Below are 55,455 nucleotides of genomic sequence, written 5' to 3'. Positions count from 1 at the left end.
CATTGCTGTTTCTCCTGAACCTAACGCCATACTGGCATGGTGTAAGTGCTCAGTGAACATGTGTTAGATGAATGGATGGATGGAGGGTGGGAGGGTGGGAGGGATGGATGGATGGATGGAGGGATGGAGAGATGGAGGGATAGATGGAGGGAGGGAGGGATGGAGGGAGGGAGAGATGGATGGAGGGAGGGAGGGAGGGATGGATGGATGGATGGATGAGGGGATGGATAGAAGCTTCATTGGGTCAGTGCTGAACCCACCTTCTTGCTCCTACTGTTAAGTCTTAATAAAAAGTATGCAGCAGATGGTAGTAACACCATTAGATTCGGGCAAGTGGGGCCCTTTGCGCCAGAACCTGTGCCTTAAGAGGGTCCTGCACTTTGGACTGTATTCCTCAAAAGTTTTCAAGTGCCCTTCTGGGACTAGCAATGCCATTTAGGAAGGCTGTCTCCGTCAAGATCAGGTCCCACTTAAGTCTTGTTGACCACAATTTTCCACCTTGAAATTTTCTAAGTCTCTCTCCAGTGGTTGGGACTGGCTAGGGTGAGTGGTGCCATCTAAGCAGGGCAACCGAACTCCAGACCAAGTCCATTCCCTGTGGGTCCCATTTGCCATTTCTCCTCTTCAGGGTGCCCTCCAACCCTCTCCCTTACCGCTACCCATCTCTCACACATATGCAGGGTGGACCATATGCCTTGAGGAGCTCCAGGACTCATGTTTGTGGAGTCATCATGGCCAGGTCTGGTTCTAAGAGCAGCCTTACAAGCAGCGCACGCCTGCTGGCTGGCGTAGAATTTCTTTCACCAGATTATATGAGATTAGGCTGTGAAAAATGGTGTTGACATGCTGATTTGGGTTAACTCTCACTCACATTGGACACAGCACGAGTTCAAGGCTCTGGGCTCTGCAAATGCTTGCCCTTGAGCTGCCTGAGTGGGTACATGCCTTGGCTTGTACCTCTGTCTTCAGACCAGAGTGCTACCTCTGGCTTACCACAGTCAAGGTGATCTTGGGGAGAGGGATACGTGTGGCAGGCATCCTTTACCTGTGCACTCCTTCCCCAGCTGGCTCCAGGGCAGTCACCTCACCACTTTGGCAGACTCCGGATCCCCTGTCAGTCTGTCCTCCTGGATTGGCTGTGCCTATCTCCTCTGTCTTAGTCTGCTCAGGCTGCTATAACAAAATTCCACAGCCTGGGTGGTCTAAACAAGAGACATTTATTTCTCACAGTTCTGGAGACTGGGAGGTCCACGATCAAGGTGCTGACCTTTTTGGTTCCTAGTGGGGGTCCTCTTCCCCTCTTGCCTTCTTGCTATGTCCCTCATGTTGGAGAGGGGAAGCTTTGGTGTCTCTTTTGCTTCTTATAAAGGCATTAAACCCAGCCAGGCGCAGTGGTTTACGCCTGTAATCCCAGCACTTTGGGAGGCCAAGGCGAGAGGATCACTTGAGGTCAGGAGTTTGAGACCAGCCTGGCCAACAGGTAAAACCCTGTCTCTAATAAAAAATACAAAAATTAGCCAGGCATGGGGGTGCACACTTGTAATCCCAGCTACTCAGGAGGCTGAGACAGGAAAATCACTTGAACCCAGGAGGCAGAGATTGCAGGGAGCCCACATTGTGCCATTGCACTCCAATCTGGGTGATAAAGCAAGACTCCATCTCAAAAAATAAATAAATAGGCCAGCATGGTGGCTCACACCTGTAATCTCAGCACTTTGGGAGGCCGAGGCAGGTGGATCACAAAGTCAGGAGTTCAAGACCGGCCCGGCCAATATGGTGAAACCCTGTCTCTACTAAAAATACAAAAATTAGCCGGGCATGATGGCAGGTGCCTGTAATCCCAGCTACTGAGGAGGCTGAGGCAGAGAATTGCTTGAACCCAGGAGGCAGAGGCTGCAGTGAGCCAAGATTGTGCCATTGCACTCCAGCCTGGGCGACAGAGTGAGACTCTGTCTCAAAAAATAATAATAAATAAATAAATAAACCCATCATGGGGGTTCCACCCTCATGACCTTATCTAAACCTAATTACCTCCAAAGCCCCACCTCCTAATACCATTATAATTGGGGGTTAGGGCTTCAACATATGAATTTGGGGCTGGTAGGTGGGAGGGAACACATATTCAGTCCATAACATCCACCAAAGATTTTTGAGATGTTGCTCCCCAACACCAACATACACTTCCTATTGATGTACTTCCATGCCTCCAATTGATGTGATGACATTATTCTCTTATTGGTCTTAAGCCATGGAGAACAAGAGATGGAAGTATCTTGCTTAAATGAGCTTGCTCTTCTCACTCTGCTCACAGGCCCCTTGCCGTGCTCCCTACTAATGGTGGCATGTGGAAGGCAGGGGTGCAGTCATCATTGAAAGCAACCACATTATAGGAACGCAGTGATTTGGGCCCAAAAAAGTCAAGAAGTGGTTGGAAGAGGCATTGTCCTACATTAAAGAAGCAAAATTCCAGCTGGGTGCGATGGCTCATGCCTGTAATCCCAGCACTTCGGGAGGCTGAGGAGGGCAGATCACCTGAGGTCAGGAGATGGAGATCATCCTGGCTAACACAGTGAAACCCCATCTCTACTAAAAACATAAAAAATTAGCCAGGTGTAGTGGCATGTGCCTGTCTCAGCTACTCAGGATGCTGAGGCAGGAGAATCGCTTGAACCTGGGAGGCAGAGGTTGCAGCGAGCTGAGAAGATCGTACCACTGCACTCCAGCCTGGGAGTCAGAGTGAGACTCTGTCTCAAAAAAAGAAAAAGAAAAAGAAAAAGAAAAGAAAAGAAAAAAATTCCCAATGGTAAATTTAACATGACCAGAAAATAAATTATTCACATTTTCCTGCATACTCTGGGCAACATCTGTATTTTTAGTTCTCATCAGTAAGGCACAGTAACTATCTCTGAGAACAAGTCAGCCACCCATGGATGATACAGCATCATACATAATGATATATCCAGCATTAAATAAATGTATTAGGGAACTACAAAACCAAGATCTTCAATAGTAACAGGTTCCAAATAATGTACCTTTTTTTGTGATGAGAATATAAGAGTAAGCAGGAATGGCACATTTTACATTAAAAAAACAAAAAGGTGAATAGATGGTTCCTGGACTGGAAGGGGCCGTGCCAAAAATCTGTGTCCCAGACCTTGCACACTCTAGGACTGCCTTGGCTGCTGTCCTGTGCTTCCCCCTAGAGCCTCCTCAAGCGCCTTTGAGCCCACTTCCTCCACTCTTGAAAACACCATTTTCCAGGTAGTCCTAATTGTCAGCCCGAGCCCTCACTGGGCCTTCACTCATACCCCAGAACACCCCCTCCGGTAAAAAAAAGCCCAATTCACACACACATACTTCTCCTTCTTGAAGGGAGTGTGCCTGCTGTTTTATTTTTAATGCCAGGAAATACATTTAGGGACCAAAAAATAAGAGCAAGCCACTGATAATGGATTGTTGTCTGAATACTGTGTGCAGAGTCTGTCATAACATGTTTATTTAGAGAGCTCAGCATGCCACCCTGTTTGCTGGAATCCCTCATTAGGTAGGCCAGTGTCACAGATGGGAAAGTCGACCTGGATAAGCAAAATACCCGCAGTGCCTCATCCAACGGCCAAACCCTCAGTGGAATTCCATAATAACTGGCCATTTGGGGCAAGTTAAGGAAAAGACTCAGGCTTTTAGCCAGAATGCGTTGGTGACAGAAACCTAACTTATGCTAAAAAGAAATAAAGAGTAATATTGATTGGAAACCTTACATAATCAAATGAGGGGGAGGGCAGAGATCAAGTCAGACTTGCAAGACAACACCAGGGACTGGAATTTCATTGGGACTCCCTGTCCTGTGTCTCTGCCTCTCTCCATCTGCGGACTTCTGATTTCACACTCACTCAGCTTTCTTGCATATGTGAGGAATGCGTGCCAGGTTTACCTCAGAACAAATCTCCATCCATCTTCACTGCATTTTTGTATTTTTAGTAGACATGGGTTTCACCATGTTATCCAGGATGGTCTCAATCTCCTGACCTCGTAATCCACCCCGCTCGGCCTCCCAAAGTGCTGGGATTACAGGCATGAGCCACCAAGCCCCGGTGATGTTTGGTTCTTTAAGATGGAGTCTTGCTCTGTCACCCAGGCTGGAGTGCAGTGGCTCAATCTCACTCAGCTCACTGCAACCTCTGCTTCCCGGGTTCAAGCAATTCTCCTGCCTCAGCCTCCCGAGTAGCGGGGATTACAGGCATGTGCCACCACTGACTAATTTTTGTATTTTTAGTACAGATGGGGTTTCACTGTGTTTCACCAGGGTGGTCTCAAACTCCTGACCTCAAGTGATCTGCCCACCTTGGCGTCCCAAATTGCTGAGATTACAGGCGTGAGCCATCACACCCTGCAATGAGCAGCTTCATTTTTTAAAATGAACCTTTTATTTTGGAATAATTTTAGATTTACAGAAAAATTTAAAACCTGGTACATACAGTTTCCATATCCCCTTCACCCAGCTTCCCCTAATATTAGCATCTTATGTGACCATGATACATTTGTCAAAACTAAGGAATTAACACTGGTACATTAGCATTAACTGAACCACAGACCCTATCTGGATTTTGCTGGTTTCCCATTGATGTCCATTTTCTCTGCCACACAGAATGGTACGTTACATTTAGTTATGTCTTCTTAATCTCCTCCGTCTGGAATGCTTTCTCAGTCTTCTTTTGTTTTCCATGACCTTGACAGTTTTAAAGTGTTGGTAAGATATTTTGTAGACTGTCTCTCAATTTGGATTTTTCTTTTTCTTTTTCTTTTTTTGAGACAGAGTCTTTCTTTTTTTGAGACAGGCTGGTGTACAGTGGCATGATCTTGGCTCACCGCAGCCTCCACTTCCTGGGTTCAAATGATTCTTACACCTTAGCCTCCTGAGTAGCTGAGAGTACCCGCTAATTTCTCATGATTTTTAACGATTTATTCGTTGTAGGTGACTTGTTTATCTTGATGAGATTATGAGCCAACAAATGTCTGTGTTCACTGGCGTGCGTTCACAGTGCTTAGCACAGAGGCCAGCACTTAGTAAACAGGTAGTGATGGACTGAATGAACAAACGCTGGACACAGTAAGTTAACTCCAGTAGGATCTGTGCTAGAGAAGCACACCCAGGATTTGGTGTCCTGCCTCAAGAAAGTTCTGGACCATGAGACAGGTTCCATCAGGCACACCTGATATATACCTGACTCTGCTCTGCCAAGATGGGGGAGAGGGGATACCAGAGAATGGGGGATCCAAGCTGGAGTTGCTTCATTAAGCCCCCACAAGATGCAGCAGCCTTCCAGTAAAGGAGGCATCACTGAACCCTTTATTGTCTAAATCTATGATGTCCAGGAAGATAGCTACTTGCTGTATGTGACTACTGAGTACTTTAAATGTGGCTAAACTGAGATGTGCTGTATGTATAAAATACATACCAGATTTCAAAGGTTTCATTTGGGGAAAAATCTTAGTAATAATTTTTAATATTTGTGGGGCAAGGTAGCTCACACCTGTAATCTCAGCACTTTGGGAGGCCAAGGCGGGCGGATCATTTGAGGCCAGGAGTTTGAGACCAGCCTGGCCAACATGGCAAAGCCTGATTTCTACAAAAATTAGGGTATGGTGGCACATGCCTGTAGTCCCAGCTACTTGGGAAACTGAGGTGGGAGGATCACTTAAACCCAGGAGGCAGAGATTGCAGTGAGCCAAGATCACACCACTGCACTCCAGCCTGGGTGACGGAGCAAGACTCTGTCTCAAAATAATAATAATGATAATTTTTAATATTAATTACATGTTGAAATGATAGTATTATTTGATGCAATGGGCTAAATGAAATATATTAATATTACCAAAATTTATTTCACTTGCTTCTTCTTAGTTAATGAGGTTGCTAGGAAAAGTATACGTGGCTCACATTATGTTTCTAACTGGACAGCACTGTCATACGCTAACTATAAGCTCCTTCGTTTGCCTTGTTCAGACCAGAATGCCCATCTGAGAGCAAGGCCCAGCACATAGTGATTGTCCCATAAGTATCTGGAGTGTGAATTCATATAACTTATTATCTATATACTTTTTTTTTTTAATGATCTCAGCTCACTGCAACCTCCACCTCACGGGTTCAAGTGATTCTCCTGCCTCAGCCTCCCGAGTAGCTAGGGCTACAGGCACGCGCCACCATGGCCAGCTAATTTTTGTATTTTTAGTAGAGATGGGGTTTCATCATGTTGGCCAGGCTGGTCTCGAGCTCCTGACCTCATAATCTGCCCGCCTCTGCCTCCCAAAGTTCTGGGATTATAGGTGTGAGCCACTGCGCCCAGCCTATCTGTAGACTTTTATGCGATCCTCTTGAGGGCAACAACTTTCTTGCTCATCATGGTGTATCTATTCCCAGTATAGTGCCTAATCAATATTTTTTGGATGGACGAATGAGCCTTCATTCTGTCCAGCTCTCCATTCTCCTAGCTCAGTTCTGCCGTGGAATCTCCCACCCACTGTGTCACATGAGCTCTGGTGCCAGGCAACAATTTCCTGGTAGGGTCATGGCTCTTCTTGATGCTAATCCTGGTTCTTGGGCCATGTTGGTGATGCCCATCTCAAGTTTCCTCAAGTTCTGGGGGCCTGGGATGACTCTGCTTCAGACACAACAGTAATGGGAAGGATACTTGATATTTTGGTGTTGCTAAAACGTGGCTATTGTCCCTGTATGTGTCAGGTTCATGGAATTCAATCCACAAAACTACTGATTTAGATGGGGACTATTTCAGAAAGCCTGAATAATAGGCAATAATTTGAAGCAGATGGAACAAATAGTAAAATATCCTAATTTCCAGTTTTCCAGTACAAACAAGCATCTGACAAGCTTGATATGCTTACGCTATTTATGAAATCAGCCTGAAACATTTTTCACTATTTAATACACTAGGAAATGGAAAACTAGCTAAGCCCCTCATTAGGTGTGAGACAGGTCTCTCCGTTTTTTTTTTTGAGCCTTGGTTTCCTTATTTGTAAAAATGGAAGATAATTAAATCTACCTCACTGGGTTGTTGAGAAGATTAAGTGAGGTAATTATATATACAGGCTTAATACAGTGTATGGCATTTAATAGAAGTTCAATCAATGTAGCAGTGATTAACATCAACCCCGCTGGGATGTCTGCAAATTAGTAAACAAGAAAGAAGAAAGTATTTGTGGTGCTTTAACAGATGAACCTGTCATAATGACATTTTATATTTGTTCTTCATTTTAACTATCAACAAGCTATACGTGCTCATCAAATAAAAACAGCAGACATTTGTCGAGCACTCAGTGAAAGGCAGTTACTGTGTTACGCATTTAACATGCATCATCTTATTTAATCATGGCTATTTGGGGTAAAATCTCTTTTGATGGTCAAATTAGAGAACCAGAAACTGAGTTCAGGGAGGCAAAATAATGAGCTCCAGGCCCAATAGCAATTAGGTGACCACATCAGGTTTTTGTGTTTTTTTGTTTGTTTGTTTTGTTTTGTTTTTTTGAGACAGAGTCTCACCGTCACCCGGGCTGGTAGCTGGGACTATAGGCACATGCCATCACGCCCAGCTAATTTTTGTATTTTTTATAGAGATGGGTTTCACCACGTTGCCTAGGCTGGTCTCAAATTCCTGGGCTCAAGCAACACCCCCCCATCTCAGCCTCCCAGTGTTGGGATTACAGGTGTGGGTCACCATGTGAGTCTTTTTTCTTTTTTCTTTAAGAGACAGGGTCTTGCTCTGTTGCCCAGACTGGAGTACAGTGGCACGATCATAGCTCACTGGAGCCTCAAACTGGGCTCAAGGAATCCTCCCTCCTCAGCCTCCCAAGTAGCTGGGACTACATGCGTATGCCAACGTGCCCAGCTAATTTTTAAACATTTTTTGTGACCAGGTGCAGTGGCTCACACCTGTAATCCCAGCACTTTGGGAGGCCAAGGCAGGCGGATCACCTGAAGTCAGGAGTTCAAGACCAGTCTGACCAACATGGTGAAACCCTGTCTCTCTAAAAAAAAAAAAAGAATTAAAAAAAAAATTTTTTTTTTAAAGACAGGATCTCACTATACTGTCCAGGTTGGTCTCAAACTCCTGGACTCAAGTGATCCTTCCACCTCAGCCTACTGAGTAGCTGGGATTCCAAGTGTGAGCCACCTTGCCAGCCACATCAGATTCTTAATGACTTCACCAGGCCCACCTGTCATCAGTTGTGCCCACAGAGGCAGAGGGGCCTGCATGAGTCATTCTGATGTACACTATTGAGGCATCTGCTGGCCTCATTCCTCATCCCTAAATGTTGACTGAGCACATTCCACCCGTCAGGCATTATGTTGGTATGCTTTTTCACTATAATGAGAAAAGGTTCATTTTGCTCCCTTTAGTAATGGGCACAGTAGCAGTGAATGTAAGGTGTCTCTCAAAAAAAAAAAAAAAAAGAGGCCATGTGTGGTAGTTCATACCTGTAATCCCACCACTTTGGGAGGTCAATTTGGGAGGATCACTTGAGACCAGGATTTTGAGACCAGCCTGGGAAACATTGCAAGACCCCATCTCTACAAAAAAATACAAAAACTAGCTGGTCTGATGGTGCCAGCTACTCAGGCGGCTGAGGCAGGAGGATTGCTTGAGCCCAAGAAGTTGAGGCTGTAGTGAGCCCAGATTGCACCATTGCACTCCAGACTGTGGATAGAGTGAAACCTGTCTTAAAATACATAAATCAATAATTAAAAATAGTCTGCCCACGGTGGCTTACGCCTGTAATCCCAGCACTTTGGGAGGCCAAGGTGGGAGGATCACTCTAAGTCAGGAGTTTGAGGCCAGCCTGGCCAACATGGTGAAACTCCATCTTTACTAAAATTACAAAAATTAGCTGGGTGTGGTGGTGCACGCCTATAATCCCAGCTCCTTGGGAGGCCGAGGCAGAGGAATCACTTGAACTCAGGAGGCAGAGGTTGCAGTGAGCCAAGATCATGCCACCGTACTTCAGCCTGGGTGGCAGAGCAAGACGCTGTCTCAAAAAATAAATTAAAAAAAATTTTTTTTAAAAGGAAGAGGAAGGCTGGGTGTGGTGGGTCATGCCTGTAATCCCAGCACATTGGGAGGCCAAGGCATGTGGATCATCTGAGGTCAAGAGTTTGAGGCCAGCCTGGCCAACATGGTGAAACCCCATCTCTACTAAAAATACAAAATTAGCCATGCAGGGTGGTGCATGCCTATAATGCCAGCTATTTGGGAGGCTGAGGCAGGAGAATCGCTTGAGCCTGGGAGGCAGAGGTTGCGGTGAGCTGAGGTCACGTCATTGCACTACAGCCTGGGCAACAAGAGCAAAACTCCACCTCAAAAAAAAACAAAAAAAAAAAAAGAGGAATCTTGGTCACATGGCCACACCTTATAAAAATTCAGAAAAAACTGAACACCCAAGCCTCATGGCGAGTCAGAATACTGCTCACAGTCGTGCCTGGAGGAGCAGGAATGTGGTTTGGAAACTGGAATATCATTCTCCACCTATGAGTTCTAGAAACAGATCTCTCACTTGCAACAGCAGCTCCATGTTCTGTGCTCCTAGGTGCTGCTGTTAAGACTTAATTGCTCTGTCTCTTCCTGTTTCTGCAACCAATTACTCAGTCACTTGACATGCAGAACTCTCCCAGAAGGAAAACTGCAGGGCTCGGTGATCACTGCTTTGGGTCCTGAACTAAGGTGATGGGTTAGGCCTATCAAGGCTGTCCTTGGGTGACTGAGCTTCCCTAGACCACTGAGCTGTGGTTGGAGGTGTGGGGGATAGGGAGCTGACAGGTGCTGACCCTGGCCCCTAGACACACCCAGCCAGGTGCTGACCAGTTAATCCTGGCTTGATTCAGCTGCCACCCTCACAACAGGGTGAGACATGTGAGATGTTCATAATTAAAAGCAGCATTGTAGTGGCCTCAGATGCCTGTTGTCTCTCCACTTCACTGGGCCTGGTATCCAAGGGAAAAGCTTCCTACTGTCCATGGTCCCTGTGGTGATGGCAGCTTGTACAGGCTGCAGCGAACCCCCAGCAGTGAGAGCTCCTCACTTTAGTCAAATCACACCTCCCTGGGGAGGCCTTCCTGTTTACTCAGTTTAAAATTCTACTCCCACCGGGAGCAGTGGCTCATGCCTGTAATCCCAGCACTTTGGGAGGCCGAGGTGGGCGGATCACGAGGTCAGGAGTTCGAGACCAGCCTGACCAACATGGTGAAACCCCATCTCTACTAAAAAAGAATACAAAAATTAGCTGGGCATGGTGGTGCGTGCCTGTAATCCCAGCTACTCAGAAGGCTGAGGCAGGAGAATCGCTTGAACCTGGGAGGCGGAGGTTGCAGTAAGACAAGATCGCACCACTGCACTCCAGCCTGGGCGACAGAGTGAGACTCTGTTTCAAAAAAATAAAATAAAATAATAAAATAAAATGCCACTCCCTCTGCTGATCCCCAAACATCCTGTTTCCCCACTTTATGACTTTGATCCTTAACGTTTCTCAAGCATTCTGCCTATTTTAGTACTGTGCTTTGTTTATGATTTGTCCTTGTCCTCTCAAATGTAAGTACAAAGCAGGGATTTGCTCTTTTTACCTGTTTTGTTTACCAGTTCCTGAATTGTGCCTGCATAGAACTGATACTTGATATGAATGGAAGGAGGGGCGGGGAATCCAGTCTGGGTGGAGGTTCCGCAGGCAAAGGCTTCCTGAAAGAAGTGACCCAGGCTGAGTCAGCTGAGCCTGAAGCAGAGGATGCATTCCAGGCACACAGGCCAGGAAAAGAACATGTTCAGGAGCCTTAAGCAGAAGGGTGGCTGAGGCTTGGGGTGCTTGTGTGAGAAAAGGGTGGACAGAAAGGCCACAGGCAGAATGAGGAGGGCCTCTCGTGACTATCTGGAGAATGGGAAGTCTAGGCTAGAGGCTGAAGGCAGGGTCGGGTGAGGGTGGCAGAGGGCAGAAGGACCTAAGAGTCTGCGCCAGCGATGAGGACCACTTACCATTGGAAAGGAAGTTCCAAACAGCAAGAAGAGCTGTCCTTATCAGCACTTCCTGTGTGCCAAGTGCTATGCTAAGAGCTTCTAACACATTAGTTCACTGACCTTCACATACAGCCTGCAACCACTAGATGCATGAGAATAGGGTAATAAATGAGGGAACCCTCCACAAATCAACTAGTCTGGTTTAGTAAGGAAATTTTTATCCCAAGGGGCCAAGCCACAGGAAGTGGATATCTCTATAGCTGACACTCTCTTCCCCCAGTATGGCAATCTCGCCTCTTTCCTTGTTTCTCAGTACTCTATCACCGTCACCTCTTATAGAACAAACTAAACAGGCATAAGAGACCCCTGGGTTGCAGGATTGATGTAGTTGGTCAAGAAGACCATGAGAGAGAGAGAACGAGAAGGTGAGAAATTAAAAAAGGGAGTGGGGTGTAGACACTGGTCCTATTAGCTGACAGGAACCTGCTTAGCAATGAGAGGGGTCAGTCAGTTTGCTAAGACAGGTCTACCAATTCAAGGCACCAACCAGTGTAAAACGTCACTAAAAATAGTGGACTCAGAAAAGGGGAGAACTTTGGCCTTCTTTCCTTGGTGGGGGAATGTGGTCATTTCTCACTAAAGGACAACGGCCACAGTTGAATAAAACTGGCCAGAGAGGGGCTGCGACAGGTCGGGGGGATCTTCAAGAGAGTAAATGGGAGGTGTCAGGTGGTCCTTGGGTAGGAATTAAGGAGAAGGGCAATGCAGAAATAAGGCCCTCACCAGAAACGGCTGGCAGAGTGGACTCTTCAGCTCCCAAGATGTCTCCTGCTGGCAGAGGTCATCAGAGGTGCCTGACAACCTGGTTTCCCTGAATAGTGATTTTTCATTTCTTTTCTTTTTTTTTTTTTGAGACAGAGTCTCACTTTGTTGCCCAGACTGGAGTGCAGTGGTGCAATCTCTGCTTACTGCAACCTCAGCTTCCTGGGTTCAAGCAATTCTCCTGCTTCAGCCTCCTGAGTAGCTGAGATTATAGGCACCTGCCACCATTCCCCACTAATTCTTTTGTGTGTGTGTGTGTGTGTGTGTCATCATTTTTCTTCAAGATAACATCTCATCATTGGCCTCCCCACTAATTCTTGTATTTAGTAGAGATGGGGTTTCACCATGTTGGCCAGGCTGGTCTCGAACTCCTGACCTCAAGTGATTCGCCTGCCTCAGCCTCCCAAAGTGCTGGGATTATAGGCGTGAGCCACCATGCCTGGCTTGGTCACAGTGATTTCTTTTTTTTTTTTTTAAAGATGGGGTTTCACCATGATGGCCAGGCTGGTCTTGAACTCCTGACCCCAGGTGATCCACCCACCTCAGCCTCCCAAATGCTAGGATTACAGGCGTGAGCCACTGCGCCCGGCCTGTGTGATTTCTATTTCAATTGAAGCAATGGGACCAACTGACTCCAACTTTTTACCATGGCCTTTGGGAGCATTCCTGTGTGTGAAATACTCCTGAAAAATGAGGAAAGAATAACATGTGCAGGTGGTGATATACATGCACACTGAGCACATCACTGCGATCTTTGTGACCAAGATAATCCCCAAAGACCAAACCTATCTCATGTTAACAGAAGCCCCAACAGTTGGCATTGCCTGCCACCCGCCCCCGATCCCCAGCTCTCCAAAGGCAGCTGTTCCTCATACACTCCACTGCCTCCTCTGCTCAAAACCAACTCCTAAATCCATTCACCTGCAATCCACCACCTGAGCTCAGGGAACTTGCATTTCTCAAGGACTCCAGCCCCTGCCTCCATCTCTAAGTCACTCCATCACAGCTTCTCTCCCAAAGCCCTGGCTCAAATGTTCCCCTTCGCTCCTAAACCTGAATCCACCCCACCCCCAGATGCACTTGGGATTATGGTTCAACCCCAGTTGAACATTCCCTAGGTGTGTATTAAGGGGAAAGTCTCAATGAGTGAGAACCAGAAGACCTGCCCTTGTGATCCACTTTCTCTACACCCAGCCTTGCTGGGACATGGAGATACTGATAAAACACACACACACACACACACACACACACACACACACACGAAAGAACAAGTAGCAGGGCATGTTTCAAGATTTATTAAGTGGGTGATAGGAAAACGGTCCAAAGCACAGAACAAGTCAACAGGACCAAATTCTTGGTTTTCAGAAGTCACACCAGGTGGAGGTGGGAGGACACGGAGGATGGCCACTGGATGGCCTGGCCTAGATGGAAGAAAACCAGTCGTCCTAGGCCATGGGTCTCTATAGCACTGGCAGAGCAGAGCCAGCTGAAGAGTCTTCAACTCTGGACCCCAAGTCCCCAGAGCCACAGGGCTTTTCCTCTGCCCACTCCCGCTGAGGGAAAAGTTGATCCGTGTTGTGCTGGAGGCAACAGGGGCCAGAAGGTCTGGCTGTGCGTCACAGGGTGACATCACTCATCACTCTTGGCTATGCCAGTGTCTGCGATCAACCCCAAACAATCTAAAGGAGAAGTCAAATGAAGTCAGCAGCTTGGAATTTCCACTTTGGAAACACAGGCTGACTTAACCTCTTGGCATTCACTTACCATGAGGAGGTCCCTCCAGGGCAGCTGGGTCCGCAGGTCACTGTCCTGAGAGGCTCAGTGCCTGCACCTCTTGGGGTTTCCTCCAACAGTCTCCAGCCCAAGGTGACATCCCTGGAGTGAAGAGAGGCCACATAGCAGGAGGCTACAAGTCCTTTGTCTCCAGTGTTCTGTCATCTTTCCTCAAGCTGATGTCAATGGGAATGCCCCCAGTTAATCAACCAGGTATGAGTTGCCAGTTTTTTCATACCGAACTCATCTCAAAAAGGAATCTCAATGCTCTCAAAGAATAGCCAATATAAAAACTGTCTTAAGAGTCTTGATGGGCAACCGAGCAGATGTGCAAGTGGCAGAGAGACAGCTAAAGAGACCGCTCAGGGCCCCTCCCATGGATGTCCCACCTCGCCTGCTGGGAGCCAAGGACCACCCCAGCAGCCATCCCTCCATGCTCTCATTACTTGCCTGAACATCTGTCTCCCTGGTGGGACTGGACATGCTTGTTCCCCCCAGCCTCAAAGGCCTTCTCACATTGCTACCCCTCCCTGCAATACCTTTCTATTGCCCATCACATCCCACTCCTTGAAAGACCCGCCCAGGCCCATCACCTCCAAAAGGCCGCTTGTCTTTGAAAATCTTAAGGCAGTGACTATATGCCACCCAACATCACACTTTGTTAAAAATAATTCACAGGCCGGGCGCGGTGGCTTACGCCTATAATCCCAGCACTTTGGGAGGCTGAGGTGGGTGGATCACAAGGTCAAGAGATCGAGACCATCCTAGTCAACATGGTGAAACCCTGTCTCTACTAAAAATACAAAAATTAGCTGGGCATGGTGGCACGCGCCTGTAGTCCCAGCTACTCGGGAGGCTGAGGCAGAAGAATTGCTTGAACCTAGGAGGCGGAAGTTGCAGTGAGCCGAGATCACGCCATTGCACTCAAGCCTGGGTAACAAGAGTGAAACTCCATCTCAAAAAAAAAAAAAAGGCTGGGTGCGGTGGCTCACCCCTGTAATCCTAGCACTTTGGGAGGCCAAGGTGGGTGGATCACCTGAGGTCAGGAGTTCAAGACCAGCCTGGCCATCATGGTGAAACCCCATCTTTGTATAAAAAAAAAAATTTTATAAAAAATAATAAATAAAAAAAATAATAATTCACGGCTGGGCACGGTGGCTCATGCCTGTAATCCGAGCACTTTGGGAGGCCGAGGTGGGTGGATCACAAGGTCAGGAGATGGAGACCATCCTGGCCAACACAGTGAAACCCTGTCTCTACTAAAATACAAAAAATTAGCCAGGCATGGCAGCTTGCACCTGTATTCCCAGCTACTTGGGAGGCTGAGGCAGGAGAATTGCTTGAACCAAGGAGGCAGAGGTTGCAGTGAGCTGAGATCTCACCACTGCACTCCAGCCTGGGCCACAGAGCGCGACTCCGTCTCAAAAAAAAAAAAAAAATCAAAACAAAACAAAAATAATTAACTCTGGGTCTTTCCACCATCTAGTACCTAAACCTTGACACTGACAGAGACTGCTCTCTGATAACAGGAGGCTAAGCTGACAAAAGCCACACTAAAGCATCGCCCATCGCTCACTCACACAGCAGCCTGCAATGCTCCTGAGACCAGAAGGTGTTAGCCTGAGAGAAAGAGTGTGTGAAAGCGCCAGCATTTGAAAGGGACAGGTGTGAACCCTCCAAACACGGGAAACGGCTTTCAGCAATTCCTCTCCCTGCATTATCGATGACCAGAGCACAGGCAGCCCGTGATCATTTTTGAATGCAGGTATACACAAGGCCAGAGAGAGATCCAAGAGGAGAAACGGACGCCAGCAGCCTGTGGACTAGGTCCAGTCCAGGAAAACAATCCAGCCACGCACAGGACCCCAAAAGTGGCCCTGCTTGCCTGCAAAAGCCCCATAGAACCTCCCTGCCAGGAGGAATCAAAGAGAAGTTATATGGGGAAAAAAACATGGGAAAATACTGGTTGGTAATGATAGGAATCATGTGATCTCAAGTACCACAAAAGTCACCTCTATTAGAACGTTACTTTCCGGCCAGATGCAGTGGCTCATCCCTGTAATCCCAGCACTTTGGGAGGCTGAGGCAGGTGGATCACAAGGTCAGGAGATGGAGACCATCCTGGCTAACACGGTGAAACCCTGTCTCTACTAACAATAAAAAAAATCAGCCAGGCGTGGTGGCATGCGCCTGTAGTCCCAGCTACTCGGGAGGCTGAGGCAGGAGAATTGCTTTAACCTGGGAGGCAGAGGTTGCAGTGAGCTGAGATCGTGCCACTGCACTCCAGCCTACAAGACAGAGCAAGACCCTGTCTCAAATAATAATAATTAAAAAAAAAGACATTATTTTCCAAATGAAGAAAATAAGGTTCTGAATCAGTCCTTGATTGGGTAGTGGAAGAAGGGGATTCAAAGCCAGAGGACCAGAGGCTCTGATGCCTAGGTCCATTCATTTTCCATTACAACGTCCTGCCGCCCAGAGAGGAAGAGCAGAGACCTCTTATTACCAAAGTGAGACTCTGGAGGTTTCTCCAGAGTAGCAAGCCCTAAAGCACATGAAAGGCCAGAGGTGATCTGGGTTGGCTGGGTGGATGGCGGATCTGGAGACCCATAGTGCCATTCTCATCTCACCTCTTAGCTACCCTACATCAACCCCAAAGCCCCTGGGAACATGTACAGGACTGTACTCAACAGAAGGAACCAACATTCCAGAGAATGAACCAGAGATCTTACCTCAAGGACACTGAGGTCTAGCATGTTTCCAACATGGCAACTCCCATGATGCCTCTGCACACAGTGGATTATCTGCAACAGGTAAGATGCCATGAATGAGCACCCAGCTTGACCTGCTCAGGGATGGCAGGCGACAGGGAAGGGCTTGGCACAGTAGTTACCAGACAGTAAACATTCCTGAGCAAACACACTATTTCCTCATAAAAGAGAAAACAGTTAACTCTACAGAGGAAGACACTGGATGGTCTATGGCAGGGTGGCCAACACTGAACAACATGTAGTTAATCAGCAAAAGATGGAAAAGGAGATCCAGCCGGGCGCGGTGGCTCACACCTGTAATCCCAGCACTTTGGGAGGCCGGGGCGGGCAGATCACGAGGTCGAGAGGTCGAGAGATCGAGACCATTCTGGCCAAAATGGTGAAAGCCTGCCTCTACTAAAAATACAAAAATTAGCTGGGCCTGGTGGCGCACACCTGTAGTCCCAGCTACTCAGGAGGCTGAGGCAGGAGAATCACTTGAACCCAGGAGGCGGAGACTGCAGTGAGTCGAGATTGCGCCACTGAACTCCGGCCTGGTGACAGAGACACTCTGTCTCAAAAAAAAGAAAAGGAGATCAAAACCAGGTTTACAGGAGTGTGGCATGGCTGAGTAGCAGTGACTCTACTGATCATCAAGGGGAATTTAAGCAACACACATAGTCTGGTTCCCAAAAACAGGGAGCAGGAAGTGAAAGCCTTAATGATATAACACACACAGCAGCCCCCAATCCCCTGGAGGCCCAGGTGTGTGCAGTGTTGAGAAAGAGGAGTGTGGAGAAGCAGGAGTGTAGGAAAGCTCCTGGGACACGAAGGTGACAATGTGGACCCTCCAAACACTGGACAACATTTCCCACATTTCCTCTGCCTGCAGTATCAATGACCAGGACATGGGGAGCTGTGATCACTTACACATGCAGGCGCAGAAAACGGCAGAGGGTGATCCAGGAACAGAGGCCAAAGCGAGCTGCCTGGAGGTTGCCGAAGTGCCAAGCCCAAAGGACCTGAGTACTATCCACTTAAAGCAGTACAAAGCTCTCATCTGCCCCCATCAATAAAGTCACAGAAGACTAATTTCTGGTAAAAATGCCTGAATTGTTAGCTCCTCCCACAAATACTGAGTATCTACAGGTAGCAAGACATCATGGGTTCAAAAGCAAAAAAAACATGCAAGGCCTCTCCCCTCACAGAGCTTTTGCAGTTTCCCTACATTACAGAAAGCCAAGCTCAGGAGAATGAAAGAACTTAGCCAGGCTCGCCTCTGCAACCGGCTTTGCTAGACACTTCTCAGAATTCATGACCATGCCCTCTGCTGGGGTTCCCCAAAAGGGAAATCTGAAGTGTCCCCCTATAAGGTGCTCATGAGCAGCAGCACCTACCCAGGGACATCCTCACCCCGCAGACAGTGGGAGCCCCTTAGGGAGTGCAGATCATGGTGCTGCAGGGAAGATGGGGGTGCTGGCTGGTGCAGCTGGTGGGGAACCAGCAAAGCCATCCAAGGGAGAGCTGTCATCTGTCTCCGGGAGAGCCGCACAGCCCACGAGGCCTAGGCAGAGAAAAGCGTGGGGAAGGGGCTTTAGTACAAGGCCCTGGCAAAGGAGCTTGGAATTAGCCCTTCTGGGGCCCTGAGAGCGTCCTCCATTTAAACGCAGCCAACTGGCCTGTAAAATGGAGGTTTAACACCTACTTTTTAAAGGTTATTGAGGGGAAAATGAGTTAACGGCTCCAAGGGCGTGGCACCATGACTGACTCTGTAAGCAACCGACAAACGGCTTTGGGGGCTTCCAACGTCAGGGGTCGGAGATCGGGGTCGGGGGAGTGAAAGTCGCGGAGTCACTCGCGCCCCTCAGCCCGGGCACAGCGTTGCCGAGCCGTTTCTCTAGGGGCACAAGGCCTCCCCGCAGGGACGCTGCGCGGACCAGGGGGTCTGATGTCCGCATGGGGTTGGCTCAGCCCAGCGGCGGCCGAGGGCGCGGCTCACCCGCCAATCTCTTTCCCGAGGACACGCGAATCCCGAGGGGCCCACCCCGGCGGAGGGGATGGAACACTGCACCAGGGGCTGGGCCTGACGTCCGGCCGGCTCTCCCCACGTCCCTCGGGGCCTCAGTTTCCCCTTTTGTCAGGGAGGAGGTACACAGCACAGGCCTTAGGAGGCCGATGGGGGTTCCTGGAAAGATCACGCCTTGGGCGCGGCCCCTTCAGTGACTCATCTGGGGCTCCAGGACGGATGGCGGCGGGTACAGGGGTAACCGCGCGGCTGCGGGGGGGCCGAAGGGCAAGACGCAGGCCGCAGTTGCAAGACACTCTCCAGCGCTCAGCGCCCGCGGAAATACAGCGGGGGCGCGGCTGCAGCCTAGAGCGGCGCTTCCGCCGGCCCAAGCCTGCGCAGACGTGCCTGCAGCGCCCCCTGGCCGGACGGAGCTGCAATTATGTCCCTTTACTAAAGTCCCTTCCAATCATTCATATAAAGGAGCATCCCTTCCATGAGTTCACTCACCCGTCGTGAAACATCAGCTTCCATTTCAGGACACAGCGAGGTCTATAGCCATCAGTCTATAACCCAGGAAGTGGGTTCTAACCACTTCCTGGTTTACCAAATCTACTGGTGCTTTTGATCTTGGACTTTTAGCCTGCAGAACTGTGAGAAATAAATTTCTGTTGATTATAAGCCACCCAGTTGATGATGGCACTTTGTTATAGCAGCAGCCCAGTCAGGGGTCCTTTGGCAAATAGGTCATCCTGGACCATGGCCAGTCTGGTGTCAACACACCTTCCTCTCCAAGCAAAAAAAAAAAAAAAAAAAACAGAAAAAAATCCTCTTCAAACATACATCCCTTCTAGCATTGGCAAGAGTGTGTCTGCAGTCTTGTTTTGTTTTTGACGTCAGCAGACAAAGGGTTAGCCATTTAGAATATAAAGGATCAGCCATTGAGAATAGACTGTTCTTTGAATGCTGTAACAAAGGCTGTCATAACACATGTATTTCAAGAGCTCATCTTGCTGCTCTGTTTGCTGGAATCCCTCACTGCGTAGACCAGTGTCACAGATGGGAAAGTCAACCTGAATAAGCAAAATGCCCACAAGGCTGTATGCAACCACCAAACCCTCAGTGGAATTTCTTAATAACTGGTCATTGAGGACAAGCTAAGGAAAAGGCTTGGGCTTTTAGATACAATATGTTGGTGACAGAAACCTAATTTATGCTTCAAAAATAAAATACAGGATTGGAAAATAAGTTTTCCAGCCTAGAGCGGTGCTTCCGCCAGCCCCCACCTGCACAGACGTGCCGGCAGTGACCCCTGGCCAGACGGAGCTGCAATTCTGTCCCTCCACTTATGCCCTTAACCCAAGCGTAATCTAGTGAGGGGAAGGGCAGAGGTCAAACTGGACCTCCAAGACAACAAACACCAGAACTGGAATTCCATCCCTGTCCTGCAACTCTGCCTCTCTTTCCAGGTGGACTTCTGACTTCACATTTGCTCTGGTTTGGACTTACAATGAGGGACATATGCCACATTGACCCAGGGGAACATCTCCATTCTACTTGCACTGAGGATAGGCAGGACTGCCACATATGGTTGTGCAGGTCGTGTACTGCACAACTCACGGGTGCACCATTCACATCATAGCCTATGGTTGAGAAGCAGAGATGCCAGGGTGCTTGGGCAAGCTGATGACACAGAAAACACTTGACTTAAAGGAAAGAAGGCATTTTCTCTAGCACGTTCTTCTCTGGTGCAGCAGAGTCACCCTATGTTATACCACCTAATCCTTAAACGATGGTCCTTCTAATAAAGGCCCTTGAAAGTATCTCTGAAGGGCAACACTTTTGAGGGATTTTTTTCTCTAAGGTACTTGAGATCAAGCGGAAGACTTTAATCAAAGCGGTGAGAGTGAAACCTGCGCAGGGTCATTAGACAAAAAGAAAGGTTTGCAAGCAGTAGGGAGGCTTTCTGAGAACTGCTGTTCTGAACTCTACTAACTGTTGCCCAGGCTGGAGTGCAGTGGCGTGATCTCAGCTCACTGCAACCTCTGCCTCCCAGGTTCAAGAGATTCTCCTGCCTCAGCCTTCTGAGTAGCTGGGATTACAGGCACACATCACCACACCTGACTAATTTTTGTATTTTTAGTAGATTAGCCAGGTTGGTCTCAAACTCTCAAGTTCAGGTGATCCACTTGTTTCGGCCTCCCAAGTGCTGGGATTACAGGTATGAGCCACCACGCCTGGCTTGATTTCTACAACCTTTGACACTCGAGCTCTCAATTCTCAAAATTACTTTCTGGGCCAAGGATAGAAGCTTTCACCCTTTCTGAAGCTCTGGGAGGAGTCACTCATCTCTGAGGTCCCTCATCTAATTTGTCTTGAGTGTGGGTTAGGATGTGTTGAGGCTATACACTCCTCAGGGTGTCTGTGCTTTGCTTGTTCATGGGATGCTTGGTCGAGTCCGCACTCCTTCCTGAGTAGGCTCACCGGCAGGCCCTATCCAGCAAGGCTGTGTGTGTGGTGGGGGTGGAAGGGTGGGTTGCAACAGAGGTAAAGGATGGGGGAGCAGGGGTCAGGGAGCCTGCAGGTGGTCACATCCCGCTGTCACCATTGATAAAGATGCAACTGATTTCCATCTGCCCAACTCTTGTGTCCATCTCCCCGCAGTGGTGGGGTCAGAAGGCATTCACAGAGCAGAAGCACCATTCCTGCCCTTCAAGGGCACTGGGGCCAGGACTTTCCACCTGAAGTCTGTCAATTTTTTTGTTTTTTTGAAACAGGGTCTTGTTCTGTCATCCACTTGCATTGCAGTGGTGCGATTATGGTTCACTGCAGCCTCGACCTCCCAGGCTCAAGTGATCCTCCTGTCTTAGCCTCCTGGGTAGCTGGGACTACAGGTGCATGCCACCAGACCCTGCTAACTTAAAAAAATTTTTTTTTGTAGAGATGGGATCGTACTATGTTGCCCAGGCTGGTCTCCAACTCCTGGTCTCAAATGACCCTCCTGCCTTGGTCTCATATTCAGTCCATAACATCCCGCAAAGGATTTTGAGATGCTGCTCCACAGCACCAGCATACACTTCCTATTGACGCACTTTCAGCTGAGATCACAGGTGCAAGCCCCAGGCCTGGCCCTGTGCTCATGTTCTGCTTTTGGTAGTTCATTAATTTTATTTGTTTTGTTTTATTCTGTTTTTTGAGTCAGAGTCTCACTCTGTCACCCAGGCTGGATTGCAGTGGTGCTATCTCAGCTCACTGCAACCTCCATCTCCTGGGTTTAAGTGATTCTCCTGCCTCAGCCTCCCACGTAGCTTGGATTACAGGTGCCCACCACCATGCCCAACTAATTTTTGTATTTTTAGTAGAGACGGAATTTCACCATGCTGGTCAGACTGGTCTCGAACTCCCGACCTCAAATGATCCACCCACCTCTGCCTCCCAAAGTGCTGAGATTACAGGCATGAGACACTGTGCCTGGTCTGTAATCTCAATTGTCCTGTTTTTTTTTTGTTGTTGTTGTTTTTCATTTTCTTAAAGCCCTCAAGAGCCAAGAGCAGACTGGGACACAAGGAATTTTTTTTACATTTCAGAATTAAGTGAGTGCTCTCCTGTTGCCACAATGAGCATTTCTCTTTCTTCTTTTGTATCGCATTTAAAGATCATCTATTACAGGTCATGCAATGAGATGGGAAATACTGCCCCATCCGGTTCCTAACTTGTCCACATACCAGCACAGGGGTCCACTCCCCATCCCTGCCGCCTCTTCCTCTTCTTCCTCTTTCTCCCCTAAACCCTGAACAACCTTTCTATTGCAACTGTGAAGGACTCCTATTTGAGCGCTTCAAAAACCCGCCAAGAGCCAGATGCAGTGGCATGCACCTGTAGTCCTAGCTACTGGGGAGGCTGAGGCAGAAGGATCCCTTGAGGCCAGAGAAGCATAGCAAGACCTCGTCTCCAAAAAAAAGAAAAAGCCACCAAGGTCCAAGCATGATGACTCACACTGGTAATCTCAGCACTTTGGGAGGTTGAGGTGGGAGGATTGCTTGAGCCCAGGAGTTGGAGACCAGCCTGGACAACATAGTGAGACCTCCTCTCTACAAATTTTTTTAATTAGCCAGGTGTGGTGGTACGTGCTTGTAGATCCAGCTACTTGGGAGGCTAAGGCAGGAGGATCACTTGAGCCCAGAAGGTTGAGGCTGCAGTGAGCTCTGATTGTGCCACTGCATTCCAGCCTGAATGACAGAGCAAGACCATGTCTCAAAAAACAAAAACAAACAAACAGAAAACCACCAAAGCACACCACCTCCAAAAAGCCATTTGTCTTTGGAAATCCTATCACAATCACCATATATACCCGATATTGTATGTATTCATATGCTCAGTTGTTAATTTCTGTGCAATTCACCTGGCTAGTGAAATGTTACCTCTTCTTTGCAGGGCTCACGCTCTGTGAGCCTCAGCCATTCCTTGAGTAATTAACCTTGTCCTGGGAACAAATAGTCCTAGATACACACAGCCTAATTTTTGCTAAGTCAAGCCAAGAAAGGCCAAACAAAATGACAGTTCGTGATGCCCCAGACGCTTGAAAGTGTTCACAGAAGTCAAATGTGAAAAAAGCACCAGGGTTTCCAAGGATGGAGATGGACCCTCCAAACACAGAAGTGCTCTGTGCAGTTCCCCTCCCTGTGCTATTGATGACCAAGACTCAGGCAGCTGATGATCACTTTCTAATGCAGACACAGAGAGAGAGAGCAGCGTGTGAGACAGGGTGGGAGGCAGATGCCCACGGCCAGCGTGGGAAAGAGCAGCTCAGTGAGCACGGAGCCCAGCAGCAGCCACCCCGTCCTCCAAACCCGGTCAAATTTCCCTGGCGGGAGGAACGAAAGGGAACACACTTCTGGTAAAAGATGGGGGAGAATCTTGGCTCTGGAAAAGATCAGGATTGTAGTTATAAGAACAATGGCAACAGTGGTAGGAACTCCTTTCCCTCACAACTTCGTTTTTGGGATGATTAAACTGAGGTTAAGAATAGGACACAGAGCTAGATCGCGGCAGAGGGGATTGGGACCTAAGTGTCTCTGATGCTCCATCATTGTTATTTTATTTTAAAATTTTTATTTTATTTTATTTATTTATTGATTGATTGAGATAGTCTTGCTCTGTCGCCAGGCTGGAGCACAGTGGTGCAGTCTCTGCTCACTGCAACCTCCGCCTCCCCGGTTCAAGCGATTCTTCCACCTCAGCCTCCCAAGTAGCTGGGACTACAGGCTCGTGCCAAACGCCCGGCTAATTTTTGTATTTTTAGTAGAGACGGGGTTTCACCGTGTTGGCCAGAATGGTCTCGATCTCTTGGCCGCGTGATCCACCCACCTTGGCTTCCCAAAGTGCTGGGATTACAGGCATGAGCCACTGCGCCCGGCCTAAAATTTTATCATTTTATTTATTTTGAAATTTAATTTACTTTTATTGCTTTATTTCATTTATTTTGTTTTTTGAGATGAAGTCTCTCTCTGCTGCCCAGGCTGGAGTGAAGTGGTGCGATCTCGGCTCACTGTAACCTCTGCCTCGTGGGTTCAAGCGTTCTCCTGCCTCAGTCTCCCAAGTAGCTGGGATTACAGGTGCCCGTCACTACACTGGACTAATTTTTGTATTTTCAATAGAGATGGAGTTTCACCATGTTGGTCAGGCTGGTCACGAACTCCTGACCTCAAGTGATCCACTTGCCTCAGTTTCCTGCAGTGCTGGGATTACAGTGCTCAGCCACCTTGCCTGGCCCTTCTACCTGTTTTCTTTTCTTCTCTTTTTTTTTTGAGACGGAGTCTTGCTCTGTCACCCAGGTTCGAGTGTAGTGGCACGATCTTGGCTTACTGCAACCTCCACCTCCCAGAAAGTGATTTTCCTGCCTCAGCCTCCTGAGCAACTGGGACTACAGGCAGGCACCACCACACCCAGCTAATTTTTGTATTTTTAGTAGAGACAGGGGTTTTACACTATTGGCCAGGCTGGTCTTGAACTCCTGACCTCGTGATCCACCCGCCTCAGCCTCCCAAAGTGCTGGGATTACAGACGTGAGCCACCGCGCCCGGCCCATCTACCTGTTTTGTAAAACAGCATGCTGCTGCCAAGCTCCATAGATGCCCCCATCGCGCCCCCAGGAAGTGCTCATCACCCACATGGACTCCTGAAAGACACAGTAACAGAGGAGCAGTAAGAAGCTGAGGAGGAGAATGGACAGATACAACAGAATCTGCAGCATGGTGGTCACTCGTGGCCTGGAGCTCCCGCAGGCCTCACATGGTCAGTTGCTGACTTCCCACCTAGACTTTGGGCGCCGACTCCTTGGAACAAACTGTCCAGCCAGCCATGACTTCCTCTCTTTTGGCAAGGAGCTCCAGTCTCCAGGGATGTCTCAGCCGGTATGAGGTCACAGACTTCCCTCAGTCGAATCTTGTCTTCCCAGCTATAGTCCAATCCTCCATTAATGCAACCAGTATGTTGAAAGCAGGACTTCTGATATGTCTGCTTAGACTTGCTAAGTGGAAGTATCTCTCCCCTGCCCCTAGAAAAATATCAGGCCAAAGCCTTAGAATTTTTGCGATCATTCTTAGTAATAAAAGTCTTGCAATTGCTAAAAATGGAAAACACAGTTTGTATTCAACAATTTTATTTTATTTTATTATTTTTTAATAATACACCAGGAGGGCCAGGTGCGGTGGCTCACAACTATAATTTCAGCACTTTGGGAGGCCAAGGTGGGCAAATCACAAGGTCAGGAGTTCGAGACCAGCTTGGCCAATATGGTGAAACCCCATCTCTACTAATTAATAAACAAATTAGCCAGCAGTGGTGGTGCACACCTGTAATTCTAGCTACTTGGCAACAGAGCGAGACTCCATCTCAAAAAAAAAAAAAACAAAACGAAAAAACCCACCAGGATTAGTTCAGGATCTGTTGAATCCATTCAAGTACAAATGTTTAGTCTAGTGCATCGTTACGTTTTCAATGATCTTTCATAGGCAAGACTTCTCTCCTCTCCACCAGCTTTCTCAGAAATACTGAAACATAGCAACTACTAGGCCTTGGATATTTGTTCTGTGCTACGGTCTTGATAGAAATCATTTCATTTAATTGTCACAGCAACACAATGAGCAGGGAACTATGACTTTGCCTATTTTCCAGAACTGGAAACTAAGGCTGGACGGAGAAGTTAGGTCACTTAGCCAGAGTCACATGGAGAGTGACAGCAAGAGCAGGAGGCAGAAGAGGACACCAGGGCTGTGTGACCACAAGTGTGCACACCTGACCCCCCTGCCCAGTGTTCTCTCAGTCACAGCATCTGTATTAGTCCATCCTCACGCTGCTATAAAGAACCTCTTGAGACTGGGTAATTTATAAAGGAAAGAGGTTTAATTGACTTACAGTTAAGCATGGCTATGGAGGCCTCAGGAAATTTACAATCATGGCAGAAGGGGCAGCAAACACGTCTTTCTTCACATGGTGGCAGCAAGAAGTATCCAGCAAAAGGGGGAAAGCCCCTTATAAAACCATCAGCTCTCATGAGAACTCACTCACTATCATGAGAACTCACTATCATGGGAACTCACTCACTATCATGAGAATTCACTCACTATCACAAGAACAGCAGCACAGGATAACCGATCCATGATTCAATTACCTCCCACAACAACAACACGTGGAGATTATGGGAAGCGCAGCTCCAAGATGAGATTTAGGTGGGGTCACACCAAACCATAGCAGCATCCCCCCAGCCCCTCCCCATCACAGAGACTCTCAATGTTCTCACAGTCTTGGAGTCCCATGGGCTTCTCTCAGGTACAAAATATGGAGCGGATCTCACCTCGGGGACCCCCATTTCCTTCACGATTGCATAGGTCAGGCCTGGATTTTCTCGTTCTTCTGACCTATTGAGTACCAAGAACCTGATTGCAGGGGTGGGGGCTCCTGCTCAGGCCCTAGGGTAGGCTGCTTACACTCCAGAACATGGGCAGAGTCAGTAGCAGGGCTGTCTCAGGTGCAAGAGGCTCACCCTGCCCAGGATGCAGGCAGTGCCAGTGCTTATGAGGATCTGTGGGCCATGAGTCCTTTCCCAAGATTGTCTCCAGTACACTGTAGGGAACATGGGATATCTGTCTATAGTCTCTATCACTGTGCAAATCTGATCAGATTCCTCAAATGCAAATCTGGTCAGGTCTCTTCTGCTTCAGAGATTCTTTCCACCCTCCACCCCGTCTACTTTGAGGCTGGAGTTTAGCAAAGTAATGATCCCCTGTGTACCTCTTTGGGCTCATCTTCTCACCCCCACATTCCAGTCTCAGGCCAAGACTCAGTCATCTCAGTCTGACATTGTTCAGAACAAAAAGGAATGCGGGGGTGGGGGTAGACTTCATTCATTCAACTGTGCTAGCCACTGAAGTAGGTACTGAGTACAGTGGTGAATCAAAGGCAGATGCCTTTGGAACCTTGCAGAAAGAAGTCCAAACTAAGCACAGTCCCCTCATCGTAGTAACAGCTCCTATCATGGGAAATTGGCCATTCTTACAGATTAATAATGAATCAGTAACCAAGGAACATCTTCAAAACAAACAGAAAAGCAAAGCAAGTGAGGGAAGTTTACTTCTAAACTTCCACACTGCTTTCGGAAATCATCCCGTCTTCCAGAGTCTGAAGTTGAGCTCCGTCCCGCCAGGGGACGCTGCAGGGCTGCTCGCGTCGGTTCCGCCCGCTCTAGGCCGCAGTCCTCGCTCTCATCTGTATTTCCGCCCGCGCGAAATGAGGATAGTTTCCTGATCTTGTGGCTGCGGTCCTTCGCTGTCCCGCGCCATCGCACGCCATCGCAAGCCACCGCACGCCATCTCTCGAAATCTGCAGACATCCTGATTTTTCCCGCGCTGTCTGCCACGTCTCCGCCTCCACTCGACGCCAGGGCGCCGGGTAAGTCAACAGTGGGGCGCGTTGTCTGTGTCACTCTCACCATCGGGGGAAACTGAGGTCCCGGGGAAGGCGGCCAGAGAGGTCAGGCCCGGCCCCTGGGGCAGTGCTTCGTCCCCTCTGCCGGAGCGAGCCGCCGGGATTCGCGTGTCCTCGAGAAGACACTGGCAGATGAGCCGCGCCCTCGGCCGCAGCTGTGCTGAGCCGGCCACGTGCAAACATCAGACCTCCCTGTCCGCGCAGCCACTCTTCGGGGAGACTTAGTGCCCCTGGATGACGTGACGGTGACTTTTCGCTGCCCGCCCCCGACTCCTGGCATTGGAAGCCCCCAAAACCACTTGTCGGTTGCCTACAGAGTGTTAGTGATTGCGCCATGTCCTTGGGACCGTTAACTCATTTTCCTCTGAATAACTTTTAAAAGTAGTTGTTAGATGGAGTCAAAGAAGATCACTTCAGAGCTTTAGAAAAAAAAAAAATAAATGAAAGTAGTTGTTAGAACCTCCGTTTAACAGGCCAGTTAGCTGAGGTTTAAATGGAAGACGCTCCCAGGACCCTAGTGGGACAGTCTGGACTTATGTCCCCGGGCCTTGTACTAAAAGCCCCTTCCCCGTGCTTTTCCCTACCTAGGCCTTGTGGGCTGTGCGGCTCGTCGGACGGCTTCGCACCAGCCAGCGCCCTGTTCTCTCCTGCAGCACTTTGGTCTGCACCCCCTGAGGGGCTTCCAGTGTCCAGGGGTGAGTAGTATGTCCCTGCGTACGTGATGCAGCTTATGCGCACCTTCCGGGCCCAGTAGAGGGGATAGTCAGAGCTCAACCAATTCTGGGTTCTGAGAACTGTCTGCCAAAGCGGGTGCAGAGCAAAGCTGATGTAGGAGATAGGGGCTGGGCTTGGGGGTCACATCCTGGCTAAGTTCCTTCATTCTCCTGAGGTTGGTTTTCTGTAGAGAAACTGCAAAAGCTCTCTGAGGGCAGAGGCTTGGCTATTTTTCTTGATTTTGAACCCATGGTGCCTGGCCACATGTCGATAACTCAGAATTGGTGGGCTGAATGTACAGCCGAGGCATTATTACCAGAAGTCGGTTTTCCTTTGGACTCTGGGTGGGGACACATGGTATCTGTCTGTGAAGTGATGATGGCTCTCAGGGTCCTGGGTACCTTTCTCTTCCCTGGGGGGTGACCCCCCCTCTGGAGATCTGGCAGCTAACACGCTAAGGTGGGCTCACCTCCCCTTTATTGCCCCTGTATTCGAAAGTGATCGTGGGCTGCCCATGCCCTGGTCATTGATAGTGCAGGGAGAGAAATCGCTGAAAGCACTTCCCCGTGTTTGGAGGGTCCACTCCTGTCCCTTCCAAACTCTGGAGTTTTCTCACATCTGTTTCTCACCATCTTTCAGATGCCTCCTGGCACGTGGTGTCTGATTATTATTGAGTGCTCAGTGCAAGGCTGAGCAAGGCGCATTGCGGGGGTCTGGGAGGCACTCACCAAGTTGTATGGGGGTGGGTCCCTGCCTCAGGGAATGAATGATTGGTGGTGGAGCCACAGCTACTGCACCCCTGTCCCCCGCCCCCACTAGTCACACCCTGTGGCAATTACCGGTTTGATTGTCTTTGGCTCTCTCTATTGCGACCTTGAGGGCAGTGTCTGAGTTTTTGTTTAATATTTTATTGTATTTTATTAGAGACAGGGTCTCACTCTGTTGTCCAGGCTGGGGTGCAGTGGCGTGATCATAGCTTGAACTCCTGGACTCAAGTGATTCTTCCACCTCAGCCTCCTGAGTAGCTGGGACAGAGAGGGTCTTGCTGTGTTGTCCAGGCTTGTCTTGAACTCCTGGCTGCAAGTGATCCTCCCTCGGTCTCCCAAAGTGCTGGAATTACAGGTGTGAACCACCTCGCCTGTCTCAGTATCTGAGTCTTGGTCTCTTGACTTAACTGGTGCTTGGCAGATAGTTGATTTTCAGCAGTTAAGGAACAAATGGAAAATAGGAGGTGGGCCAGGTGTGGTGGCTCACGCCTGTAATCTGGGAGGCGGAGGTGGGTGGATCACTTGAGGCCGGGAGTTTGAGACCAGCTTGGCCAACATAATGAAATCCCATCTCTACTAAAAAATAGAAAAATTAACTGGGTGTGGTGGCAGGTGCTTGTAATCCCAGCTATTCTGCAAAGTGATGACAGGCTGCTCGTGTCTTGGTTATTAAAGGAAAAGTTGATAATAAAGGAAAAGTTACAAGGTTTTCCTCTTGTGTAGAGGAGCTGTTGTCCATTTCAGACGAGATGGCGTCGGGGCACTGTGTCCGTGACCCAGGGTGGGCTAGACAAGCTGTCAGTACGTTCACGTCCTGACACCCTGATTCCCCAGGTGTGATTTCTGTTGGTGAATGCAGTGGGTTCCTGGACTTGTCGTAAGTAGTGCCACATGCATCAGTCACATGTTGGCTTTTTCTTCCTGCAGCAGTGTCACATGACTGCTGCCCCATGCCTGTGAGAGATGTCCTCCGGGGCAGCATGGATCCTGAGGTTCCAGGTAAGTGGGGTCCTGACTGGTTCTCTAGAGCTCAAGTTCTCCGCAGGCTGTGAGGCCAGAGGTATTTGGGTGCTGGGGAGTGGGGAGCGAGGACACAGGTGAAGGTGGCTTCCCTTTGCCCCCGTCTTTCCCCCCTCAGCAGGCAGGGGCAAGTCTGGGCCTTCTTCTGCCTTCATGGGGTTGCTGCTGCTGAAGGTGCTCCCTGAACTTGATTTGAGAGTCCCTGAGAAAGACGCTGTAATGTTGAGAGGAAAACAGTGTGTTGGAAGGGACAGAGGGGGCTGCATTTCAGATTCAAGCCTGGAATCCAGTGGCCGGCTGAGTGGTCTTCTGTGAGCCTCAGTGGAAACAATGTCAGAGAGTCAATATTGGTACCCCTCCAGCCCACTTTTTTTATTTATTTATTTTGAGACAGAGTCTTGCTGTGTCGCCGAGGCTGGAGTGCAATGGTGCAATCTCGGCTCACTGCAACCTCCGCCTCCCAGGTTCAAGCAATTCTCCCCTCCTCAGCCACCCGAGTAGCTAGGATTACAGGTGCCTGTCACCACGCCCGGCTAATTTTTGTATTTTTAGTAGAGATGGAGTTTGCCATGTTGGCCAGGCTGGTTTCAAACTCCTGACCTCAGGTGATCTGCCTGCCTTGGCCTCCCAAAGTGCTGGGATTACAAGCGTGAGCCACCATGCTGGGCCTTTTTATTTATTTATTTATTTATTTTTTGAGACGGAGTTTCACTCGTTACCCAGGCTGGAGTGCAATGGCAATCTCGGCTTACCACAACCTCTGCCTCCTGGATTCAAGCAATTCTCCTGCCTTAGCCTCCCGAGTAGCTGAGACTACAGGCCTGCGCCACCATGCCCAGCTAATTTTTTTGTATTTTTAGTAGATAGGGGGTTTCACTATGTTGACCAGGATGGTCTTGATCTCTTGACCTCGTGATCCACCCGCCTCGGCCTCCCAAAGTGCTGGGATTATAGGCGTGAGCCACCGCGCCCAGCCCTATTTATTTTTTTTTAATAGAGATGGGGTTTCACCATGTTGGCCAGGCTGATCTTGATCTCCTGACCTCATGATCCGCCCGCCTCGGCCTTCCAAAGTGCTGGAATTAAAGGCGTGAGCCAACGTGCCTGGTCTTATTTTTATTTATTTGTTTATTTTTGAGACAGAGTCTCGCTCTGTCACCCAGGCTGGAGTGCAGTGGCTCAATCTCAACTCACTGCCACCTCTGCTGCTTGGGTTCAAGTGATTCTGCTGCCTCAGCCTCCCAAGTAGCTGGGATTACAGGTGACTGCCACCATGCCTGGCTAATTTTTTTGTATTTTTAGTAGAGACGAGATTTCGCCATGTTGGTCAGGCTGGTCTCGAACTCCTGATCTCAGGTGATCGACCCACCTCAGCCTCCCAAAGTGCTGGGATTACAGGCATGAGCCTCCACACCTGGCCAGCCCAGTCTTCTAGAAGAACCCCAGGATTTTCAATATTTCTGCCCATGTTTGCCTGCCTTTCCACTCCTGGCAGGGGGTGGTAAATGATCTCTGGGAATCATTAGCAGCACCTGTAATCTTAGGTCATTGCCCTGTTAGCTGTTCTCTTCCAGGTAAGTCCATTGCCCAGAATGCTGGCATTGCCCTTCTTTCTGGGCTTGGCCTCTGCACCTTCTGCTCCTGCATTCGAAAGTGATCATGGGCTGCCCGTGCCCTGGTCATTGGTAGTGCAGGGAGAGGAACTGCCGAGAGCATTTCCCCGTGTTTGGAGGGTCCACTCCTGTCTCTTCCAAACCCTGGAGTTTTCCCACACCTCCTCCCTCCCACCGCCTCTTAGATGCCTCCTGGTGCCTGGCATCATCTAGTTGGTTGTGTTGCTCTTCTCCCTGGCTCAGGGCAGCTTACTGTGAGACATGAGGGAAGGGTGTGGGGTGATGGGTTTGGCTTCAGGGAGCAGAAGGGCTGGGTGTGGAGCTGAGGCAGGACCGCCCTGCGCTTTCCTCCCGGAAACGTTCTCTGCCTCCACGCCTCTCCTTCCACATCCTTAGCCAACCCCCTCTACACCATGCTGACCCCATGGAAACTGTTGCCTGACTTGTCTCCTGGCTCTCTTTGCTGTGGTCTTAAGGGCAGGGTCTGAATTTTGTTCCCTGCTTTGTTCTGTCTGCCAGATGGTCAGTGCTCTGACAGTGTGGGACAAAGGAAACACAGCAGCCTGGGCAACCTCGCCTCTATAAGAACTAAAAAATTGGCCAGGCGTGGCGGTGCTGCGTGCTCCTGTAGTCCCAGCTACTCAGGAGGCCAAGGCAGGAGGCTCTCTTAAACCCTTAAGGTCAAGGCTGCAGTGAGCCATGGTCACGCCACTGTACTCAGCCTGGGCAACAGAGTGAGACCCTGTCTCAAGTAAGAAATACAAGAAAGGGAGAGTCCCTCCATTGTAAGGAGATTGGGTTCATTGCATTTCGGGGTGTTGGAGGAAAATGCTGAGTCAGCACCTGTGTGGGATTGGTGGGAGCAGATTTGGTGTTTTCCACCCCTTAGAGAATTCTGAGGTAATGCATTGGCGTTAGTTTCCAGCTCTTAATTCCTCTGCCTTTTGTGCTGACCTTCATGGCTCCCCTGAGGACGACTGGTTCTCAGGTTGCCCCTGGAGGCATGGGTAGAGTTGTAAGATCAGGAACAAAGCTGGAGAGGGAGGGCCAAAAGGAAGTCACTGATGCAGGTTCTACCTCATTGAGAGGTCATTATCTTCCTGCTGAACATGTTGCTTAGTGGGATGTGTTACAACAAGTAATATGTGTGGCTTCTTCTCATTGCAGGATTGTCAGCTGACCTCTGTCCTGTGTGCCCAGTGGCCCCAGTGGCCCTAGGTAACGTGTCTTCAAGAAGAGGCTGAACTGTGGTGCTTGCAAGGTCTGACTCCTGGGTGCTTCTTTAGAGAATGCATGGATGTTCAGGCTGCAAGGACAAAGGCTTTGAGGTCACTGGAGGGGAGGCAGGGGCTGCTTCCCGTTGCTTGCCCCTCCACTGAGGCCCCTAGGGACATGTGGCCCCCCGTCTTTTCCTCCCCTGGCACTCTACCACTAGATCGTGCCACTGCACTCCAGCCTGGGTGACAGAGTGAGACTCCATTAAAAACAAGGTGCAGGTTCTTAGACCCTGTCCCAGACCTACTAAATCAGAAGTTTTGGGGCTGGAGCCAGCAATCTGACTTAACATGCTCTCTAGGTGTAAGAATCAGAAGCAGCTGCTACGATTCGAGGCTGCAAATCTGGTCACTGGCTTATTTCTAGGTCTCTTAGTTTGGGCCCTTCCTAAGCTGCTGGCAATGCCTCCCCTCTCAGCTCAGTCACTGCCCTGTTTTGTCCCTGTATTCGAAAGTGATCGTGGGCTGCCCATGCCCTGGTCATTGATAGTGCAGGGAGAGGAATCAATGAAAGTGCTTCCCCGTGTTTGGAGGGTCCACTCCTGTCCCTTGCAAACTCTGGAGCTTTCGTACATGTGTTTATTCTCACCAGTGATGTTATCTCTTGGTACCTGGTTGTCATGCTAGACCCCTGTTGAGATGGAGTCTCGCTCTGTTGCCCAGGCTGGAGTGCAGTGGTGCAAACATGGCTCACTGCAACCTTTGCTTCCCGGATTCAAGTGATTCTCGTGCCTCAGCCTCCCGAGTAGTTGGGATTAAAGATGTGCACCACCACGCCTGGCTGATTTTTGTACTTTCAGTAGAGATGGGGTTCCACCATGTTGGCCATGCTGGTTTCGAACTCCTTGGCCTCATGTGATGCACCTGCCTCAGCCTCCCAAAGTCTTGGGCTTACAGCATGAGCCACTGTGCCCAACCTGTTTTAAAAATTTTTATTGTCTATATTTGAAGTTTACAACATGTTAGAGAATAATGGGACAGATAGAGATAGCACAGTGGTTACTGTGGTAAAGCAGATGAACATATCTGTCATCTCACATAGTCACCGTTTTTAGTATGTGAGGAGCAGCTGAAATCTACTGGACAGAAATCCCTTATTGTGCGTGAGACCTCTAGACTTATGCATCCTGTGTATCTGCTACTTGGTGTCCTTTAACCTACATCTCCCTATTTCATCCCACTCCTGCCCATGGTAATCACCATTTTATTCTCTCTCTTTGTATATTTGACCTTTTTTTTAAAACAACAACAACATTGCACACATAAGTGAGATGTGCACTGTTTGTCTTTCTGTGTCTAGCTTATTTCATTTAACATAATATTCTCCAGGTCTATCCACGTGGCACATGACAGGATCTTTCTCTCTTTTTTTTTTTTTTGAGACAGGGTCTCCTGTCACCCAGGCTGAAGTGCAATGGTGCAATCACAGCTCACTGCAGCCTCTGTCTCCTGGGCTTAAGTGATCCTCCCACCTCAGCCTCCTGAGTGGCTGGGACTGCAGGTGCATGCCACCATGCCTGGCTAATTTTTGTATTTTTTGTAGAGATGGGGTTTTGCAATGTTGCCCAGGCCAGTCTCCAGCTCCTGGGCTCAATCCATCTCCTGCCTTGGCCTCCAAAAGTGCTGGAATTACAGGCATGAGCCACTGTGTCCAGCCAGGCTGGAGTGCAGTGGCGTGATCTCAGCTCACTGCAGCCTCCACCTCCCAGGTTCAAGTCATTCTCCTGCCTCAGCCTCCCGAGTAGCTGGGATTACAGGTGTGTGCTACCATGCCTGGCTAATTTTTTGTATTTTTAGAGATGGAGTTTCACCATGTTGGTCAGGCTGGTCTTGAACTCCTGACCTCAGGTGATTCACCCACCTCAGCCTCCCAAAGTCGCGCCCAGCCAAGGGTCTTCTTTTTAAGGCTGAATAACACACAAGGTTCTGGGTGTGTGTGTGTGCATGCACACGCCACATTTTCTTTTTCCATTCATCCGTTGATGGACACTTAGATTGTTTCTGTTTCTTGGCGTTTGGGAGTAAGGCCGCAGTGAATATTGGAGTGCAGATATCTTTATTAGGTGCGATTTGACCTTCTTTAAGTATGTGTCCAGAAGTGGCTGGGTCTATTCAATATAGACTGATAAGCAGCACACGGTGGGCACGTAGGATAGCATAGATGCCATTTCTGTCACAGATTGTCTGCAGACCCCTCCCTAGAGGTACGTTTTTCTTGTTCCTGAGACAATAAGTACTAATTGAGGCAGGTGTGTTTGTGGGATGCTTAAGTGTTAAGTGTTCTCTGTCTGTTGCAGATGGGCCTGCTGTGTGCAGAGGCTCCGTGGGATGTGTTGTCTTCATAGCAGCAGGGTGCTGGACCATGGGTCCCTGAGGTGAAATTTTTGGACTGTTGTCTGAAATATGTTTTTTTGCATCCTACAGAGTCATGTGCTTGTTCCCTGGGGCTTGGATGATGTAGGGGAAGCCAGGTGAAAGTGGTATCCTGTGGTTTCCGTTCTGTCATGCTGCGGGGCAGTCCCTCACATGCCTTCAGTGGCTGCTGCAGAAGAAGGGCCTCCAGAAACCTGCATGGGTAAAGTGAGCTCCCTGGAGGACCCTTCCTCCCCCGAGCGCTGGTGTGTCTGCAGTGTGCTGTGATCTGGATTAACAGTGACTTTTTATTTCAGGGTGTGTGTGTATGATGTTAGGACCACATGCTCCTGACCTTTACCAATCCAAAGGCATTTCCATTTTTTTTTAATGCTGGAAGTGTCTTGATTCCTTTTGGGGTCTTAGAAGGACATGGTCGCTGTGGCTGGGGCTCTGCTCAGCTGGGCTGCTCTCCCTGCCTCAGACCATGCCCCAGGCTCCTGGTGCCGGCCTCCCTCCCTTGCTGGCTGCCTTTCTGTCTTTCCCTGCTCTTGTATTAGAAAGTGACTGTGGGTCATGCCCTGATCATTGATGGTGCCGGGGTGGGAGTGCTGAGAATCTTCCCTGCATTGGGCCAGACTTCCCTTCCAAACCCTGGAGTTTTCGCACACTGCAGCCTTTCTCCTGTTAGTGCATCAGAGTATGGGCCTTTGTGGGCCCATGTGATGCAGTGGCTAGACCCGCCCCCTGACTTCTGAGGGTTCACTCTGTCTTTTCATGTTAAGGATTCTCCTGCCAGAAACCAGTCTGCGTTTCTCTGTGGGCCCCACACTGGAATGAATTCAGATAGCAGTGAAGGGCACACATGAGAATTGTGAATCATGGGCTCTGCTTCACGAAATGTGAAATGTGCATTGTTCCTTCAGGAGCCGTCGTAACGTCAAATAAATGGAGAAAGTTGTAGGTGGGGCTAGGAAAGCCTTATTCCCGTGGATTACTCTAGCTGGTTAGTTGCCCTGATTGTGAACTGCTTGAAAGAAAAATGGAACTTCTAAGATGTTTGTCCTTTTGTGCCCTTTCTGTTGGTATTGTAATTGGGTGTGCGTGGATGAGGCGCTTCAGCCGGCCTGCTTGGATGGGACCCCTCTCAGCCGTGTCAGCTTGGGGAGGAGGAGATGGCCTTCGAGACTAAATACTTGTATGTTTTCTTACCCTCTTAGGTCTCAGCCGTAGATCCAAGGATGGTGCAAGGAAGTCCTAAGACCCTGGAGTTGGCAACCTGGGATCTGGGTTTGCTGATATTTCTCACCATGGTGAGTTGATGCCAAGAGCCAGAACCCACAGCCAGAGGCTCAGCTGGTCTGTGTTTATGCAGTTGGGGACCTCAAATCACTGGTCTCACCTGTCCTTTGTTTCAGAATCTCTTGGTGGTGTTTGTGGACACCAGAGGGGCAGAGACTAGCGAGACCACCACATGAAGCATTTCCAGAGCTGCTCCCTGCTGCCTGCTCAGAGCACCCCGGATCCACTGTTCACTTTGCACAAGATTCGGGGTCCAGACATGGAAGACTTCAGCTGCCTTGGAGGACTGTGGACAGGGAAGGCCAGCCCCGCATCCCCCGTCCATGCCTGGAATGACTTTAATAACCAAGAGTTTTACTCTTGAATTTGTAGCTGTCGTTCACTTTTTATCCACTCATTCAATAAACCTTACAAAATTGCTCCGCCTGCCCTCTTAAGTCAGTGACATCCGTGAGCCTGCAAGGCTGGCTTTGGGGAAAGTAGGCCATAGATCTGATGGTTTTCACTCTTTGAGCCTTTCCTATTTTTTTTTTTTTTTGAGAGAGAGTCTGGTTTTCACTCTTTGAGCCTTTCCTATTTTTTTTTTTTTTTTTTGAGACAGAGTCTTGCTCTGTCCCCCAGGCTAGAGCACAGTGGCACATTCTTGGCTCACTGTAACCTCTGCCTCTTGGGTTAAAGCAATTCTGCCTCAGCCTTCCGAGTAGCTGGGATTACAGGTGCCCGCCATTGTGTCCGGCTAATTTTTGTATTTTTGGTAGAGACAGGGTTTCACCATCTTGGCCAGGCTGGTCTTGAACTTCTGACCTTGTGATCTACCTGCCTTGGCCTCCCAAAGTGTTGGGATTACAGATGTGAGCCACCTTGCCTGGCTGCTAATTTTTCTTTCAAGAGACAGGGTCTTGGTACGTTGCCCAGGCTGCTCTCAAACTCCTAGGCTCAAGCTATCCTTTCACCTTGTCCTCCCGAGTACTAGGATTGCGGGTATCAGCTACCACGCCTGGTCCTGTTTCTGGAATTTTAACGTCTCTAGTCCTTTGCCTCCAAAGCTCTCTGATGCCTTTAAAACGATGGTTTTATATTTTATCCACCCTTTCTAATTCTCAGCAGGAACATTGGCTTGTCAACTACTCCCTTCTACTTAGAAGCAGAAGTCTTGACATTAGCAGATTTTATTTAAAACATTTTTTTCTTTCTGTTTGGAGAATGGATTATAACGGCAAGCAGTGTGGAAGCAGGGTGACCAGTTGGAAGATTATGGCAGTTGTCTAGGTGAGAGATACTGGTGACTTGGACTAGGGAGGTAGAAATCTATCTTGGACTAGACAGCAAGATAGATTCCAATATGCCAAGATAGAAAGGTGATCATACAATTTTAGGTGAATGAAGCTCAGAGCGGGGAAGTATGTAAAACGTGACACCAGTTTTTTTTTTGTTTTAAAAAAAGACTTATTGGAAACCAGTCTGGCCAACATGGTGAAACCTCATCTCTACTAAAAATACAAAAATTAGCTGGGCGTGGTGGCAGGCACCTGTAATCCCAGCTATTCGGGAGGCTGAGGCAGAAGAAGTGCTCGAACCTGAGAGGCGGAGGTTCCAGTCAGCTGAGATCACACCATTACACTCCATGCTGGGCAGCAGGAGCAAAACTCTTGTCTCAAAAAAAAAAAAAGAAAGATTTATATAAATATATATACACACAAATTGGGGTGACGTTTTTTATTTTAACTTGCTTTTGTCTTTTTCCTTTCCCAGAACATCATAGTTTCTCTAATAAACCCCAGGCATCCTTTTGACTAGGGAGATTTGAACGCCAAAGAAGACCACAGTGTCAGTCAGCCCTGCCGACATTCAAAAATAGCATTATGCAACAGGACAATAGCCTTGCAAGGCAGGATTCTTCCATTTTTTGTTGTTGTTGTTGTTGTTCCTTTATATCAATAAGCAAACTTGGAGAATCTGTTTCCATAAAATTATTCAGGGATATGAAGTAGACACTTTTGTCTACCATTAAGGCTTAGCTGAAGTCAGAAAGAATAAAGGTATAATTAGGGGTCACAAAAGGTTTTTACCTGCTGCTGTTTTTTGACCTTGAGGGATTAAGGAAGAAGGGGAACAGAGAAGCAGATGACAAGAGGCTAACATGGGTGTCCCCGTTTCCCATCTCTGGACTTGGAGAGGGTGCAAGTACATTAGAACACTGAGAACAAGAGAGGAGACATTGACTTTGCTTCCCATTTACCACTGTGCAAGAGGCCACCTTTTGAATTGCCCCCTGCCCTAAACTGTTGTATAGCCATGGCAACTGGACAGCTTGGCGTGGTTGGGCAGAGGGAGGTATCTTAGCTTGGGCTGCTATATAACAAAATGCCATAGATTGGGTGATTTAAACAACAAAAAATTTTCTCAAAGCCTTGTGGGCCAGAAAGTCCAAGATCAAGGTGCTGGCCGATTCGATTTCTAGTGAGAGCTCTCTTCCTGTCTTGCAGATGGCCACCTTGCCGTGTCCTCATATGGTGGAGAGAGAGAATGGCCTCCCTGGTGTCTCTTCTTACAAGGGCACTAATTCTATCATATGGCTCCACCCTTATGACGTCATTTGACCTTAAGTACCTCCTTAAAGACCCTGTCTATAAATATAGTTACACTGGGGGTTAGGCTTTGTATTAGTCTGTTCTCACACTGCTAATAAAGACATACCTAGGACTGGGTAATTTATAAAGGAAAGAGGTTTAATAGACTCAGTTCCACATGGCTGGTGAGGCCTCACAATCATGGCAGAAGGCGAATGAGGAGCAAAGTCATGTCTTAAATGGTGGCAGGCAAGAGAGCTTTTTCAGGGGAACTCCCATTTATAAAACAGTCTGATCTGAGACTACCACAGAACCGTATGGAGGAAACTGCCCCCATGATTCAATTATCTCCGTATGGCCCTGCCCTTGACACGTGGGAATTATTACAATTCAAGGTGAGATTTGGGTGGGGACACAGGCAAACCATATCGGGCTTCAATATGTGACTTGAGGGTACAAAGTTGAGAGCTGCCCTGGAATCCTGAATGGTCTACAGCAGCCCAGAGGTGGCTGAGGATATGGCTGAAGCATTTCCTTGCAGGCGCCACAATACCAGAGTGAGGTACCAGATCTACACCCCACTTAAAAATCCGGCATGTGCCATGGTAGATTGCTGGCACTTGGCAAATATTTATTGAAACGAGCTGTTGTGCATCTTATTTTTGCGTGTGTAATAAGAGTGTCCCTTGTTCTCTAGTCTTCAGAAGTCACCCTTTCTTGAACATTTTCTGAGTATCAGCTCCAGATCTGTAGTAAGTCCATTTGAGTCTTCAGTAAATGCTGATATGTATGTTCTCTTTTTCTTTGAGATGGAGTCTCACTCTCGATGCCCAGGCTGGAGTACTCTGGCTCAATCTCAGCTCAGTGCAACCTCCACAGCCCAGGTTCAAGTGATTCTCCTTCCTCAGCCTCCTGAGTAGCTGGGATTACAGGCATGCGCCCCCATGCCTGGCTAATTTTTGTGTTTTTAGTAGAGAGAGGGTTTCACCACGTTGCCCATGCTGGTCTTGAACTCCTGACCTCAGACGATCTGCCCACTTTAGCCTCCTAAGGTGCTGGGATTACATGCATGAGCCACAGCACCCAGCCAATGCTGATGTGTTGTGACAAATCCATCCTGGTGGCTGTTTGTGGTGTTTTTCTCTGAATAGCTCCATTGCTTCAGGCCTCTCTGTGGTTACCTATGGCTTCCACCTTTTCTCCCACTGCTGTTCTTTTCCTATGCTATTTTGCTCCGAACATTCTTATGATCAACTAAAGCTGGCTCCAGGACAGCACAGGCTCCAAACTCTGGCCCAGATTTGTTTCTGCCTCAGAAGTATGTGCTGTTATGGCCGTAGATGGCCATCAAGATGTCTCCTAGCTCACACAGGCAGGTCTGCTCTCAGAGGTTCCACTGGGAGAATGTAACGGTGTTCTGGAGCTTGATCATCTCCTGTCTTAGTGATCTCTCAAAAGGTCTTGCTACTCACCTGAGCACTTAGATCAAATCCTCCAGTGGCCTCTGAGAAGGTGTTGCTGGTTTGTGAGGGAGAAGCAATGGGAGAGAATGGGGAGAAAGAGAAGATGCTAGGAAGTGAAATAAGAAGGAAAGAGGAAAAGATACTACAATTTAACTCAGGGCCGGGCATGGTGGCTCATGCCTGTAATCCTAGCATTTTAGGAGGCTGCAGTGGGTGAATTGACTGATGAGACCAGCTTGGCCAACATGTGAAACCCTGTCTCTACTAAAAATACAAAATATTAGCCGTGTGCCTGTAATCTCAGCTACTCGGGAGGCTGAGGCCTGAGAATCTCTTAAATCCAGAGGCAGAGGTTGCAGTGAGTCACGATCACACCACTTCACTCCAGTCTGAGTGACAGAGTGAGACTCTTGTTTCCAAAAAAAAAAAAATTTAATTCAATTCAAACTCGAGTATGCATCTGAATCACCTACAACGTTTGTTACGCACAGATTGCTGGGCCCCTCCCCTGAGTTTTTGTTTTGTTTTGTTTTTTTGAGACAGAGTCTCTTTCTGTCTCCCAGGCTGGAGTTAAGTGGCTTGATCTCGGCTCAACCTCTGTCTCCCGGGTTCAAGGGATTCTCCTGCCTCAGCCTCCTGAGTAGCTGGGACTACAGGCGCGTGCCACCATGCCTGGCTAATTTTTTGTATTTTTAGTAGAGACAGGGTTTCACTGTGTTAGCCAGGACGGTCTCAATCTCCTGACTTCATGATCCATCTGCCTCAGCCTCCCAAAGTGCTTAGATTGCAGGCGTGAGCCACCATGCTCGGCCTCCGCTGAGTTTTTGATTCGGTAGATTTGGGATGGGGACCAAGCATCTTCACTTCTTCTTTTTTGTTTTTTGAGATAGAATCTCACTCTGTCGCCCATGCTGGAGTGCAGTGGCACGATCTCAGCTCATTGCAACATCTGTCTCTTGGGTTGAAGCAATTCTCCTGCCTCAGCCTCCTGGGTAGCTGGGATTATAGGCACTTGCCACCACACCCAGCTAATTCTTGTATTTTTAGCAGAGATAGGGTTTTACCATGTTGGCCAGGCTGGTCTCGAACTCCTGACCTTAAGTGATCTGCCTGCCTCAGCTTCTCAAAATGCTGGGATTACAGGCGTGAGCCACTGCACTAGGGAACATTCTCACGTCTAACAAATTTCCAGGTGATGCTGATACTGCTGGTCAGAGGACCACACTTTGAGAACCACTGACTTCACCCCCAAACCGGTTGAAGACGATGCACCCCATCCCAGTATAATATTTTCCTCTTCGTGATGGGTACACAGACCTGCTCTTTCCAAAATATCCTTGCAGCCAGCAGCCAGATCCATCTGTTTGTTCATACAGTTGCAAGATGTCCAACAACTCTCTAAGGAACTTAATGAGCAACTTGGATCCAATTCTTCATTGTCTGTCAGAGGAAAGGCATCCATGCTTGGTAATGAGCCTTTGGTCGCTCTAACAGGCTCTGTGGCCAGAACAAAGCGCCTTGTCATCTCCCTGACAAGGAGCCTTTTTTATGGTGTTGGACAGAAAACCTAGCGAGTCACATTCTCCCAAATAGCACAAACTCATACCCAGTGAAACAGGGGGAGCAATGGGTGGTCTTTCTACTCTCAAAGCCTGTTTGTTTCCATCTTGGTGGTGTGGAGAGGGTGTGTGTCCCACAGTGTGCAAAGGCCTGGGACATGATGGCCACTGCTCCCTCTCACACCTCTCATCAGCATGTTGTGGACACCTGCAGAGTCCTACACTGAACCGAGCATGCTGGGGGGTGGGGGCATCAATGATGAAATGCATCCAGAACCTGCTTCAAAGCCAAGCCTGTGACACAGCTCCAGACTACATGCGAGTGAAGGCTCAGGAAATGTCAGCCATTATTCTTTTTTTTTTTTTTTTTTGAGACAAAGTCTCGCTCTGTCACCCAGGCTGGAGTGCAGTGGCGCAACCTCAGTCCACTGCAACTTCTGCCTCCAGGGTTCAAGCCATTCTTGTGCCTTAGCCTTCCCAGTAGTTGGCATTACAGGCGTACTTCACCTCACCTAGCTGATTTTTGTATTTTTTATTTTTTTTATTTAGTAGAGACAGGGTTTCACCATGTTGGCCAGGCTGATCTTGAACTTCTGGCTTCAAGTGATCTTCCTGCCTCGGCGTCACAAGGTGCTGGTATTACAGGTGTGAGGCATGGTGCTCTGCTGATTCTTATGGGTCTGATTAAGAAGAGCATCCCATTCATAGCCTGGGATAGAACTCTTTCGTGATACAATTCACAACCTCCTTCTGGGAGGACATTAGCATTCCTGATAAATGCTTAAGCAATTTTCTGATAAACTTTAACAAGATTAAAACCTCTTTGGGGAAATTAGCTACCCAAACACTTGGGTGATTATCACACTTTCTTTGTCTTGTATTCAGTTTAATAATGATTATCCAACTATTCTCTTTTCCTTTGAAATATCCTTAACAAAAGGGAACTATTGACTTGGCTTTGTGACAAGCTTAAAATAAAACTTCGAAACACGCTTATAACTAATTTTTGTGGAAAAAAATGTAAAACAGTCATTATGGAGACAGGACATAAAAATAGTAGCTAACACTTATTAAGTACTTGCTGCTTGTCAGATGTCATATTAAATGCCCAACAACTCCTTATAATGAATTGGATTAAAATGCCGCTGTTTTTTTTTTTTTTTCTTGAGATGGAGTCTCGCTCTGTCACCCAGGCTGGACTGCAGTGGTGCGATCTCGGCTCACTGCAACCTTTGCCTCCCAGGTTCAAGCAATTCTCCTGCCTCAGCCTCCTGAGTAGCTGTGATTACAGGCGTCTGCCACCGCGCCTGGCTAATTTTTAGTAGAGACAGGGTTTCACCATGTTGGCCAGGCTGGTCTCGGACTCCTGACCTCATGATCCACTTGCCCCGGCCTCCCAAAGTGCTGGGATTACAGGTGTGAGCCACCGCGCTCAGCCAATACTTCTGTTTGACTTAAAAGATGCTGATATGGTTTGGATATTTGTCCCCTCCAAGTCTCATGGCGAAATGTGATCCTGAATGTTGGACATGGAGCCTGGTGGGAGGTCATGGGGATGGATCCCTCTGAAGTGACTTGATGCCCTCCCCATGGTAACGAGTGAGTTCTTGCTCTGTTAGTTCACAAGAGAGCCGGTTGCTTAAAGGAGCAAGCATCTCCTCCTGCTGAGGCAGGAGAGTTGCTTGAACCTGGGAGGCAGAGGTTGTGGTAAGCTGAGATTGCACCATTGCACTCCAGCCTGGGCAATAGAGTGAGACTCTGTCCCTGCCCCCTCAAAAAAGTGGGATAGTCCCTGAGAAAGGCACAGGTATAGGGCTGTGGAACCGCAGAGCAGGGAGAATGTTCTCTCAGGTAGAGCACTTGGGAACGGGACCTGGGGGAAAAGATAGTCTACTGCAGAAGAGGAAGTAGGAGAGGGACTGATGGAGACAGTGAGCAGGACATGCCAGGAGCAGCTGGAGGGTGGGCAGAGGCACAGCAAAGGCCCAGGCACATGTGAAGGTGGTTATAGAGTTCAATCGCAGCCATGGGGTCGGTCCCCGGTCCCCTGAACAGTGTGAGCCCTGCCATCCAGTGTTGTGGACCCTACGTGCTGCTACTTGGACTTTTAAAATTACTCTGAATTCAGAGAGCACAGCAGCTCAGTTTCATCACTTACTGGCTGTGTGACCCTGAGCAAATCACTTCACACCTCTGAGCCAGAGGTCTCCTCATCTGAAAATTGGGGGTAATGATAGCATCTCCCTCATAGGATTGCTGTGAGGATTCAATGAGATAAACCTTAAATTAGCACATGTTTGGCAACTACCAAGGGCTCCATGGAAAGGTGAGATAATACTGCTTTACTGTGTAATTGAATTCATGGTGGCATTATTGTAAGGTTTGTTCTTGCCGAGTTTAAAAGGAAGAAACTGAGGCCAACACAAGAAGATCCAATATGAAGGGTTTATTCAGGCTCCCGGGTGAGGTTCTGTGGTCCGACAGGAGGAGCCGGAGAAGTCGCACGGACTCCTCTCAGACGTGGGGTTTTATAGGGAGTGGAGGAGCTCGATTGGTTGTGGGAGAGCAGGACTACTATTGGGTAAGGTTACAAGCCTTTGTTTGCATACAGGACTTGGCTGCTATTGGTTAGAATTACTTGTCTGCTATTGGCTAGAAAGACTCGGCTGCTATTGGCTAGAAAGACTTGGCTACTATTGGCTAGAATCACAAGACCCTGCTTGCATACTGGGTTCTTTAAGGGAAAGCCAGGCTGTGCAAGAAAGGGAGAAGGGAACATGCCCAAGCATGTCCGAGCTTTCGGACAAAAAAGTGGGGTGGTGTGTGTCCAAGCTCCCAGTGAGGCAACTGGCCTTACAATTATAACATTATTTTTCAGGAGACTTGTAAAAATATCAACTTTCCATAAAAAAATACTTTTAGACTTTACAAAGTCACAAAAGTAGCACAAAGATTCCTTAAAACCTTTCACCAATATTACAAATATACACGTAAGGAAAAAACCCAAATATATACATAGACATATATGTGCACACATAAAGATATAACAGGTATATACATATTTCCCCCGAACTCTTTGTGAGTCAAATGCAGACTTGTTGGCCCTTTACCCCTAAATACTTCAGTGTGCATTCTTTAAAAGCAAGGACATTCTTCTATATACAATTATAGCATAATTGTACAAATATAGTACAATTGGTATAAATTAGTACAAATATACAAACATAGTACAATTATCAAAATCCTGAAATTAACATCCATACAATACCATTATCTAATGATCAGACCATATTCAGATTTTGTCAATTTTCCCACAATGTCCTATATAGCAAAACAAAGTCTCCACTCACCTCTTGCATTCGTTTGCCCTGTCTCTGAAGTCTCCTTAAGTTGGTAACATTTCCCCAGCCTTTCTGTGTATCTCACAACCTTGACATTTTTTAAGAGTGAAGGCTAATCATGTTTTAGAAAGTTCCTCTTTGGGTTTGACTGGCATTTCCTCATGGTTAGATCCAGGTCAGGCATTTTGGGCAGGAGCACCACAGACCTATTCAGTGCATCACAGCCTTGTGCACATTTTTGTTGACAACTTTATTTTTAAATTTTATTTATTTATTTTTTTACTTTCTTTCTTTTTTTTTCTTTTTAAAGACAGGGTTTCACCATGTTGGTCTGGCTGGTCTTGAACTCCCGACCTCAGGTGATCTGCCTGCCTTGGCCTCCAAAGTGCTTGGATTACAGGGGTGAGTCACTACGCCTGGCCTATTTATTTATTTTTGAGATGGAGTCTCACTCTGTTGCCCAGGCTGGAGTGTCGTGGCATGATCTTGGCTCACTGCAACCTCCACCTCCAAGCAATTCTCCTGCCTCAGTCTCCTGAGAAGCTGGGAGTACAGGTGCCTGCCACCACGCCCAGCTAATTTTTGTATTTTTAGTAGAGACGGGGTTTCACTATTTTGGTTAGGCTGGGCTTGAACTCCTGACCTCGAGTGATCCAACTGCCTCCGCCTCCCAAAGTGCTAGGATTACAGGTGTGAGCCACTGCGCCCGGCCCTTTGACAACTTTAAAATACGGTTTCCAGATGGGAGGAGGAAGGTAATTACTGAACCACTTGCACGTGGTATCAAGTCCCTCCGGTATAAGCAATCTACTATCTCTACATTAACCTTGCACTTATTTTATTTAGTAACTTAAATGTCCCTTGCATGTGTGTTTATCAATATACCCTGTGTGTTTAGAATTATTAGACTATGTGTGTTTATCAATACCCTGAGAGACTTGATAAACATGTGAATCCCCCAAACCCTCTGATTCGGTACCTCAGCGTGCGCCTAGGAACTGGGCATGCCTAGGAACTAGGGTTCGTGTGACATTCCCAAGCGTGGCCAAAAGATGGCGCTGCAGGCTGCACTTTCAACGCAGTTTACTTTCTGGAGAAACTCACAGCTGGGCTTTGGTGAATTCAAGATCACTTCTACGAGGAGCACTTGGTACTGCCTCTTTCCTCCTGGGAATCGGGCCTTTCACCACCGCTATCTTCCTATCACTTCACGGTGACTTTTCTGGATGCCCCAGGACCTCCCAGGAGTTAGAATTCACTTTGCGATGAAAAAGTAATTGTGGTTTTGGGGGAAAAAAAAAGAAAGATTCACTTTGCGATTCCTAAGCCAGAGATGATTCACTCCTCAAGGTAAAGAGAAAACCCCTCCCCAGTTTTCTGAAGAGCAAACCAAGAACTACTAAAGTAGTGATAGGCCTGGCACAGTGGCTCATGCCTGTAATCCCAGCACTTTAGGAGCTGAAGCAGGAGGATCACTTAAGCCCAGGAGTTCCAGACCAGCCTGGGCAACATAGCAAGACCCCATTTCTACAAAAAATAAAATTAGCTGGGCATGGTGTGTGCCTGTAGTCCAAGCTACCTGGGAGGCTGAGGTGGGAGGATCACTTGAGCCCAGCAGGCAGAGGTTGCAGTGAGCCGAGACTGTGCCATTGCATTCCAGCCTAGGTGACAGAGAGAGCCCCGTCTAAAAAACAAAATAAAAAAATAAAGAGCAGCCACCATTCTTAGGGCTAAGATAAAGTTCCCCCCCAACTCCCTACACCCATTCTTGCAAGGCTGAGATCCAGACTTTGTTGCAGAGGGCACAGCTGTGGTTCCCTGGATGGCAGAGAAGCCATGGTGGTTTTTGCTGGTAGCCTCTGCTAGAAATCTGTTCTCTGGAACTTGCAAGAAAACTGTCATCTATGGTGTGAGAGAAAGTCATTCACAGAGAGGTGTCTTACTGGAGGCACTCTGCTATAAAATCGCCAAAGGTGGGGACACTGGGGGAAGTTGCTGGCCTTGTGCTGCTGCTGGCTGCCGTGCACTGCAGGATCGGCGTGGAGTAGCCGCCTGCATGGTAGGAGGCTGCTGAGCGACCACACCTGAATCAGGAAAAGGTGAGCTCCTGGAAAAACCCTTTAAAAGGGATTAGACTTGTCTAACTTGTCCATTTTGCGCTTTGATCTTCTCTCTTTTTTTTTTTTCCTCCTGGAATGTCATAATGACTGGAGCGCAGCATCCCTCTTGTGAGCATGAGGAAGAAGCCCACATTCTCAGGATGGTGGAGAGAGAAGCTAGGAGACTGGATACGTGATGTCCCACTGGTGCTCCTCTGTTAACTCTGATCTGCCTTTCTTCATATTCCTCATTAAGAAAAACAATCTCTGTCTTGACTGGGACACTTTTATTTATTTATTTTTGGTTCCCTGCAGTTGAATTTAATTCCCACTGATAGAACTATGTTTAGTGCAAAGACTCATCTGGGTATGATTGTCATGAGATCACTTTAGTCAATAAAGAGAAATTATGTGAAATCCTTTTTTTTTTTTTTTCTTGGTGACAGTCTCACTCTGTTGCCCAGGCTGGAGTGCAGTGGTACAATCATAGCTCACTGCAGCCTCGAACTCCTGGGCTCAAGCCATCCTCTCACCTCAGCCACCCAAAGTGCTGGGATTACAGATGTAAGGCACCATGTCCAGCCAAAAATCACTTTTCATAGTTTACACACATTGACTTTCTTAGATGACAGGCAAGTAACGATTATAAAAACAGTATGTCTGAGCACTTTTTACCCAATATGTTTTTTAAAAGTTTAATTGATATCTAACACCTGTACAAAAATGGACAATCATATATTGTACAGCTCAAATAATTTTCACAAGATGGACACAAACATGTAACCACCCAGATCAAGAAATGACATTACTCACACCCTGGAAGCACCCCCTCAATCTCCCATTTAGTCAGCACTTCTACAAAGGAAACTGCTAACTGACTTTTAATGACATAGATTAGTTTTGCCTATTTTTGAGTGTTACATAAGTGGCATCATATAGCATGTGGTTTTGGTGTCTGCCCTCTGTCAACATTATGTTTGTGAATTCCTTCATGTCATTGCCCTGGGAAGACACTGGCCAAGCTCAAATCCTGAGGAACAGCTTGAGGGAAATGATGCATGTGAGATGAACAGGCATTGCTTTTCACTGGTGCATGCTGGGAGGAAGCAGTCCATGGCCAGGTTGAGTAGCTGCCAGCCCATCACATTCATCAGGAAGCTCATCTGCAACTCTGATACACAGAGCCAAGGTTCTGCGGCCAGAAGGATGGCTGAGATTCTCTAGACAATAACTATCATTCGGACTCACAAACCTCCTGAATCATTGTAATGATACTTTGGCACTTTGCAGAAAATAAGTTCTATCCTCTGTACATAAAAAGGTGTGTTCGGCCAGGTGTGGTGGCTCATCCCTATAATCCCAGGACTTTGGGAGGCCAAGGCAGGCAAATCACCTGAGATCAGGAGTTTGAGACCAGCCTGGTCAACATGGAGAAACCCTGTTTCTACTAAAAATACAGAAATTAGCCGGGCATGGTGGCACTCACCTGTAATCCCAGCTACTCAGGAGGCTGAGGCAGGAGAATTGCTTGAACTCGGGAGGCAGAGGTTGCAGTGAGCTGAGATTGCACCACTGCATCACTGCAGTCTGCCCTGGGTAACAGCAAGACTTTGTCTCAAAAAAAAAAAAATAGAAGAGAAAAGAAAAAAAAAATTTGTGTTCAACTTAATATGGGCCAGCCCTTTGAGTCATATTCATTATAGTATATAGGAATGTTTTATGCATTTTTCTGGATGTCTGTAATATTTCATAATAAAAACACACATGCAAGGGACATTTAAGTTACTAAATGAAATAAGTGCAAGGTTAATATAGAGACAGTAAATCGCTTATTTGTTCTTCTGGTAGACTGCATTATTTGTTCAAAACATTTGTAGCCATTCCATCTCAGTTCTTCCTACCAGACTCTCCCTACAAGTCATCCTTGCTGGAGGATTCTATTTCCCATGACGTTGACATTCGGTGCAGCCATGGGATTTACTTTAGCCAGATGAGTGCGAGTGGCCTGTGGCGCTCCAGAACAGAAACGTTAAGAGCAGGAGGATGGTTCTGCCACTTCTCTTTTCCCTCTGCCAGGATAATGTCAATGTTCCAGATAACGGTTGCTCCTGCAGTCTGGATCTCAGGATGAAGAGGGCATGGGGCAGAGCTACAGCTGATGTGTAATGTGAGTGAGAAATAGGCCATGGTGGTGGGAAGGTGCTAAGATCTTGGGGTTCTTTGTTCTGCAGCATAACCTGGTGAAACCTGACTGATATGCACATGGAATGTTTTCACATCATAATTGCCAGTTAAAATAAATAGAAGAGTCCTGTGGGCTAATCCTGACTTCTATAGACAAGGAGGTGAAGGGGACAATTAACAAACACCTAGCCTCGAGTTTCTCTTTTGTAAAGGGACTTTGGAATTAACTAGAAAAATTGGGGTAGGGTGCACTCTGACTTGTACCCATATCAAAAATCAACTTTCTGCATGGTCAAGTATCAGATAAATTTAAGCCCTCTAGCCTTTTTTTTTTTATAAGAGTAAATAATTTTTGGCTGAGTGCAGTGGCTCATGCCTGTAATCCCAGCACTTTGAGAGGCCGAGGCAGGCAGATCACCTGAGGTTGGGAGTTCAAGGCCAGCCTGGCCAGAATGGTGAAACCCCATCTCTACTAGAAATACAAAATTAGCTGGGCGTGGTGGCAGGTGCCTGTAATCCCAGCCACTTGGGAAGCTGAGTCAGGAGAATCACTTGAACCTGGGAGGTGGAGCCGAGATTGCAACGTTGCACTCTAGCCTGGGCAACAGAGGAGACTCTGTCTCAAAAAAAAAAAAAAAAAAAAAAAAGATTAAATAATTTTAAAAAATAGATATTTTTGTAAAAGACACACTGTGAGGAGGAGGTAAGAATTATAACAAAAGAGCTAATAAGGTCTTGTTCAGGGAAAGTGGAGTCATAAAATACCTCCTGGACATTAGAAATACTGGTGCTTACGAATTTGTTACAGGATCAGGAGACAGAATAAAAAGAACAAAATGGAAAGGAGAAAGTGAAACGTAAAACATTAAAGGAAAAGCAAGAAAACTTTGAAAATACTATATTTAATTTTTAAATTTTTAAGTTAAAAAATTTTTAAATTATTTTGTAGAGATGAGATCTCACTATGCCCAGGCTGTTCTTAGACTCCTGGGTTCAAATGATCCACCACCTTGGCCTCTCAAAGTGCTGGGACTACAGGCATGAGATACCTCGCACAGTGAGAATACCGTATTTATATACAACTCGATAAACTCCCTGATGTTGCAGAGGAAGTGAAAAAGAACATCATTAAACCAGTAAAGCCTGGTTGCTGCTCGCCTGGAGGCCACACAGAGTCACCCGTGTGAGACAGGACTGGCAGCATCTCTCTATCCTTGTGACTTATGATTTGGAGCCACTGTGTTCTCTCCTCACTACATCTTTTTTTTGTTTGTTTGTTTTTTGAGATGGAGTCGCTGTCACCCAGGCTGGAGTGCAGTGGTACAACCTAGGCTCACTGCAGCCTCTGCCACCTGGGTTCCAGCAATTCTCCTGCCTCAGCCTCCCAAGTAGCTGGGATTACAGGCATGTACCACCACACCCAGCTAATTTTGTATTTTTAGTAGAGATGGGGTTTCTCTATGTTGGTCAGGCTGGTCTCAAACTCCCAACCTCAGTTGATCCTCCCACCTTGGCCTCCCAAAATACTGAGATTACAGGAACAAACCACTGCCTTTTTTTTTTCTTTAAGGCAGAGTTTCACTCTCGTTGCCCAGGCTAGAGTGCAATGGCGTTATCTCTGCTCATTGCAACCTCTGCCTCCCAGTTCAAGCAATTCTTCTGCTTCAGCCTCCCAAGTAGCTGGGATCTCGGCTCACTGCAACCTCCACCTCCTGGGTTCAAACGATTCTCCTGTCTCTGCTTCCCGAGTAGCTGAGACTACAGGTGCGTGCCACCCCGGCCAGCTAATTTTCGTATTTTTAATAGAGACAGGGTTTCACTGTGTTGGCCAGGATGATCTCGATGTCTTGACCTCATGATCCGCCCGCCTTGACCTCCCAAAGTGCTGAGATTACAAGCGTGAGCCACCGCGCCGGGCAAATGTTATTTCTTAATTACATAAATAATGCATGGATATATGTGCATAAGAAACAAAAGTCAACTAAGAAAGAATAGATCAAAAAGCTTAAGTTCTCTGTATTAGTTTGCTAGGACTGACCTAACAAAATACCAGACGGGTGGCTTAAACAAGGGAAATTTATATTCTCAGAATCCTAGAGCCTTGAGGTCTGTGATCAAGAGTTTGACAGGCTGGGCTTTTTCTGAGGCCTCTTGCCTTGGTTTGTGGATGGCCACTCTCTTGCTGCCTCTTCACAAGACTGTTCCTCTGTACACAAGTGCCCTGATGTCTCTGTGTGTGCCCAGATTTCCTCTTCTTATAAGGACATCATGTCCAGGCGTGGTGGCTCATGCCTGTAATCCCAGCATGTTGGGAGGGAGGCAGAGGTTGGAGTGAACTGAGATTGTGTTCAGACCTACCCTCGTGGCCTCATTTTAACTTAATCACCCCTTTAAAGGCCATAACTCCAAATACAATCACATTTGGAGGTACTGGGATCTAGGGATTTGACATGTGAATTTGGGAGTACATAATTCAACCCTTAACACCCCTTTTCTCCTGTTTCCCCTCAAGTTCCAACCTCTCCCTGGAAGCAATATGATGAACAAATGCTTGTAACATTGGTGGGGTAATCAAATAGAAGCTGGAAAGGTTTCTGTAAACCCAACTGACTAACAGTTGAATAAAAATGTTCTATCCTCCTATCTGGACAAATATACCTTTATAATGACCTGGAAAGTCAGATTTGGATTTAGAATGTCTGGACTCTCCCCCAGTTCCTTGCCAGAATGTGGCAGTAAGGCCTCCCTTTCCTTCCCATGCCCAGCTCTGTCTACATCACAAAGGCCTCCTTATGCACACATGTATGGAGACTCCAACCTGCACATTCAAATTCCTCCACACCCTCCTCAAACAGCCACCTATTAGTTATTGGTTGGGCCTAGCAGTGGTCACGATAGTGGTACGCTCCATCCCCAAGAGGACATACCTGGGGTGAGCCCCTCACAGGCCCTGGAAAGGAATTCTAGGGTTCCAGGTGCATGAAGCCTGTTCTGGGAGGAGGGTGGTGGCTCTAGATGGGCATGTTCCTCTGGCATATCCCCTGTGGGATGTGGTGCATCTGGAGGGAAACTGGAGCAGGTTTCTTCAAAATCAAAGCCCAAGGCAGGGATCCTCCTGACTTCTGTCTAAAGATGGTACTGCTATCAAGTAGTTATTCGTGGGTAGCTTTTCAGACTCCTTTACATCAATTTTGTATAAAAATTAGAGTTCTAACTTCAAAATAAGATTTTCTGTTAAAAAATGGATTCTCTATTTTTCTGAAATGTGCTTTTAAAAAATTATGTCTTGTAGATCTTTCTGTGTCAGCATATATAGTTCCACTTTTTCTTTTTAACTATTGCATGATATTATACAGTATAAAGGGGAGAAAAAGAATTATAAAAACATATTTAACACAATTCAGTGTTAGTCCCCTTGAAAAGTAACTTGATTTAAAACTGAAGTAAGCTTAAAAATTGCAAATTACCAAAATTGACTCAAGAAGAAATAGAAAACCTAAACAGATTGATGACTATGGAATTAGTCGAGGAAGCCATCCAAGAGGACTTCCTAGTTTCTTTCAATAAGGTAATTCCAAAGCTCATCAAACTTCCAGAGCATAGAGAGAAATAAGATAAACTGCCTAGTTATTTTTATGAACCTACAAATATGCAAACCTGACAAGATAGCAGAAAGAAATTCATAGGCTAATTTCATCTATGAATATTGAAGCAAAGCTTTTCTATAAAATATTAATAAATGGAATCTAGTAGTATACTAAGAGAATAACAAATTATAGTCAGATGGTGAGAGGTTGACACATGAAAATAGGTCATATTTCTGTAAACTAGCAATGAACAATTGGAAACTGAAATTGATAATGCAGTGCCATGTGTAATATCTCCAAAAGATGTAGGACTTAGGAATAAATCTAACAAAACATATGCAACATCCGTATGCTGAAAACTGTAACATGCTGTGAGATCAAAGACCCAAATAAAAAGAGAGACAACCTGCATTCACAGATTGGATGACCATCACAGCAAAGATGACAGTCCTCTCAAATTTGTTTATATGTTTAATATAATTCCTATCAAAGTTCCCGCAGGATATTTTGTAAATGAAGACAGTGGCATAGGAGGAACAGACTCACAAATCCAGGTAACAGAGGAGAGAGTCCAGAAATAGATCCATGCAAGTATGGGCAACTGATTCTTGAAAAAGTTTCACAGGCAACTCCACAGAGAAAGAATAGTGCTCTCGACAAATATTGGTGGCACAATTGGACATCCATAGGTCAAAAAATAAACCTTCACCCAAACTGTACACTTATGCAAAAATTAACTCAAAATGAATTATAGATCTAAATATAAAATGCAAAACTATAAAACTTTTAGAAGAAAATGCAAAAGAAAACCTAGGTTTTGGTAAAGATTTCTTAGATATCACTCCAAAAGCACAAGCCATGAAAGAAAAATAATAAGTTGGACTTTATCAAAATAAAAAACTTGTAGTCTGTGAAAGGCCTTGTTAAGAGAATGAAATGGCAGGCCACAAACTGGGAGAAAACATTTGCCAATTCATGTATCTGACAAAAGACTTGTATTGGAATATATATGCGTGTGTGTGTGCGCGTGCACACACACACAAAATCTCTCTAGAGTCAACATTAAGATAATAAATAATCCAATGAGAAAATGTGTAAAAGACTTGATTAGATAACTCACCAAAGATGCTCAACATAATTAGCCCTTAGGATAATGTAGATTAAAGCCACAATGAGATACCATTACACTCCTATTAGGATGGCTAAAATTTAAAAAGAAAAAATGCAATACCAAATGCTGGTGAGTACACTTTTGTACAGCCTTGACTGTCAGAACCATAGTAATGTTTCACATACCCAGTAAACAAATAAATCATCAAAACCAACCAGGTTATGTGGGAGAAACCCCAAACGGCATATAAGCTATAGTGAATGAACCTGTGTTACAAATGAATCAGACAATCCCACTGAAGGGTGTGAGGAATAAAAGAACTAACCGAAGCAACTTTGGAAGACACATTTTGACTGTCTACTGTAAGGCTAAAGATAAAAAAGAATCACATGCAAATATTGTGCTCTGTTTAGTCAATATGTGTGTACTAGGATTGAACAAAAAGGAAAGCAGATTCGGGATGAGAGCCAGGGTTCTCCTTGTTCGGAAAAAAGTGAGAAATGAGGAAAGAGCTAGAATGAACCCTGTGTGGTGTTGGATGAGAATCAGAAATGTCAATATGAACCTATGGTTTTAAACACATACACAGATGCAAAAATACAGAAATAAATATTGCTGTATGTGTATGCTCATTATTATACACAGATCTTGTTTCCAAATACCATTTTCCAATAAAAAGAACTAGAGCCCCTTGGAGATTGCAAGTCTTGGGCAGGGGAAGTAAAAGATATAACTGGCACATACTATGATGCTAAAATGAGGAAGTGCTCAGAAAATAATGGGGCCTGATACAGTGAGGCTTTGTGTCCCCACTCAAATCTCATCTTGAATTGTAATCCCCATAATCCCCATGTGTCAAAGGAGAGACCAGGTGGAGGTAAGTGAATTATGGGGTCAGTTTCCCCCATGCTGTTCTCATGATAGTGAGTGAGTTCTCACAAGATAAGATGGTTTTATAAGGAGTGCTTCCGCCTTCGCTCAGCACTTCCCCTTCCTGCCACCTTGTGAAGAGGTGCCTTGCTTCCTCTTCGCCTTCTGCCATGATTGTAAGTTTCTGGAGGCTTCCCCAGCCATGCCAAACTGTGAGTGAATTAAACCTCCTTCCTTTATAAATTATCCAGTTTTGGGCAGTTCTTCATAGCAGTATGAAAA

The 55,455-nt window shown here is 47.3% G+C and overlaps 1 protein-coding gene, 1 long non-coding RNA gene and 6 other non-coding genes across 11 annotated transcripts; 4 read left to right on the top strand and 4 right to left on the bottom strand.

Moving 5' to 3' along the window:
- Positions 1–13,113: 13,113 nt before the first annotated feature.
- LOC105719140 (uncharacterized) lies at positions 13,114–18,419 on the bottom strand. Of its 4 annotated transcripts, none has more exons than XR_001107907.2 (4): positions 18,357–18,419; positions 16,340–16,411; positions 13,599–13,709; positions 13,114–13,513 (listed from the first exon to the last, which is right to left on the bottom strand). It is a non-coding gene; the product is annotated as an uncharacterized LOC105719140 (long non-coding RNA). The 4 variants fall into 4 exon arrangements; XR_001107906.2 differs by lacking the exon at positions 18,357–18,419 and adding an exon at positions 17,288–17,787; XR_010344474.1 differs by lacking the exon at positions 18,357–18,419 and having other exon boundaries at positions 13,599–13,783; positions 16,340–17,787.
- LOC135277095 (small nucleolar RNA SNORA71) lies at positions 15,241–15,374 on the bottom strand. Its single transcript, XR_010344696.1, has one exon. It is a non-coding gene; the product is annotated as a small nucleolar RNA SNORA71 (small nucleolar RNA).
- On the bottom strand, positions 17,165–17,297 carry LOC135277096 (small nucleolar RNA SNORA71). The gene has a single exon (XR_010344697.1). It is a non-coding gene; the product is annotated as a small nucleolar RNA SNORA71 (small nucleolar RNA).
- Positions 18,420–22,965: 4,546 nt separating the features above from the next.
- Positions 22,966–23,097, bottom strand: LOC135277097 (small nucleolar RNA SNORA71). Its single transcript, XR_010344698.1, has one exon. It is a non-coding gene; the product is annotated as a small nucleolar RNA SNORA71 (small nucleolar RNA).
- Positions 23,098–24,613: 1,516 nt separating this feature from the next.
- On the top strand, positions 24,614–36,811 carry LOC105719141 (uncharacterized). The gene is made up of 7 exons (XM_064382896.1): positions 24,614–24,775; positions 27,160–27,311; positions 27,936–28,042; positions 29,756–29,827; positions 32,629–32,722; positions 36,308–36,400; positions 36,506–36,811. Exons 1-5 carry the CDS (start codon positions 24,614–24,616, stop codon positions 32,703–32,705), a joined length of 570 nt encoding a protein of 189 aa, XP_064238966.1. The 3' UTR covers positions 32,706–32,722; positions 36,308–36,400; positions 36,506–36,811.
- LOC135277092 (small nucleolar RNA SNORA71) lies at positions 28,545–28,678 on the top strand. The gene has a single exon (XR_010344693.1). It is a non-coding gene; the product is annotated as a small nucleolar RNA SNORA71 (small nucleolar RNA).
- On the top strand, positions 31,488–31,621 carry LOC135277094 (small nucleolar RNA SNORA71). Its single transcript, XR_010344695.1, has one exon. It is a non-coding gene; the product is annotated as a small nucleolar RNA SNORA71 (small nucleolar RNA).
- On the top strand, positions 33,176–33,309 carry LOC135277093 (small nucleolar RNA SNORA71). Its single transcript, XR_010344694.1, has one exon. It is a non-coding gene; the product is annotated as a small nucleolar RNA SNORA71 (small nucleolar RNA).
- Positions 36,812–55,455: the final 18,644 nt, after the last annotated feature.

This window comes from Aotus nancymaae, unplaced genomic scaffold, assembly GCF_030222135.1.
Source record: "Aotus nancymaae isolate 86718 unplaced genomic scaffold, 86718_ANA_hifiasm-v0.15.2.pri h1tg000029l, whole genome shotgun sequence".
Taxonomy (NCBI): Eukaryota; Metazoa; Chordata; class Mammalia; order Primates; family Aotidae; genus Aotus; species Aotus nancymaae.
Note: the sequence above shows the minus strand (reverse complement) of the source record. Positions and strands in the feature narration are given on the sequence as shown.

What these genes read in the sequence shown, in the direction of transcription:
- LOC105719141 (XM_064382896.1), top strand. Translation starts at nt 24,614, where the DNA reads ATGGTGGTCACTCGTGGCCTGGAGCTCCCGCAGGCCTCACATGGTCAG. An exon ending in CTCCAGGGATGTCTCAGCCG is followed by an intron (nt 24,776 to 27,159) that starts GTATGAGGTCAC and finishes AAATGAGGATAG; the next exon opens with TTTCCTGATCTTGTGGCTGC. An exon ending in ACTCGACGCCAGGGCGCCGG is followed by an intron (nt 27,312 to 27,935) that starts GTAAGTCAACAG and finishes TTCCCTACCTAG; the next exon opens with GCCTTGTGGGCTGTGCGGCT.